Raw genomic sequence first — 71,078 nt, forward strand, 5'->3', positions numbered from 1 at the left:
GTTCTTCTGAAATCTCGACTGGATCTGAGGGCAAAGAAAGAGGGCAGGTTTTTATTTACTTTTCATTCCTAAGAACATCATATGGCCCTAAAGAACTAGGGCCCCGTAATGTCTTAGGTACTACTTGGTGTATTCCTTAATCTTTCTGAATGTGATTTGACTCATCTCTATAAGAAGGGGCAGGCTTTGGGGGTCAGATATGGGTTTGAATACTGGGCCCTTCAATACCCGTGTGGCCTCAGTTTTCCTTTGCGTAAAGTGGAGAGAATAGTACAAAAATAATAATGGTTAACACTACCAAGTGTTTATTGTGTTCCTGGCACTATGTTAACGTCTTTACATGCATTTCTCATTTAATTTTGAGGACCAGCTTATGAGAAAAAACGACACTGTTAGCATCTTCATTTCACAGAGGGGGCTCAGGGAAGTGAAGGTTTCCCAGGTCACCAGTAGCATAGCTGGGACTTTACTCCAGGCGGCTGATTGCCCAAGCCTATTCTAACCTTAAACCCTGGGCTACTTGATGGGGTTGTTGGGAGGACAATGTATCTAAAAGGCTGGCACAGGGTGGATGGTGCTGTTCTATTTATGGTCATTCTATTTGTGGTCTATTTATGGTCATGCCCACACCTTACCTTCTACCAAATTTAGAGTTCATTTAATCAACAATTTCTTCTGGACAGAGTGATGAGAAGCTGTGTGAGAGGTACTTAGTAACCACATGGGTTCCTTTTTTGGGGTAGGTTCTCCTGTGCGGAGGGCCAGGTACCAGTGGGTACGCTGTAATCCTGAGAGTAATTCTGCAAACTGCATTGATGAAAAAGGACCAATGTTCAACCTGCTTCCAGATGAAACCAACAGAATCCTCCCTCCAAGGACTGACCCTCTTTTGTAAGTGAACTTTCTCTGATCTTACTTTCACTGACCCCTGTTGAGACCTTGGCTTGGAGATGGGAGGGTTGTCCAGTGTGTTTTTCTTCAGGCTCTTGCCTTGGTGGCTTGGTTTTCGCCACACAGTACACGGTAAAGCTGTATACTGTATTTACTGGTGGGTGAGATGCGCAAGAATGCACGATTCATCCAAACTTTTGCAAGGTCTTTTTGTGGTGGCAGAGACAAAAACCAACTACTTTTCACCAACAAGTATTGGAAATGATTGAGCATTATTCTGTTTATGTAAATAGAGCTCGTTATATATTAAAATCCAATAGGAGTCTGGCAACTGCGTGCATAAATAAAATGCAGTATTTCGCTAGAGTGGACTATTATTTGGCCAAATAAGGAACGAAGTGTGCGATCACATGGATCTATCCTGAAAACATTATGCAAAGTGAAAAAAAACAGACACAAAAAGCCACACCTTGCATGATTCTATCCATATGAAATGCCCAGAATAGTCAATTCTACGGAGGTGGAAAATAGATGAGTGGTCACCAGGGGCTGGAGGAGAGAGAGGAATACAGAATGATTGCTAATAGGGGTTATTAAAATATCCTGAGAGGGGCGCCTGGGTGGCTTGGTCCGTTAAGCGTCCGACTTCAGCTCAGGTCATGATCTCATGGTCCATGAGTTCAAGCCCCACGTTGGGCTCTGTGCTGACTGCTCAGAGCCTGCAGCCTGTTTCGGATTCTGTGTCTCCCTCTTTCTCTGCCCCTCCCCTGTTCATGCTCTGTCTCTCTCTGTCTCAAAAATAAATAAACGTTAACAAATTTTTTTTTAAAATAAAATAAAATAAAATAAAATAAAATATCCTGAGATTAGATAGTAGTGATGAAAAAAGAAATTAGGGAAGAGAAGAATAAATGGCCATGGCTTATCAGAGACAAAGCCAAACCTCTTCTTGATGAAATAAAACCTGATTTAAACTTGCAAAAAAGATCCAATAGGAATTCATAAGTAACAAAAATGGAATTGTCTTCAAATCAATTGTTTTAGTAAGCAGCAAAGTCGTATAACAGGTAGCAAAAATGCGTTATGAAAAGGATTATCATAAAGGTTTAATCTTCAGACTTGGAAGATTAACCCTAGAAAATTACTCTCCTCAAAGCCAGGGAAGTCATCATGCCCAAACCAGGTGAGGCCATCATCACTCAGCGGGGGAGGGGGGAGGTCCTGGCGGGGGAGGGGGGGGGGTCCTGGCGACCCTCTTCGTTGCTGGCACTCACTGCATAAGAGATTACATCGTCACCATCGTCAAAATGTCGCTCTGCAATCCTGCTCCTATGCCTCTACTTCCTTTTTTTTTCTTTTTTTTTTTATAACCTTTATTCAGTATTGAGAGTCAGAGAGACAGAGCCTGAGCGGGGGGAGGGGGAGGGGGAAGGGGAGGGGGAGGGGGAAGGGGAGGGGGAGGGGGACGGGGATGGGCAGAGAGCATGGGAAACACAGAATCCAAAGTAGGCTCCAGGCTCTGAACTGTCAGCACAGAGCCCGATGTGGGGCTCGAACTCACAAACCGCGAGATCATGACCTGAGCTGAAGTTGGCCACTTAACCGACTGAGCCACCCGGGCACCCCTCCTGTACCTCTACTTTTATTCCACAGCATTAAGCTTGAAATTGATTTTGTAGCATCCTCCATTATTTTAACTTCTGAGTTTCCACAGTAATTCATTTAAAGCTAAAATGTTGGAGGAATAACCCAAGTTCTCCCAAACAACTATTTTTACACCATTTCTTCTCTCCTTAAGTCTCTACAATCTTCTCTTTCCTCAGCCAGGAAATTTTCCATCTCACTCTGACCCCAGACACTTAGGAGTGAACAGTTCTTGCTTCTGTGTTAGTCCCAGGCCCATTTGCCCTCCTATCCATTCTTTTTCCTTTCCTCTTCCTTCTCTGTATTGGGTAAGGGGTGAGGGCTCATCCCATGGTCTGCATCTCTCAAGCTCCCTGATCTGTGGCTGAGTTTGGACAATGGAAGGCACAGAAGGGAGACCAGAGAGCATGAGAGGCAGGGAGAGATCATGATGTTTCTTCTCCTCGGTCCCTGCCTTGAGTGGCACCTCTGGCAGGACTGTGTCTCCTCCATGACTTCGGCTCCCACCAGATACCCCTAGTAGCTGGGCTCAGGGAAATCCACCTCCTTCCATTGTCCCTTTAGCCCAGGGAGAGAAGTATCTTCTCTCATCTCTGGGTTTCCTCGCCATCCCCTATCTGGCTTCACTGCTTTTCCATCACACATTAAGTAGTTTCCTGTGTTAAATATCGAGATGAGTTTCCTGATTGGACTCTGTGGCAGCTTCTAGGGCCACTCCTCCTTGTTCTGGGGATCCTACCTCTACACGCCTTTTCTAGGACTTCAGTTCTGCAGTGACTCCTGTGAGACCAGCATCTTGTTTCCACCGGGGTGCAGAATTCTCTAGCATCTCAGGCAGTTAGCTAGAATCCCTTCTTTGACTCTGCATCCTGTCCAGCTATTGCCCGTTCTCTGCTCCTCTTCACAGTAACACTTACTGAAAAGGATGCTTCCTGTCTCCCCATCCCTCTACCCCTTCTGTTTGGACTTCCGTTCATTTCTACCTTCCCCTCAGAATGTTTGGTAAGGTCACAATTACTCCCGGTTAACACATCCACTCTTTACTTCTCTGTGTTTGGCTTTCTCAACTTCTTAATTGCCTTCAAAACAGTTGATGCCCCCACCCTGGAAATGCTTTCTTCTCTAGGCTTGCATGGCCCCACCTTATCTTGAGTTTTCTTCTACTTCTCTGACTATTCGTTCTCCTCTGTTCAATATTTAATATATTGACATGGCCCTGGCTCTGTGCTGGGCCTCTTTTCTATCTGCATGCTTTCTTTAGGTGACCTCAATGTTCCACGTTTTTGATACTCTGTGTGTGTGTCTGCGTGCGCATGCGTTTCCACTTTTCTGGTGCCGATCCCTTTTCCATGACCCCACAGTCTAAACTAACCACCTGGTCACCCTTTCATACATTAGTCTATTTCACTTCTCTGCATAGCATTTAGCACCATCTCATAGTTTCCTGATTTATTCACTTTTTATGGTCTGTCTTCCCCAATAAGTTCTAAATTTCTCGAGGAGGGACCTCATCTGTTCGCCCCCATTCTATCCTAGGCACTTAGAATAGGGATCCGCTGTTCAATATTTACTGAAGGCACGCATGCATGATGCTCTAATCTGTTTTATGGCCTGTGGTTCGCTATCTTCACGGAAAAAATGACCCATAGACTATGAAACACAGTTTTTGTCTCTGATATTTAGTTGTGTTGTTGTACCACTGAGGGGTAGCGACATGGCTCTGGTCTTTTGGTGCTGAGTGGACTTCTAAACCACCAAACTGAACCCAACTGAATGAATATATTTACTTTTTTTTTTTAAGTTTATTTATTTATTTTGAGACAGACAGGGAGCACAAGTGGGGAAGCAGCAGAGACAGTGGGGGAGAGAGAGAATCCCAAGCAGGCTCTGCACCATCAGCGCTGAGCCCAATGCAGGGCTCGATCTCACGAACCATGAGATCATGACCTGAGCCAACATCAAGAGTCAGACGCTTAACCTTCCGAGCCACTCAGGTGCCCCAATACATTTACTGTTTGAGAGGAACTTGAATGTTAATATGGTGGCAAACATAACGCTTAACTTGTCACAAAGAATTTCTTTAGATTCAGTTGGCTGAAGCACTGTGAATATTAGAAGTTTTGTAGAAATTTTAAATTTGGGAAAAATGTCATCTATCTAGGCTGACTTACTTGTTTGTGCTTTCTTTAATGGAAGAAAATGGGAAAATATATCTTTTTTTTTTTTTAATAAATGTCCTCTTAATTTACCAAATACAGGATTGCTATGCTCCTGATAAGAAAATTAGCATTGCTTATATGAGTCTGCAATGTGTAGATGTTGATAGATAAATGCAATGAGTTAAGTCTAGGCAAACATGTAGAAAGGCCTGATTGATTTGTTTTTTTTGTTTTAAAGCATTGAATAACTGGGAAATGTGTAACTTTTAGTTTGAGCAACTGGGTGGCTGCATTAATTTTCTACCTTAAAAATTTTTTATGATTTTCTTTCGTATGTCTCAAACTTCACTATTTTTCTTTTCCATTTTTTGTTCTTACTTCAGAATGACAGGATCCCAGAACTTGAATGATGTCTTCCCTCTCTCTGAGGACTATTTTGGATCTGGATCTGGATCCGGATCTGGCTCTGGCTCTGGCTCAGGATCTGGAAGTGGCTCTGGAAGTGGCCTCCTCACTGAAATTGACCAGGAATACCAACCAGTAGATGAAAACGATGCTTTTTATTACAACTTTAGGCCTCTCAAGAGAAATCTGCCCTCAGACAACCAGGACTTGGGCCAAGATGGACCAGAAGAGAATTTCATTCTGTGAAAGAGAGGGTTTCCCATTTTGATGCCAGGCAATGCATTCTATACGTTTTATGTACCGGAGTGAAATGATCCATTCTGGAATAAAAAAAGGTTTATAGGATTTCAAAAACATCTGAAAGAAAAGTTTAGGTTTTATCACCTTTTTTTCTTCATGAATTCTTCAAGCTTCCTTCACCTGTCCTGTTGTCTTGGAAAATACCTGCATTCCCTTTGTATCGTATCCAACCAACATCACTATGAAATTACCTAGACTGCCCACGCCTAAAAAATGGCTTTAAAGAATAACTTAACCTGTTTAAAAAAAATTCAGCCTGAGAAGCAAATTGACAAGTGATATTTCACACCCCAGTCTCCAGAAACCTGACACTGATTGTGAATTATATTGATATGCCCCTTTTCTTATGAAAAATCCAGATGAAACACCGGGTAAATTTATAGAGTGGGTGGGTAATTGACAAGTCCCCTGTAAAGTGTACCATTCTATTGTTACCACTGGATGTGCTGGGAGAGCTGGTGGGCCATGTTTGCTGAGAACTACGATTGGTGTTACAATTAGAAACTTAGGACCCAAACTAAAGCACGACTGTGCTCAGAATACTTCATACTGCTTTCTTTTTTTTTTTTTTCCTGGATATCTGTGTATTTTCAAATGTTCCTCTATTAAAGCAGAACTATAATCAATGAGTTAAGCTGTCTGGGATCTCTTGTTATAATAGATAAATTAAGAAATAATCATTTTTGCTCAGATGTTTCTAGAAGTCTTATCGACAAGATATCAGCAAGATTATTTTACAGAACAAATTTTGCAATCAAATCCCATTCACCAGCAGATGAAGAAAACTATTGTGGTAGAGCGAGGTTATTCTTGTCCAGGCGCCTCTTCTTCCTGAAGGCTGTTCCCATCTCTGTTCCCCTGAGTTCTGAAAAGCTTGTCAGCATCGTTGTCATGAATCCTGTTCTTCCTTTATTTATTTATTCTTATTTAGTCTTGCTTCCTTCCATTCCCCTTCCAGGTTATCTATCCTGAGAATGCCCCCTTAGAAACTTACTGCATTGCTACATGGAGAGTCCAACTGGTGACAGTTGGCGACAGGAACGTAGAAAGCAGATGCTAAAATGGGATCTGGGAGCTAGATCACCTGCTGCCTGACTGGCAATGAGGACCCCATCCCCGGCCAGAGATGCAGCACAGGGACAGGACAGCACTGCAATTACTGAAGTTTTCACTGACGATGACCTGGGGGGTACTAGGGCTAGGGTGTTGGGCATTGAGAAATATGAGGAAGTGGTAATTATAAAGACAATAGTATTGGATGGCTATTGCTAGAAGCAAGTAATGCTTTTAAAAGAGACAATGAAAGACCAAGGATGGTTAATTAAAGGCTAAATGTGAAAACAGATGGGCTTCCTTCCCAGCGTTGGGGCACGCCTCAGACACATTGCAGTTTCAGTTCCAGATCACCACAATAAAGTGAGTTTTGCAATAAAGTGAGTCAAACGAATGCTCTGGTTTCCCATTCCATATAAAAGTTATATTTATACTGTAGTTTATTAAGTATGCTATAGCATTGTGTCTAAAAAAAAAGCCAAAAACAATGTACATACCTCAATTTAAAAATACTTTATTGCTAAAAAATGCTAACCATCATCTCTCAGTGAGTCATAATCTTTTTGTTAGTGGAGTAACTTGTCTTGATGTTGATGGTCGCTGACTCATCAGGGTGGGGGTTGCTGATGGCTGGGGTGGCTCCAGCAATGAAGTTTGCCACATTCATTGACTCTTCTTTTCACGGATGATTTCTCTGTAGCAGGTGATGCTGTTTGGTAGCATTTTATCCACAGTAGAACTTATTTCAAAATTGGGCTCAATCGTCTTGAACCCTGTCCCTGCTTTGTCAGCTAAGTTTATAAGATATTCCAAATCGTTTGCTGTCATTTCAACCATCTTCACAGCATCTTCACCAGGAGTAGATTCTGTTCCAGAAACTATTTTCTTTGCTCGTCCATAAGAAGCAACTCCTCATCTGTTCAGTTTTTTTTTTTAACGTTTTTTTATTTATTTTTGAGACAGAGAGAGACAGAGCATGAACGGGGTAGGGGCAGAGAGAGAGGGAGACACAGAATCGGAAGCAGGATCCAGGCTCCGAGCCATCAGCCCAGAGCCCGACGTGGGGCTCGAACTCACGGACTGCGAGATCGTGACCTGAGCTGAAGTCGGACGCTTAACTGACTGAGCCACCCAGGCGCCCCTCATCTGTTCAGTTTTATCATGACACTGCAGCCACATCTTCAGGCTCGACTTATTTTTTTTTTTTCAGTCTCCACTTCTTTAAAACTTTATTTTTAATCTTTATTTTTGAAAGGGAGAGAAAGAGAGACAAAGATACAGTGCTCATGATACATGAACTCACAAACCTCAAGTTCATGACCACCAAATCAGCCGTTACTTCCTCCACTGAAGCCCTGAACCCCATGAAGTCATCCATGAAGGTTGGAATCAACTTCTGCCACACTCCTGTTCATGCCATTTTGAAATTTTTTTTTTAACGTTTATTTATTTTTGAGACAGAGAGAGACAGAGCATGAACAGGGGAGGAGCAGAGAGAGAGGGAGACACAGAATCTGAAACAGGCTCCAGGCTCTGAGCTGTCAGCACAGAGCCCGATGCGGGGCTCGAACTCACGGACCGTGAGATCATGACCTGAGCCAAAGTCGGACGCTTAACCGACCGAGCCACCCAGGCGCCCCTGTTCATGCTATTTTGACTGCTTCCCGTGAATCACGAATGTTCTTAATGGCATCTAGAATGGTGAATCCTTTCCCGAAGGTGTTCCATTTACTTTGTCCAGATTCATCAGAGGAATCACTATGTGTGACAGAAATATAGATATTAAGAAATATGTTTCTTTAAATGATAAGACTTGCAAGTCTCAGTGTCTCCTTGACCCAGGGCTGCGGAATGGATGTTGCGTTCGCAGGCGCGAAAATGACATTAATCTCCTTGTACCTCTCCCTCAGAGCTCTCGGGTGCATCGCCAACGAAGAGTAACATTTTGAAAGAAATCTTTCTTCTAAGCAATGGTTCTCATCAGTGAGCTTAAAATATTCAGTATATCGTGTTGTCAACAGAAATGCTGTCATCCAGGCTTTGTTCCATTTATAGAGCACAGGCAGGGTAGATTTAACATGATTCTTAAGGGTCCTTAGGAGATTTGGAATGGGAAATGAGCCCGGGCTTCAACTTAAAAGTCACCAGCTTTACCGGCCCCTAAAAAGAGAGTCAGTCGGTGCTTTGAAGCCTTGAGGCCAGGCATTGACTTCTCTCTAGCTGTGAAAGTCCTACGTGGCATCTTCTTCCAACAGGCCGTCTTGTCTGTATTGAAAATTTGTTATTGAGTGTAGCCACCTTCACGAATGATCTTAGCTGGACCTTCTGGAAAACTTGCTGCAGGTTCTACACCAGCACTTGCCGCCTTACCTTGCACTTTCACGTTATGGAGAAGGCTTCTTCCCTTCAACCTCACGAATCAACCTCTGGTAGCTCCAAACGTTTCTTCTGCCACTTTCTCACTTCTTTCAGCCTTCAGAGAGCTGAAGAGAGTTAGGGCCTCGCTCTGGATCGGGTTTTGGCTTGAGGGAATGTTGTGGCCGGTTTGATCTTCTATCCCGACCACTCCAACTTTGTCCATATCCGTATAAAGCTATTTTGCTTTCTTATCGTTCATGTGTTGACTCGAGTGCCACTTTTCGCTTCCTTCAAGAACTTGCCCCTTATATTCACTACTCGGCTGTTGGCGCAAGAGGCCTAGCTTTCCGCCGATCCTGGCTTTCGACACGCCTCCAGGCCTTCGTCACTAAACTTAGTCATTTCTAGCTTTTGATTTAAAGTGAGAGATGTGTGACCGACTCTTCCTTTCACTCGAACACTTAGAGGCCCTTGTAGGGTTATCAATTGGCCTAATTTCAATACTGCTGTGTTTCAGGGAATAGGGAGGCCTGAGGAGAGAGAGAGAGACAGAGAGAGAGAGGAGAGACAGGGGAACAGCTGATTGGCGGAGCAGTCAGAATACACATATTTATTAAGTTTTGTCATCTTGTTTGGGTGCAATTTATAACACTCCAGGACAATTACAATACTAACATCCAAGATCACCGCTCACAGATCACCGTAACAAGTATGGCAACAAGAAAGAAATATTGTGAGCATGACCAAAATGTGACGCAGAGACACAAAGTGAGCAAACGCTGTCGAATGTTAAACTGTCAACCTAGCCAAGTCTGTCATGTAAAGTCAGGGCCCTGACTGGAAAAAAAAAAATGGGACCCGGAGAGATGACATCCAGGTTGATACATTCAGATCTCGATGCCCCTGATTCCCTCAAGCCCTCTGAACTTCAGCGGCCCACTCCTTAAGAAGTAGGTCTTCCCTCTGGCTTAAAGGTGGTTAAGAGGCTTGTGCCCTTCAATACCACACGCAGGCTCCCTCGAGGTCTATCTCTAACTTCTCTCCTTACCCATGAGATGAGTAACTACAGCTACAATAAAAATGAACGGGGAAATTTGGGGCCCGCTAAGAAAGAAAGGTAATACACTCTGCGGGTTCTGCAGAACCCAGCTGTCATGTACCTCAGCAGCGAGTGTCTATATGACTTAATTCGAAGAGTGCTAGCTTAAGGGACAGAGGTAAAACATAGACGTAGTATTCTGTTTTAACACCCTGGCAAGAACTCCGGGAGAAGGTGTTGACGCCATGCTAGAATGGCTCTTAGAAGCTAGAAGAAAGCAACAGCCCTTCTTAAGTGGAGTAGGAATGCTTACATCCACCACAGCAGGCCGTGGAAGAAGGGGTGAAAGGGTTTAAGGAAGCGAGCACGTTACACGAACAGACTGTCAGTCTTGAAAACCCCCAAGAAGACTTTGTTCTACGGGAAGCCCCAAGTGATAGAGAATATGCTGGTGAGAATCTCGACATCTCTGAGCTATCAGTAGTAACTTTCCTCTGAAGGGCAAGGTTAATGGTACAGATGTTGCTGCAGAACTGGGCTCACTAATAGCAATGGGAATGAGAGGTTCGAGAAACGATAGAGGCCAGGTGGTAGTGCAACCGTTAGAAGCCAGGCGGTGCAGTTACCATAATAAGCGGCCGGGGCAGGTGGAATCCAGGGGAGCCTGCTGGGCAGAGTCATGGAAATGTCATCATTAGAGGTAAGAGAGCTGGTAAGCGTTCTGCACCCAGTTCCAGTGTGTGCCTGAGGGGTCGTGTGTGGGCCAACACCAGCTAGCAAGTCAAACACACACACACACACACACACACACACACACACGAATATTAGGTATAAAAAAGAATGAAATATTGCCATTTGCCACGACACGGATGGACCTAGAGGGTATTACGCTAAGTGAAATAAGTTAGACAGAAAAAGACAAATACTATATGATTTCACTTCTATGTGGACTCTAAAAACAAAACAGAAGTGAACTCATAAATACAGAGACTGGTGGTTGCCAAAGGGAAGGTGGTAAAGGGATGGGTGAAATAGGTGTTGTCTGTTTAGCTGTTTTCTGACGATCCCTTTTTTATTTATTTTATATTTTATTTTTATTTATTATTATTATTTTTTATTTATTCCTGGACCAATCTGAGTTATTTATGTAAGCCATCTCCTGCCACAAGCAAAGGGATGGAAGGTCAGCATACTGGTCGACATTTGATACACGTAAGGAAAGGTGAGCTTAAGGTCCCACATACTTTTCTGGTCCGTGTGCGGAGTCATGGTCCAAACCAGCGCTGTGGTCCCCGCCCCCCGGGGCCGTGGTCCAGGTTCTCTTCATTCATCTCCCTGGCCGGTGGGAAGTGGATTCACGTGGGAGTCATGGAATAGAGTGGGATTACCATCTCCCCAGGGAAAGGGCTTGGCCCTGATGCGGAGATGGGGGGAGGCGACCAACTAGGGTCTCTCGCGCTCTGCGTGATGCGAATTCAGGAAGACGTTCTGCATGCTCACTTCCACGCCAGGAAGAGCTACGAAGTAGGTGAGGGCCTTTCACGTGCGAGCTGAGCCCTCCTCGCCGTGGGCGCCGCTGGACGTGGACCAGTCCCAGCTGTGCCCCGGACCGACCTGGCAGCCCCGGAAACCGGGACACAGCCACCTCCCCCCATTTTCGACCTGGACAGCCTCAGCGCCTGATGATTCCCTTTTTTTATACTTAAACTGTGAGCGCTGGCACACGACTGGGGTTTCATACTAGTTTTTTCTTCTTGTAAGAGAAAAGATTCATCCTACCTCTGGGGTCGTTCCTGGTTAACTGCCCGCGCTAAGGCCTGGCTGGGCCTGCTCTCCTGGCCCCACGCGGTGCCTGGCCTGTCCCAAGAGGGAGCCTTCCTCTCGTGGGTCCTCATATGACGAGCAGCGAGGGGAGTGCCAGCTGCACCCCCGTGTCTGTGATGCCCGTGGCAAAGAGAAAATCTGCTGGAATAGATTTCTTCGGGGTAGGAGAGCTCACTAAAATGTTGATTACAAAAAAAAAAAAAGCAGTAAGTACAAACCTCCAGTTATGAAACAAATAATTCATAGGGGTATAAAATGCAGTGTAGGGAATATAATCAATTATATTGTAATAACTTTGCGACAGATGACAACTATACTTATGGCAGTGAGCATTTAATAATGTATACAAATGTTGAATTGGGATGTTATTTACGTGAAACTAACATGATACTGTATGCCAACTGGGCTTCAATTAAAAAATACATCTATTGTTGGGGGGGCACCTGCGTGCCTCAGTTGGTGGAGCATGAGACTCTTATTCTTGAGGTTATAAGTTCGAGGCTGACGTTAGGCATAGAGATAACTTAAAATCTTAAAAAATATATACATATATGTATATGTATTGTTGAAAGTAGTTCTGATATAATAAAAGAAAAAAAAAGAAAATAGCTGTGAGAGGAAATTCTTCCTGTGGGCAGAGCTTCAGGTGGTGTAACTGGTCATTTACTCTGTGTGGAAAGAGAAGTAGCCTAAGGTTAGAATATACACACTTGCTGGGCGCCTGGGTGGCTCAGTCGGTTAAGCGTCCGACTTCAGCCAGGTCATGATCTCGCGGTCTGTGTGTTCAAGCCCCGCGTCAGGCTCTGGGCTGATGGCTCAGAGCCTGGAGCCTGTTTCAGATTCTGTGTCTCCCTCTCTCTCTGACCCTCCCCCGTTCATGCTCTGTCTCTCCCTGTCTCAAAAATAAAATAAAAACGTAAAAAAAAAAAAATTAAAAAAAAAAAAAAAGAATATACACACTTTCATGCGTAGTGGTGAATGCTTTGGTCAGGGGCCTAAAATAGATTGTAGATTGGGGACTAAGAAGTCTGAGGTAAAGGTATGTGAATGGCTTAAAGTAAGACGTAGAGTGTGAAAATATGTTTTTAAAATAAAGTTTATTTATTTTAGTAATCTCCACACCCAATGTGGGGCCTGAACTCACAACCCCAAGATCAAGAGTCGCTTTTACAACTGAGCCAGCCAGGTGCCCCCAGAGTGTGAAAATCTTTGTATCAAATGTAATGCCCATCAGAAAGCATCCATCCCAATCTTTGTAGCATTTTACTTTTGGTGACAGTTGTTAAGTTATACCCTCATCTTCCCATTAATAAATCTGTGATTTTTCAGGAGGAAATTTGTGAGTTTTTTTTTAACGTTTTTTTAATTTATTTTTGAGACAGGGAGAGACAGAGCATGAACAGGGGAGGGTCAGAGAGAGGGAGACACAGAATCGGAAACAGGCTCCAGGCTCTGAGCTGTCAGCACAGAGCCCAACGCAAGGCTCGAACTCACGGACCGGGAGATCATGACCTGAGCCGAAGTCGGCTGCTCAACCGACTGAGCCACCCAGGTGCCCCGGAAATTTGTGAGTTTTTATGCTCAATAGGGTGTTACCGTCATGAGACCTATTTTTTTGGCTCCCATAACTATTCCAACAGAGGGGAAAAAAGGCATGTTTTAGAAAATACATATACTGCTTTGTGTTTTCTAGTTAAGTGTTACATCTTACATATTTGAAGAATAGAGGAGTGCCTGGGTGGCTCAGTTAGTTGAGTGTCCTACTCTTGATATTGTCATGGTCCCAGGCTTGTGGGATCGAGCCCTGCATTCTGCTCTGAGCGTGGAGCATGCTTGAGATTCTCTCTCTCTCTCTCTCTCTCTCTGCCCCTTCCCCTGCTCATGCTCTCTTTAATGTAAAAAAAGGAAGAAAGAATAGATAGCCTGGGTTGATTTTTTTTTTGTAGTTTCAAGTTTTTATTTAAATTCCAGTTAGTTAACATACAGTGTAATATTAGTTTCAGGAGGAGAATTTACTGATTCAGCATTTACATACAACACTCAGTGCTCATTATAACAAGCATGCTCCTTAATACCCATCCCCATTTAACCATCCCTAGGTTGGTTTTTATTTATAATACAATACTTTTATGGAGAAAGATTTTAAACTAGCCACAAAGGAACTGTAGAATATTTCTATCTTTGGAGAGGTAATTAGACTGGATGAAAAAGTGTAACTTTTTTTAGAACTGCAAAGTCCTGGCTTAATACCAATTTCTCTCTTTATTAGCTTTGTAACTCAAGGCAAGTCACTTAATTTTGCTAAGCTTGTCCAGGGAAGGAAATAGTGAAGGGGTTAATTGTGTGAACTCTGAGGGCAGGCTACCTGGATTCGAAACTCTGTCACTCACCCACTAGGTAACCCTAGATCAGTTACTTAACCTCTCTGTACCTCAGGTTCCTCCTCTTTAAAATGAAGATAATGTGGGGCGCCTGGGTGGCTCAGTCGGTTGAGCGTCCGACTTTGGCTCAGGTCAGGATCTCGCGGTTCGTGAGTTCGAGCCCCATGTCAGGCTCTGGGCTGATGGCTCAGAGCCTGGAGCCTGCTTCTGATTCTGTGTCTCCTTCTCTCTCTGCCCCTCCCCCGTTCATGCTCTGTCTCTCTCTGTCCCCAAAATAAATAAACAAAAAATTTGTTTAAAATGAAGATAACGATAGTGCCTACCCTACAGGCTTATTGAGAAGATTGAATAAATTAATGTATGTAAAGTGCTCAGGACAATGTCATTGAGTGAGTGATCAAAAACACAGGCTATTATCATTATCAGTATTATAGGTTAACAATATTTGCCAAAGGGTGGTGGTGAAGATCAAATAAGGCAATATATGAGATACAGTTAAGCTCAGTGTTTGGCACATAGTTAGTCCCTAACAAAATTCTAATCATGGGGGGCGCCGGGGGGGCTCAGTCGGTTAAGCGTCCGACTTCAGCCAGGTCACGATCTCGCGGTCTGTGAGTTCGAGCCCCGCGTCAGGCTCTGGGCTGATGGCTCAGAGCCTGGAGCCTGTTTCCGATTCTGTGTCTCCCTCTCTCTCTCTGCCCCTCCCCCGTTCATGCTCTGTCTCTCTCTGTCCCAAAAATAAACGTTGGAAAAAAAAATTAATGAAAAAAAAAAAGAAAAAAAATTCTAATCATGGAAATGTGTGTTATAGCTACTTCATAAGATTATTTTAAAGGTTCCATCTATGTGCCAGGTACTGCGTTAGGTGATGGGGATACAGAGAGAAACAAAGACCTACAACATAGCCTTTGTCCTTGAGCTTAGAGTCTAACAGAGATTGAATGAGAATCAACGTGTCAGTCTCGCCTGGCACAAAAGCAGACAGATGGAAGTGAATATTCTCAGACACATAAAGGAAGTAGAAGCCAAGTAGATTTTTTTAAATTCTGATTCTTTTACTTTTGGGTTCTATTTGTCAATCATTGCCATAATTCTAGGGCTTTTTAGAGGGGGAAGACTTAGGGTTTCTTCTAATTTGTACTTTTGAGTAAGTAATCCATCATCATTTTTCTCATATGATACAATCAACAAAAATCTATAAAAGATCAAGTTACCAGGAATAAACAGTTAAGAATATTCCCAGTGTAACGGGGGAAACACATACATAGCTGTAATACATTTTACGTTATATTTTTTCAAATCTGTAATGATTATACACAAAAATCTAAGGTAGCAAAGAGGAGGCAATGATTGATTTTGCGAAAGGGTTTTGTCTCCACTCCCTCAGCATGCAGTCTGTTTTACCAGCTGAGTCACTGCTTAAAATATTAATACAATTGATCTTTCAGAACTCTATTTGTCTTCTTAGGTTTACACTAACCCAAGGTTTCTCAGCTTTAACATTATTGACATTCTGGACAGGATACTTCTTTGTTGTAAGGGGCTGTCCTGTGCATTGTAAGATGTTTAGCAGGATTTCCGATCTCAGTAGCGCTCCTACAGACTTGACGATCAAAAATGTCTTCAGGCATTGGCAAAAGTCCATTGGAGAGAAATATCCTCTCTTCTTGAGAACCACTGCACTAAACCAATGATTATTTTGGGACTTAAGTCTTATCAGTTATGTTTCTAGCTTATAACGGTATAGTATGATTTATCACTTATAATTGGTTCATAGGAACTTGGAACTTTACTATCACAATCATGCAGCTAGTTGATATGTGATTTGTTACAGAGGAAATTATGCACAAATCTACACTTTAAAATGTTTATATGTTGATTACTGGATATTTTATTTCTTTATCTTCACAAGGACAAAATGCTAATAAAATGAGACTTTCAGAGAATAATAAACAGTTCTTAAGAATTAAAAAAATATAATAGTATCTATTAGTTAATTATTGCTTTTAATAAATTACCTCAAAACTTATTGGCTTCAAATAACAATAAACTTTAATTATTTCATAGTTTCTGTGGGTCAGAAATCTGGGAGTGGATTACCTAGGTATTTCTGGTTAGGAGGTTTTCTCATGAGGTTGCAGTTAGGATGTTAGCTGGGTGGCAGTCATCTGAAGACTTGACTGGGATGGGAGGACCAGCTTTCCAAAATGGTTCATTCACATGGCTGGCAAGTTAGTGTAGCTGTTTGCATTGAGGCCTTGACCCTCACTTTGTGGACCTCTCCATTGTGCTACATGACATGGCTGCTGACTTCTTTCAAAGTGAATGATCTGGGAGAGCAAGTCAGAAGCAGCCTTGGAAGTCACACACTATCACTTCCACCTTTTTTGTGTTGGGCATACAAAACAACCTTGACAGAATTTGACAAGGGACTACATCGAAGTATGGATCGTTGGGAGCAATCTTAGAAGCTGGCTACCATAACATGGCAATAAAAAAAAATTATAAGCGTTGGGACAAAAAGTTGGGGAAAAGAGAGAAATAAAAACAACAACAGCAAACCAGATAGGTGGAAAATAGGAAAGAAAAAATATGAAAATGACACAACCAATCCAGTAAGCCCAATATATGACTAATAGAAGATCCAGGAAGAGAGAGGAGAGAAAAGAGGTGAGAGGAAATCAAAGAAATGTATCAAGGTTGCAAGATACAAAGTCAAAATAGAAAACCATACACACAAGCATTAAAGAATTAGAAAATGAAATTTTAAAATTCCATCAAAAATATAAATGCTTAGAGCTAAATTTAGCAGTAGATGTATAAGACCTCTACACTGGAAACTAATACATGGCTGAGAGAAGATCTAAATAAATGGAGAAATATACCATGTTCATGGATTGGAAAGCTTGATATTGTTAAGATGTCAATTTCCCCCAAACTGAGCTACCAATCTCAATAAAAATCACAGCAGGTTTTTGCTGTTGTTTTTGTTGTTGTTGTTGTTGTTGTTGTGGAAGTAGATTAACAATTCAAAAATTTGTGTGGAAATACAAAAAATTTAACCAAAACATTCTAGAAAAAGAACTAAGTTCCAAGTAATTACATTTCCTTACATCAAAGCTTACTATAAAGCAATAGTAGGGGCGCCTGGGTGGCTCAGTCGGTTAAGCAGCCGACTTCGGCTCAGGTCATGATCTCACGGTTGGTGAGTTCGAGCCCTGCATCGGGCTCTGTGCTGACAGCTCAGAGTCTGGAGCCTGCTTCGGATTCTGTGTCTCCCTCTCTCTGACCCTCCCCGTTCATGCTCTGTCTCAAAAATAAATAAACGTAAAAAAAAAAAAAAAAGCTATAGTAATCCAGACAATGTGGTATTGTATAAAGGTAGACAAACAGATCAATGAAATAGAATAAAAACTTAAGAAATAGATCTATAATTATATAGTCAATAAATTTTTGACAAGGCACCAAAGCAATTTGATGAGGTAAAGAAAATTATGTTCAATAAATGGTGCTGGAACCGTGTGGACATAAGTAAGCCCTCAAATCCCACCTCATGTTATTTGCAAACTTTAATTTGAGATGGATCACATACCTCAATTTAAAAGCCAAAATTCTCAGGTCATCCAAAAACATTTAGAAAGTAAATAGGCAAGCTACAGACTTAGAGAAAATATTTTCAATTAATATATCTGATACAGGAAATGTATCCAAAATATTTAATAAAGTAGAACTCAATAATAAGATAAACATCCTAATAAAATATTGGCAAAGTCTTTTTTTTTTTTTGGAAAGAGGATTTTTTACTTTTTATTTTATTGTTTAATGTTTATTTATTTTTGAGAGAGAAAGAGAGAAAGACAGACAGACCATAAGCGGGGGAGGGGCGACATGGAGGGGAGACACAGAATCGGAAGCAGGCTCCAGTCTCTGAGCTGTCAGCACAAAGCCTGAAGTGGGGCTTGAAATCATGAAGTGTGAGATCATGACCTGAGCCAAAATCCACTGCTTAACCGAGTCACCCAGGTGCCCCAAAGATTGGCAAAGTCTTAACAAACATTTCACAAAAGGAGGTATACATATGGCCCACAAGCACATGAAAATGTGCTTGACATTAATCTTCAGGAAAATGCAAATTAAAACTACAGTGAGGGTCGTTTGGGTGGCTCAGTCGGTTAAGCATCCAACTTCGGTTCAGGCCATGATCTCACAGCTCATGAGTTCAAGTCCTGAGTTGGGCTCTGTGCTGACAGTTCACAGCCTAGAACCTGCTTCTGATTCTGTGTGTGTCTTTCTCTCTCTCTCTCTCTCTCTCTCTCTCTCTCTCTCTCTCTCTCTTTGTGTGTGCCTCCCCCACTCGTGCTCTCTCTCCCTCAAAAATAAATGATTAAAAAAAACTACAGTGAGATAACTACACATCCATAATGGCTAATATTGAAAACACTGACAGCACAAAATGTTGGCAAAGATGTAAAGATGCTAAACTTTAAATACTGCTGATGGGTGGGTAAAATGGCACAACGGTTTTGGGAAAGGGTGCGGTAGTTTCTTAATAAATATATACCTGTGCTACCCAGAAATTCCACTTTAGGTATGTTCACAAAAGGGCTTGTATATGAATGCTAATTGCGCTTTCAAAAAACAGATGTCCATTAACGGGAAGAAAGGAAAAATATTCCGTAATCTATTCATACAATGGAATACTACTAAGCAATAAAAACGGACGAACTGCTAACATAGAATAACATGGATGAATTTCAAAATGATTATGCTCAGCAAATGAAATGAGACACAAAAGAGTACTTATTGTATGGTCCCATTACTGTGACATTACAGAACACTCAAAGCTAACCAATATTGAAAAAAATCAAAATAACATTTGCTTCTTGGAGACAGGGTTGGTTGAGACAATATAAGGTTTTCTGGGGTTGATGGCAGCATTCATATCTTGATAGAGGTGTAGGTTAAACAAATGCTTGCATTTGTCAAAACTGATCAAATTGTATACTTAAGACTTGCATATTTCATTGTATGTAAATTATATCTCAGTTTAAAAAAGGGGGACACTGAGATAAAACATTGAGTACATTTAAGAAAAGAACTATGTATTTTTGAAAGAAACAATTGCTATTTACAATGGTGACTTGAAAAAGGGGAAAAAAAGAGTATTTACCGTGATTACAACTGTACCGGCTAAAGTTAAAGAGAATAAATATATTCTATTTATATATTCTCTCTATATTTTCTACTACATATATATCCTATAAATATATTTATATATTTATCTATATCTATCTATATATATAGATATCTATATATAGATGATATATATTTATATATATATTTTCATATATATCATATATTACATATTTTATATATTATATATTTGTATATTTATATATATATTTATATATATTCTATATCTATTTAGAATACATATCTATATTCTAAGTTGAGAAAAAAAGTGTTTTTATACTCAGCATACTGTAAATTCGATTTTAAGGTTTTCATTCTTTTGGTATATTTATTCTTTTTTTTCCTTTTTCTTTTTACTTATTTGAGAGAGAGAGAGCAAGGGAGAGGGACTGGAGGAGAGAGTGACAAAGAGAGAATCTTGAGCAGGTTCCACGCTCAGCACAGAGCCTGACACGGGGCTTGATCCCATGACCCTGGGATCATAACCTGAGCTGAAATCAAGACTTGGATGCTCAACTGACTGAGCCACTCAAGGTGCCCCCTCATGTATTTGTTCTTGATTCCCTTTATTTAGTTTTGGCTGTCAACTCTGCAAATAGCTGCTCCTTTCCACTGTCACAGGTATTAATACGACTTTTTAGTTTTCATGAATTTCAACAAATGGCTATTTTTCTCTTAAGAGGTTGCTGGTAGGTAGATAAAGACTCAAATTATCTTCTCACCTAGTACTTTTTTCCTAAACCTGGTCCTTCTGTTTGTGAAAGTAAATGCTTATAAGTTAGTCATATTTTCCCCACCTCTTTTATTTGCAAAGGGCAAATTTACAGATGTCACAGTCCTTGCCTGGAAAAACACTGTACTTCTTACAATCCAGCTTTAACATTCTGGCTTGCCAAATAAGTAGATAGGTAGGTAGGTAGACAGATAACTTGCTCAACAGCTCCACTGCCCCTTGTATTTATTACAATAACATAGCTATTGGGTTTTGATCAGCAGAACAAGTCATTAGCACAAATCGGCCTTTGGCATGACCTTCTTTGCCAGCTCTTATTCATACTTGGCTTCAGCGTTTCTTCACTGCTGCTACTTTTCTTTCATTTATTCTCCTTAATGTGTTGATATTTAGGCCCCCAGACAAGAGTGGGTGGGAACCAGAATAGCAGTCAAGATAACAGGCATATCTTCTAAGTATATATATAAAAAAATCATCTTCTTTTTTCATTAGTAATGTCATTTCATGAAGATTTGGCATTGTTTTTATGATTTTCTTCTCACAGTTCAAATGACAGTATCAGCATCAATACAGTTATGAGTAATATACTAATACCTAATACAGCTTTAAAATAACTTTTGGAAATTTAGAAATCATTGGACTCCATCCAGGTTCTATCTGACTTATTAAATGGGCTTTGACTATGCTCTTTATTATTATTATTTAAAATAATTTTTTAATGTTTACTTTTTTGAGAGAGAGAGAGAGAGAGAGACAGTGCACGAATGAGTGAGGGGGAGAGGAAGGGGGAGACACAGAATCCAAAGCAGACTCCAGGCTCTGAGCTTGTCAGCAGAGCCTGACATGTGGCTCGAACCCATGGACTGTGAGATCATGACCTGAGCCAAAGCCGGACGCTTAACCAACTGAGCCACCCAGGCACCCCTAGTATTTATTAATGTCAAGTGGGTAGTCTGGTAGGGTTAAAAAGAACTGTGCTGTAAGTCAGGTCATCAGCTCTTCTACCCTCACCATTTGTATAGTCTTGATCCTAATAAGAGTCAGGACTAGTTGATCTCCACTTAGAGATCTAATTAAAAATTAAGTCAAAATATGTACTGTGGTTTACTGGGTTTTAGGTACTGCAGTCGGTCAGAGGTATGGGATGAAGTTGTAACTTTTGGTTCCTTCCCTAAACTGGTAAGGAAGAGAAACTATGTAAAGGGAGGTGACTCCTTTCATATTTCAGTTTAAATGTCACTTTCCTACCACCCTATCTAAAAATAGCTCTTTTCTGAGGCGCCTGAGTGGCTCAGTCGGTTAAACAGCTGACTTCAGGTCAGGTCATGATCTCGTGGTTAGTGAGTTCGAGCCCCTCGTTGGGCTCTGTGCTGACAGCTTGGAACCTGGAGCCTGCTGTGGAATCTGTGACTCCACCTCTCTCTCTGTCCCCTCCCCAGCTCATGCTGTGTCTCTGTCTCTCAAAAAATAATAAACGTTAATAAAAGAAAAATTTAAAAATAGCTCTTTTCCACTCATGTCACCATGTTTATTTCTTTTAAGTGCTTTCTTCTAATTAAAAATATTATATTTAATTACTTGTTTATTGGGGCGCCTGGGTGGCGCAGTCGGTTAAGCGTCCGACTTCAGCCAGGTCACGATCTCGCGGTCCGTGAGTTCCAGCCCCGCGTCAGGCTCTGGGCTGATGGCTCGGAGCCTGGAGCCTGTTTCCGATTCTGTGTCTCCCTCTCTCTCTGCCCCTCCCCCGTTCATGCTCTGTCTCTCTCTATCCCAAAAATAAAAATAAACGTTGAAAAAAAAATAATTACCTGTTTATTGACCAGTTTCTACACTAGAATATAAGTGCTTGGGGACAAGAACCTTATTATTATCATTCATTATTATTATTATTACTTTCTAATTAGTTCTATCTCCACAGCCTAAAACACCACCTGTCATTTAGTAAGCACTCAATAACTATATGTTTAATGAACAAATGTCTGCATCCCAGAATCCAAATATCTGGCTTCAGGAAATAGTTATTTGATGGAGATTCCTATTTAAAAAACAACAACAACAACAACAACAACAACAAAACTATCTAGAAGGGGAAAACATAGAACACATTCCCTCTTCTTAGATTTAGCTTTACTTTCTTTGCAGCCTTAAAGTTTCATTTGTTTTTGTTTCATTATTATCTATATTTTATTAAAGTTTACTTATTTATTTTGGAAAAGAGTGTGGCAGAGGGGTGAGGCCGAGAGAGAAGGGGAGAATCCCAAGCAGGCTCCTTGCTGTCAGGGCAGAGCCCCACAGGGGCCTTAATCCCACAAACTGTGAGATCTTGACCTGAGCTGAAACCAAGAGTCAGATGCTTAACCGAGTGAGCCACCCAGGCACCCCTTTACCTATATTTTAATGCTGATTTGAGCATCAACAATAACAGAGACGAACTTTAAAACATGTACAAAGATGTTGTCCCACTCCACTAAATAGGAATGTTAGAGGCACACAAAGGAATACATTTAACCACAGTGTAGGGCTAACCCACAGATCATGGTTTTTACAGAAATTTCCACTTTATAAACTTGGTTTAGGATTTTTTGCAGCTAAGGTTATGAAGGATGTTGATGCGCAGTTTTCTTTCCTGTAATGTCCTTGTTGGATTTTGACATCAGGGTTACTCTGGCCTAAGAAAAAGAGTTGGGAGGCATTCTCTCTTCCTGTATTCTCTTAAAAAGTTTGTGTAGGGGGGCGCCTGGGTGGCGCAGTCGGTTAAGCGTCCGACTTCAGCCAGGTCACGATCTCGCGGTCCGTGAGTTCGAGCCCTGCGTCAGGCTCTGGGCTGATGGCTCGGAACCTGGGGCCTGTTTCGATTTTGTGTCTCCCTCTCTCTCTGCCCCTCCCCCGTTCATGCTCTGTCTCTCTCTGTCCCCCCCCCCAAAAAAAAAAGTTTGCGTAGAAAGCTTGGTATTGTTTCTTTGTTGCAGTTTTGTAGAACCCACCAGTGAAGTCTGCAGCCTAGATGAATTTTAGGGTGGGAAGATATTAAATTTTGTGTTCAATTTCAGTGATGTAAGACTGTTCAAATTTTGTATTTCCTCTTATGTTCGTTTCAGAAAATTGTTTTAATGGAACATGTCCATTCCCCTAAGTTGTCAAACTTATTGGCATAAAAGTTGTTCACATATTTCCCTGTTATCCTTTTGATGTCTGTAGGATCTGAAGCGATGCCTTCTTTTCCATTCCAAATATTGTTAATTTGTGGTTTCTCTTATTTTCTTGATCAGGATTGTTTATCAACTTCATTTGTCTTTTCAAAGAACCAACTATTGGATTTCTTGATCTTCTCTACTGCTTGCCTGTATCTATTCCATTGGCTTCCGTTCTTATCTTTGTTTTCCTTCCTTCTACTCTCAGAGTTTAATTTTTTGGTTGTGGTAAAAAAACACACAAAATTTACCAACTTAACCATTTTTAAGTGTACAGTTTGGTAATGTTAAGTATATTCACATTGTGAAACAGATCGCCAGAACATTCTCATCTGGCAAATCTGAAGCTCTATATTCATTAAATAGTAACTCCTCTTTCCCCCTTCCCTCAGCTTCTGGGAACCATCATTCTACTTTTTGTGTCTATGGATTTGACTAGATACTTCATAGAAGTGGAATCCTCCCATATTTATTTTTTTGTGCACGGCCTATTTCACTTAGCATATAGTGTCCTCAAGTTTCCTCTATGTTGTAGGGTGTGCTAGGATTTCCTTCCTTTTCAAGACTGATTAATATTGCATTTATCTGTCTGTGAGCATCTGGGTTGCTTCTACCTCTTGGCTATTATGAATGAATATGAGTGCTCATAGGTGCTATGAACATGTATGTGCAAATACCTCTTTGAGACCCTACTTTCAATTCTTTTGGATACATAGCCAGGAGTGGGATGGCTAGATCATGACAGTTCTATTCTCAATTTTTTAAAGAACCTCCATGCTGTTTTCCATAAGGGGCCTTGACATTTTGTAATTCCACCAGCAGTGCACAAAGTTCCAATTTCTCCACATCCTCACCCATACTTGTTATTATTATTTTTAATGGTAGCCACCCTTGGGGCGCCTGGGTGGCTCAGTTGGTTAAGCGTCTGACTTCAGCTCAGGCCATGATCTTACAGTTCGTGAGTTTGAGCCCCTCGTCGGGCTCTATGCTGACAGCTCAGACCCGGAGCCTGCTTTGGATTCTGTGTCTCCCTCTCTCTCTGCCCCTCCCCTGCTCATGCTCTGTCTCAAAAATAAATAAAAACATTAAAAAAAAATAGTAGCCACCCTGGGGTGCCTTGGTGGTTCAGTCGGTTAAGGGCTGACTCTTGGTTCCAGCTCAGGTCATGATCTCACTGTGAGCTCGAGCCCTGAAGTGGGTTCCATACTGACAGTGTGAAGTCTGCTTGGGATTCTCTCTCTCTCTGCCCCTCCAGTGCACACACAGTCTCCCTCTCTCTCTCTCTTTCTCTCTCAAAATAAATAAACTTTAAAAAAAGCAGCTGCCCTAATGGCTGTGAGATGCTATCTTGTAGTTTTAATTTGCATTTCTCTGATTAGTGATGTTGAGCATCTTTTCATATGCTTATTGGGCATTTGTATATCGTCTTTGGAGAAATATTTGCTCAAGTCTTTTGCCCATTGTTTAATCGTGTTATTTGATTTTTTGTTATTGAGTTATGGTATTCTTCCTATAGTCTAATACTAAGAATATATGTTTAGCTGTAGGAGTAATTTATATAGTCTTAATATCTTATCAGATATATGATTTGCAACTATTTTCTCCCATTCCATAGGTTTCGCTTCCACTCTGTTGTGTCCTTTGATGCATAAAAGCTTTTTTTTTTTCAACGCTTATTTATTTTTGGGACAGAGAGAGACAGAGCATGAACGGGGGAGGGGCAGAGAGAGAGGGAGACACAGAATCGGAAGCAGGCTCCAGGCTCTGAGCCATCAGCCCAGAGCCCGACGCGGGGCTCGAACTCCCGGACCGCGAGATCGTGACCTGGCTGAAGTCGGACGCTTAACCGACTGCGCCACCCAGGCGCCCCTTAAAGCTTTTAAGTTTGATACAGTCCCATTTGTCTATCTTTGCTTTTGTTGCCAGTCCTATGCCTGTCATTTCTGTGGCTTTTGGTGTCATATTCAAGAAATCATCGCCAAGTCCAAAGATCTTCCCCTATGTTTTCTCCTACCAGCTTTCTGGTTTTAAGTCTTAAGCCCATTTTGAGTGAATTTCTCTATACGGTGTAAGATAAGGGTCCAACTTTACTCTTGTAAGTGGAAATCCAGTTTTCCCAACACCATTTGTTGAAGAGACTGTCCTTTCCTCATTGAGTTGTCATGCCATCCTTATTGAAGATAATTTAACCATCCCTGTGAGGACTTACTATATATATATAATTTTAGATAAGCTTTAAGTTCACAGAAAAGTAGAGTGCAAAGTATAGCTCTCATATACCCCCTGCTCCTCTCCACATGTTCATATGCTTTTACTTCCAGATCTGAACTTACATTGCTGATTTTTAAACTCTTCTTTTCAAATATATACATTTAAAGCTACAGACCTCCCTGTAAGTACTTCGTACCATAAATTCTGCTATGTTGTATGTTTTCTTTTAGTTCAAACTATTTTTAAGTTTCCACTAACGTCTTCTTTGACACAGAGGCTTAGAATTATGTTGCTTAGTTTCCATATGTTTGTGGATTTTCTGACTATCTTTTTGATATTTCTCGTTGAATTTTTTTGTGGCTAGAGACCATACTCTAATTTTGTGCTTGCTTTATGGCCCTGTGGCACAAACTGGATTTTGTTTTACGATGGGATAACGATGGCGCGTTCAGATTATCATTTTTTTCCTGCTTTGGTCAGGTACAGAATACACTGTGGTGGTTCAACACTGCTTTTAAAAACTAAAACAGCCTCCCATTCAACTGGAGGGCCTCTAGGCTACACCACAGCGTCAGGATGCGGTTAAAACCAGAGTAGTGGCTAGTAGCATCACCTGTTTTAGGAAGGCTTCCCCCACCTCACGGACTGGCTGGGCTGCAGGGCCTGGGGAGGCGGGGCTAGATCGCAAGCTATCCGCGTACTTTACAAAGCAACGGATGTAGCACCCTCACGTTTTTTCTATTGGTCGGCTCTTCAGAGGCTACAAAGCTAACAAGTTCTCAAAACCCAGAACCTCTCAGAAGGAGCGGGAGCTGCGCAGAGTTCCAGAAAGATGGAAAAATGCATAATCCCTGGATGAAGAGAGCACGTACCCTGCGAGGCCTAGGGAAGCAGGGCCTCGGGTAACAGCGCCCCTTCGCCTCGGAGGGGCCCTAGTAACCCACCCAGGGAGATAACCACCCCCCCCCACTCCTTTTCCAGTTACTCAAACTTCCACAGGGAAGAGGAACTGGGCGTGGCAAAGCCCGTTAGCCGACCGCCCCTCACGTGACGGAAGGGAGGGAGAGGAGGGCCTGTGGTGTCTGCGTCCGCCCAGGCCCCTCCCACTTTACGTCATCTCAGTGGCCCCGCCTCCTCAGCCGTAGGGTGGAGCACGAGGCCCCGCCTCCAAACTGCCAGTCCTCGAGGGCCTGGCTGGCCAGTGGGGCGGGGCAAGAGGCCGGGAGGGGACCTGAGCAGGGGGAGAGGAGGAAAGGAAGGGAGGGGTCACGTGCGGCCAGCGGCTCCAGGTCACGTGACGGGCGCTGGGGCGGAGGGAATCTGGGCTGGGAGTTCTCCTGAGGGAAGCGGAGTGAAGTGGGGGGGACGCGGCGGCGGCGCTGACAATGGTGAGTGCGCGGCGGCCCGCGCGCTCGCCTCCAGTCCTGGCCCTACAGCGCGCGGCGGGCCCGCCAACGGCGGGCCGGGTATCCCGGGTGGGGCGGAGGGGAGCGGCAGGAGGGGGGCGGCGAGCAGGGCGGGGAACCGGGTTAGGCCTGTCTAGCCACCCCGGGATCGGGGAAGGGCGGGCGGGGCCGCCTTTTCCCGGTCTCGCAGAGGCCCGAGCACCTGCGAGCTGCTGCGCGCTCTCCTGGCCATGTCGGAGCCTCTGCCAGCCTTCCTCGACCGGCTGTGGGGGCCCTGGCTGGGTACTCGGACCCCGCCTCTGCGGGGGCTCAGCGCCGCCTCCCCTTCCAAGGTAGCTAGTCCCTCCGCTCCTTCCGGACAGCCTAGCTTCCCTTCAGGTGGAGTGACCCGGGAGTCCCCCAGTTCCGGGCTGGTGGGGGGGGGGTACTGGGTCACTCTCTTTCAGTGTCACGAGCTTGATAAACTCCGGGTTGTTGTTGTTGTTTTAATCTCTTTGTGGTGACATTCTGCCGTATCCTGACCCCAGTTCAGCCTTGATTTTGACACTTGTAGAATGGGAGAAAAAAAGGAAAGGACGTTGAAGTGGGATGATTTTAATTCAGACACTGGTTTTGTTTTGTGCCCGCTAGTTTAAGCTTTGGCTCTCATTTCCTTCCCCAAGCCATTTTCTAGAAACTTAACGCTTCGGGATGTTGAAATGGCCTAGGGAACAGAGAAGGGAGGGAAATCGGAGTACTCCAGCCGGTTCGTGGGAAGCACAAGGCGTTTAACTTTGTGTGTGTTGGCCGTCTCTAGATTGGATCTCATTTGGCTCACTTTGTGGTATTCGTTTGATTTTAACAAGTGTACGTTGAGTGCCTACTGTGTGCTCTCTTGATACTATTGGCTTTACCAAAGCTCGCTGGTTGAGTGAACTGAGAGTTTTGGCTGAAGCAGAAGCTAGGTTTATTTTAAAAAAATTAAAAATAAATTGTTTCGAATGAATACATCTTAAACTCAGAAATCGTGTTGGTTTAATTAAAATCAGAAAAGTAAAAGACCTATTCATTCTTAAACTGGGGGCCCTTTTTTTCATGCAACAAATAATTACTGAGGCTGGCCAGGGGCCACGAGCAAGACTGAAACAGGCCTTGCTCTCTTGCAGCTTACAGTCTAGAGGGAGGTAAACATCTGTTTGTACAAATTATTTATTTAACGTGGAGATTACAGTTGTGATAAATCTAAAAAGGAGACCTTGCCTAGTGAGGGAGTTAGGGAAGTCTTTTTTAATTGAATATAATTTGCCAAGAAGACATAAAAGGCCCTTCTATTTATTGCTTATTTTTTAAATTATTACTTTTAATAAGCTTTTGAATAGTTTAAGAGCAATTTATTTTCAAGGTACTCATCAAACATAAACTGAATTGTAAAGCTTTATAACACAAATGGACATAAATGTAACCTGTGCAAGAAAATTTGCTGTTTCATTGCTTGTGTAAATTTTGAGAGCCTCCCTATCTACTCACCTTGAGTTGCATTTCTTTACATCCACTGGAGGTAGTGAAATTTCTTCAGTGAGGGCTAAAGAGTTTGTTGGCTTTTAACATATTCACATGTAATTTTGCTGGGTGGTAATGCCCAGTATGGGTTTATGAATTATATGGAAAATCTTAAGTCAACCTAAAGGTGAGAGGAGGGTTAGGCCACAATTAGAAAACTGTAAAAACAATGCTGTAATCTTTTAATAGTCATATATATTGCAGGTTAGCTACTTAAAGGCTACCTAAGAGTTTTGACTTGTATATTATTGTCTAATATTGCTCCTGAAAATCTCATATTTTAAATACTCACTTGAAGATATGAGTAATCTTTCAGTTTAATACATGTCTTCTGTAATTTCAGCAAAAGCCTATGTTAATGTATACTAACCTTCTTTACAATTTTCATTCACTTTCTACCTCCTAGTCTTCACCATCTTGTCAATTATGTATTTTGATTTCTTTACATAACAGGAAAATTATTAAAATTTGATGTGAATAATTAAAAAAGATTTTAATTTTATGACTTTTGTTTGAAATGACTTAGATGCATATCTTGTAGTAAAAACTTCAAAAGCAAGACTTTGGGTAGACAAATCTTTTTTCTTTCAACTCCTTTTGGAAGGAAAACAAAGGGGCGCCTGGGTGGCTCTGTCGGTCTGGTCACTTAAGCATCTGACTTTGGCTCGGGTCATGATCTCAAGGTTCATGGGTTTAAGCCCCCCTTGTTGGGCTCTGTATTGACAGCCTAGGGCCCGCATCAGATTGTGTCTCTCCCTCTCTTTCTCTCTGCCCTCCTTTCCACTTGTGTGCTCTCTCTCTCTCAAAAATACATAAGCAACAAAAAACAAAAAGAAGGAAAAGAGAAGACGAACTTTTTCCTCAGATGTCTTTTTCTCTCCGTTGTCTACTTGTTACTTGTAAGACATTGACAGTTTTCTGGAGGCCTTTGATAAGACTAGTTTGTTTTTGATGTGTCCTAATGTGAAAAACTGGATGTTAACCTGGTGCTGAATTCTCATGGTGTTTGTTAACTTAATCTTGTTAAAATGTTACAGTTTATTAATCTATTATGCTTCTGCATGTATTATAACTAGGCTTTTAAAAAAAATCTAATCTGTCCCCATCTTAGTGTTTTGACAATTTATGTTGAAAAGTAAGCCTACTTTTTAAAGTTTTAGTTGTGAAATACTACATGCATACAGAAAGTAATAGATGATAACATAGCTTTCACATATTTTTAATGCATAGGAATTTTTAATTTTTACCTATCATGTCAAAATAAGACTTACTATTTATATAATTATGTTATTAGTTAATTGTGAAGTTTTATAAGACTAGCAAGTGTGAGTGGGGGAGAGGCAAGAGAGAGGGAGAGAGAGAATCCCAAGCAGGCTCTGCGCTGTCAGTGTAGAACCCCCATGTGGGCTCGATCTCCTGAACTGCAAGATCATGACCTGAGCTGAAATGAAGAGTTGGTCGCCTAGCCTGACTGAGCCATCAAGGTGCCCCTCTTTTATACCATTTTAATTAGTGGCAATTTTGATTTTGATCGTTTAGTGTCAGCTTTCAAATCCTAAGTTCTCTGTGTGTTAAGTATCCATATGTGGGAAAAGTTACCATAATATTTGCTTTTATTTGTAAAAGAATTTTTGTAGTTTTCGAATCTCATTTTTCCTGGAAGCAGCTCTGGGAAGTACTAAAGGGGAATGAAAAAATTGAATTTTATTTTCCTGCTTCTATTTTATATCTGAAATGAGGTTGTTGTCTTCTACCCTTTCATAATTGCTCCTCCCATAGCAGTTCCCACCTTCCCACCCTTCCCTGCCACCTTGGCTGGCTCAGTAGTTTGCACATAGTTGATAATTAGTAAATATCAGCAGACTGATTTTGAGCTGCTGTACGTTGTCATATCTGTAGCCCTTAGGAGAACATAAACCATCTTGAGCAAGTTTTGAATTTAAAACTTGGGAGTGTGAAAGCTAACTAGGAAGGGACAGTGCATATGACCTATCACTGATGTTTTTCATTCTAAGTTCAGAATCATTTTCTGATTAAAATTAGTTTTCTGGTTAAAATTGACTTTGTTATTTGTAATGTTGCCAGGAAAGATTAAAACATTGCTGAAAGGAAAACATGCTGCTTGTGTTTTTGTAGTATGTCAAAAATACAAATCTGGCAATTTTTTGAGTTGATTTCTTGAAATTACGATATATTTATTTTTAAACTTGCCCATTTTTTTTTTAAGTTTATTTATTTTGAGAGAGAGAGAGCACAACTCGGATGAAGGCAGAGAGAGAGGGGAGAAGGAGAATTCCAAGCAGGCTCTGCACAATCAGTGTTGAGCTGGATGCGGAGCTCAAACCCACAGACCGTGAGATCAGGACCTGAGTGGAAACCAAGAGTCAGACGTTTAACCGACTGAGCCACCCAGGCATCCCTGAAATCACAATCTTTTTGTTAATATAGGATTAATAAAACCCAGCAGGCTCAGAATTTAGGAAAACACTGTCTTCTTTGATCATGGTATCATCCTGTGACCTACTGAGTTTTAAGAGGATCATTAGCTTGCTTGCTGTTACTCTGCTACCTAAGGACAGAATTGAGATTTGATGCAAGTTCCTTGCTTTAGACTTATCTACTGCACTGATGCTGACTTTTGGGGGGAGGGCTAGTTTCACCAAATATTGCAGATTTAACTCCTTTCTTTTGTATCTATTTTTTATTATGAGGACGGCATGTGTTTTTAACTTTTTTATATTTAATTTTTTTAAGTTTTCTTTAATGTTTATTTTTGACAGAGAGAGAGAGAGAGAGAGAGAGAGAGAGAGAGAGAGAGGGAGGGAGGGAGGGAGGGAGGGAGGGGCAGAGAGAGAAGGAGATAGAGGGTCTGAAGCAGGCTTCACGCTGTCAGCCCAGAGCCCAGTGTGGGGTTTGAACTCAAACTGTGAGACCATGACCTGAGCCGAAGTCGGGCACTCAACTGACTGAGCCACCCAGGGTCCCCAGAACAGTATGTGTTTTATTCAATATTAATTTAACATTCAGTATATATTTTAATGCTTTCTACTAAATTCCACATACTACCCATAGCTACTGTGTCTTCAGTGATGAACAAAGGATAAAGTATCTGTCCTCACGGAATTTACGGTTCAGTTAGGGATTCAGGTATTGAATAAGCACACAGTATAATAGATGATGAAGTAAAAACTACATGGTGTTGTGAGGCCTAAATTTGGAGACTCTAGTTTCAATTAGGAAGGAAAGGAAGGCCTCTTTATGGAAATGAGTCAGACTGAGACTCAGAGGATGAATTAGTTAGGTTAAGGATACTTGGTCTAGGATGAGAAAGAAACTGGCAAATTTGATTAACTTGGATAATTTGAGGCTGGTGTGGTTGGAGGTAATGGGTAGAGCCAGTTACATGCAGGCCACGTTAGGGAATACGTGTGTGTGTGTGTGTAACAGTGAAGTACAGAAGAGTGCACAAATACACAGCTTGATGTATCTTCACAAAGTGAATGAACCTGTGTAGGAAGTGCTCTGATAAAAACAAACAGCATAGGGGGGTGCCTGGGTGGTTCAGTTGGTTGAGTGACCCACTTCAGCTCAGGTCATGATCTCATGGTCTGTGTGTTTGAGCCCCGCATCAGGCTCTGTTGACAGCTCAGAGCCTGGAGCCTGCTTCAGATTCTGTGTCTCCCTCTCTCTCTCTGCCCCTTCCCCACTCATGCGCTGTCTCTCTCAAAGAATAAATAAACATTAAAAAAAAATTGAAAACACAACAGCATAACTAGCCCTCTAGAAGCTCCCTCTGTGCTCTCTTCTAGCCACTTCCTGATTTCTACTGCTAGAGTGTATGTTACATGTTTTTGACTTTTTAATAAATGGAATAATATTGCATGTGTATTCTTTTTGTGTCTGGCCTCTTTCAGTATTAGTGGGTATGTGTGTGTGTGTGAGTCATCTGTGTGTATAGTTGTGTCTCATTCCTTTGCCTATTTATGAATAGACTAAAATTTATGTACCCATTCTCTTGTTGATGGATATTTGAATTGTTTCCTATTTGGAGCTATTGTGAACAATGATGTTATTAACATTCTTACATTTGTTTCCTGGTTCATGTGTAAGAGTTCTCTTTAGGGTAGATAACTAGGGGTGTAATTGCTGGGTCATGGGGTATGTATATCTTTAGCTTTACCAGATAATGCCACCTGTTTTCTAAAGTAGTTTTTCCCATTTGTACTCTCACCAGCCTGTTGAAGGATTTTAAACAGCATATGATCAGGTTTATGTTTTTGAGAGATTACTATGGTTGTGTAGGGCAGACTAAGAAAGGATGTAGGATGACAGGATAGGAGATGGTTCTTCATGTAAATTTTATTATTTATTTATATTTTAGAGTCAGAGGGCCAGAGGGAGAGGGGGAGAGAGTGAATCTTCAGCAGGCCGTGTCCCCAACACAGAGCCTGATGCGGGGCTCATCCCACAACCCTGAGATCAAGACCTGAGCCGAAGTCGGATGCTTAACCGACTGAGCAATTGAGACACCCCAACTTATACATTTTCTTCGGAAAAATTCACAGAAATTTAGTCAGTCTCCTCTACTAGAGCCAGTTTTATTTATTCCAAGGGCTTACACAATGTAACGCATCCTGTTCAGACCCATATCGCAGTGCATTTTATAGTAAGTAGTACATAGTAATAATTCATTTGGATCTATACCCATAATTTGGATTTTATGAGTTCTGCTATATGAAAGAGCCACACAGAAGAATAAAGGTGACTTTTCAAACCATATATTAAGAATTAATTTTTAGGGGTGCCTGGGTGGTACAGTCTGTTGAGTGTCTGTCCCTTGATTTTTGCCCAGGTAATGATCTCACAGTTTGTGGGTTTGAACCCCACATTGGGCTCCACACTAACGACATGGAACCTTCTTGGGATTCTCTCTGCCCCTCCCCTGTGCACTCTCTCTCAAATCAATAAATAAAAAAATTTTTTTTTAGATTTCTGGTATATGTTAGTAATTATTTATAGCATTTACCTATGGCAATGATTGAAATTATAGCATGTTTAAATTTTAGTTTTCTTTTTGTCTTTTAAGAAATTGTGGTAAAAACCATGTAAATTTGTCCTCTTAACATTTTAATGTACAGTACAATATTAGTTGTATGTGCATTGTTATACTAAATTTGTTTAGGTTTTTTGTTTTTTTAAGGATTTTATTTTATTTTTTTTAATTTTTTTTTTCAACGTTTATTTATTTTTGGGACAGAGAGAGACAGAGCATGAACGGGGGGAGGGGCAGAGAGAGAGGGAGACACAGAATGGGAAACAGGCTCCAGGCTCTGAGCCATCAGCCCACAGCCCGACGCGGGGCTGGAACTCACGGACCGCGAGATCGTGACCTGGCTGAAGTCGGACGCTTAACCGACTGCGCCACCCAGGCGCCCCAAGGATTTTATTTTTAAGTAATCTCTATACCCAATGTAGGGCCCAAGCTCACAACCCCGAGGTCAAGAGTTGCATGGTCTGACCCAGCTTGGGTGCTCCTAAATTTGTTTAGTTTTGATGTGGAATTTAAGTTCTTATTTCTTTGTTGTACTCAACAGATTTGCAGTCTGTTTAACTGTAGGTCATAGGTAATTTTACTTGAATTACAAAATGTACTGTCTGACAACACATAATTATGGGCATTTTCCTTTTATTTCAGAGTTTTCTTGGAGGCTTTTTTGGACCCATTTGTGAGATCGATGTTGTCCTTAATGATGGGGAAACCAGGAAGATGGCCGAGATGAAAACTGAAGATGGCAAAGTAGAAAAACACTATCTTTTCTATGATGGAGAATCTGTTTCAGGAAAGGTAAATCTTGTGTTCGGGAGAACTACCTAGTTGTAGGATATTAGAATTAGTCATCAAAGTTGTCTGTGCTGTTTCTAAATTTGAATGATTTTGTTGGAGATGGAAGGTTTTTTTGGAAGGTCAGCTAAAATCCTTGATTCCATTAGAGCATTTATAGGAAAGATTTTTTTTTTTTAAGTTTACTTATTTATTTTGAGAGAGAGAGAGAGAATGGGGCAGGGGAGGGGTACACGAAGAGGGGGAAGAATCCCAAGCAGGTTCCACACTATTAGCGCAGAGCCTGACTTGGGGCTCAAACTCACGAACTGGGAGATCATGACCTGAGCTGAAGTCAAGAGTCACTTGACTGACTGAGCCACCCAGGTTCCCCTACAAGAGAGATTCTTACTGGAAGGATTACAGGGACAGAGTCTAAAATTGTACGCAGAATTTTGTGTTTGTGACTATGCATGTTTCGCTTTAGCTTCTTCATTGGGGCTGTGATCCACTCAAAAGTTTGTTTCTCCTTTTACATTAAGTTGAGTTGTAGAGATTGGGGATAATTCTTTAGTATACCTTTCTAAAAATTTCTTTCTCATTCTTTGTAGCTTATCTCTCTACACTACTACTGTGGTGTCTGTTGATCTCATTTCTTGGTACCCTGTAGAGGATTTAATGTACATTTGGAATGTATCTATGCATAGATACGTTTATGATACCTTACGTAAGGTTTCACTTTTGCCCCTTTTCCTTATCAAGCAATGTAGAAGAATAATCTTTTTTTGTAGAAGAATAATCTTACACCTTAGCAAATATGATTGATACCCATTAATCATAACTTTGTTTTTTAATTTTTTTTTTATTAGTTTTTTTTATTTTTGAGAGGCAGAGAGAGACAGAGTGCTTGTGGGGGAGGGGCAGAGAGAGAGGGAGACACAGAATCGGAAGCAGGCTCCAGGCTCCAGGTTCTGAGCTGTCAGCACAGAGCCCGATGCGGGACCCGAACTCAGGAACCGTGAGATCATGGCCTGAGCCAAAAATAGGACGCTGAACCGACTGACCCACCCAGGTGCCCTGTTTGTTTTTAAGTCTAGAAGGGAACATTTATTGTCTGGTTTAACATAATCTTATGTCATCTGGGCCAATTAGGAGTTCATGGCTGATGTTTATAGGACAAATAAAGGAAGAGGACAAATTTAAGGAAATAAAGCTACTTCAGTCTGGTTTTTAAAAAACAGGCCTTCAGGGGCGCCTGGGTGGCGCAGTCGGTTAAGCGTCCGACTTCAGCCAGGTCACGATCTCGCGGTCCGTGAGTTCGAGCCCCACGTCAGGCTCTGGGCTGATGGCTCAGAGCCTGGAGCCTGTTTCCGATTCTGTGTCTCCCTCTCTCTCTGCCCCTCCCCCGTTCATGCTCTGTCTCTCTCTGTCCCAAAAATAAATAAACATTGAAAAAAAAAATTAAAAAAAAATAAAAAAAATAAAAAAATAAAAAACAGGCCTTCAGATTATATTTTTGGAATTGCTAGAGATCATATGTAGACCTAATCAATAACTATAGACTACATTTTTTAAAATGATAAAACCTTTTGTAGATAAATGTTTTCTGTTGCTCAAAAGATACCGTATCTGGAATCTCATTATTTATTGACCTGAGATTTTTTTTTTCATTTTTAACCTTTTTATTGTAAAATAAAACACGTAGAGAAAAACCACAAAATAAATATAAGACATGTTTTCTTGTAATTACCGTTGATGTCAAGAAGGAGAACTTTGCCAGTTGTCCCTGTGTCTCATCTCAGTCAGTTATAGTCTCTTCTCAAAAGAAGCCAGCCACTATGCTTTCTATAATAATAAAATCCCTTGTGTTTCTTAATCGTTTCTTGTTCCTTTAAAAAGATTGATATCGCTTTTAAATCTCTTTCAATCTCTGGTTCCCTCTTTATGACTATCTTTTCTTTAAACTTTGAAGAACTTGGGACACTTGAACTGCAGAGTTCTTTGTGATTGGGTACTCATGACAGTTTTTGCCTTGTAAATCGGTAGCTGAATTTAGAGACTTGATGAGACACAAGTTAAATTCTATTGGCAAGAGTATATGTGGGTAGTGTTTTTGTTGTTGTTGTTTTTATCAGAGGGGTACATGATATTTGCTTTTTGTATCTATTTTGCAAATGTTGTAACTGCTGTTAATATTGATTCCTGACATACCTTTAGAACACGTTATTAAATAGATGATTTATGAGTATTTTGAAAAGATAGCTTAAAAGAGAAGAAAACAAACATTGATTATCTGTGACCCAGCATGTTCACTAAGAACAAGTCTAGGTTTTCTGAAATATCTGAATATAATAAAAAAGATTGTTGGATTAGAGTTGGGAGATCTAGCCATGACTTTACCAATCTTGGTAGATAATTCGGGGCAGTCATTTAACCTTATGGATTTCACCTTAAAATTAGGGAGGTTGGACTGAATAATTGGTTTCCAGACTTGGCTTTGCATTGTAGGGACTCTGCATAAAAATCCTGCACATATTAGATCTAGTTTTGAAGTTCTAAGAGGTCTGATATCCCATCCAAAGCAAGAATAAATTCTTTTTATGGTATTCCTGACATGTGAATTTCTGTCTGCATACTTTTTTTTCCCAGAACTTTTTTTAAGAATTATTTTTTTAAGCAGTTTTAGGTTTACAGAAAAATTGAGAGGGAAGTACAGTTATTTCCTGTATACCTCCTGCCCTTATACATGTATAGCCTCTCATTATCAACATCACTCACCAGAGTGGCATAGTCTTTACCAAGGACAAGCCTACATTGACACATCATAATCACCCAAAGTCCATAGTTTACCTGAGGGTTCAGTCTTTCAGTGTTGCTATTGTGTGAGTTTGGACAAATGTATAATGACATATATCCATCATTATAATATCATACAGCATAGTTTCATTGCCTGAAAAATACTTTTCTTTGTACTACCTGTTCATCTCCCCTGTCCTCCCCCGCCGATTGTTCTGCCAGTTCGTCTTCCCTGTCCTGCCCCCTAAACCACTGACCTTTTTATTGTTTCCATAGTTTTGCTTTTTGCAGAACGTCATGTAGTTGGAATCATACAGTATCTAGCCTTTTCAGATTGGCTTCTCTAACTTTGTAATACGCAGGGTTCCTTTATGTCTTTTCACAGGCTCATTTCTCTTCAGTGCCAAATAATATTTCATTGTCTGGATGTATCACAGTCTTTTCTTTTTAAAGTTTGTGGGGTTTTTTGGGGGGTGGGGGCACCTGGGTGGCTCAATTGGTTAGGCTCAGGTCATGATCTCGAAGTCTGTGAATTTGAGCCCTGTGTTGGGCTCTGTGCTGACGGCTCAGTCGAGCCTGCTTCAGATTCTGTGTCTCCGTCTCTCTCTGACCCTCCCCTGCTTGCTCGCTGTCTTTCTCTCATTAAAAAAAAAAGAATTTCTAAAGCTTTTTTTTTTAACTTATTTATTTTGAGAGAAGGAGAGAGACAGAAAGAGTGGGTGGGCAAGCAGGAGGGGGGCAGAGAAAGAGGTGGAGAGAGAATCCCAAGCAGGCTCTGTGCTGTGTGGGGCCCAAATTCACAAACTGTGAGATCGTGACCTCAGCTGAAATCAAGAGTCAGATGCCTGATTGTGCCACCCAGACGCCCCAGATGTGCCACAGTTTATTTATCCACTCACCTACTGAAGCACATCTTGGTCGCTTCCAAGTTTTGGCAATTTATGAGTGAGGCTGCTACAAACATCTTTGTGCAAGTTTTGTATAGGTATAAGTTTTAAGCCCATTTGGATGAATACCTAGAAGTGTGCTTGTTGGATTGTGTGGTAAGCCTATCTTTAGCTCTGTAAAAAGCTGCTAAACTGTCTTTCATTGTAGTGCTACCATTTTGCATTCCTTCAGCAACGTGTGAGAGCACCTGTTGCTCCACATCTTTGTCAGCATTTGGTGTTGTCAGCTTTCTGGATTTGGTCCATTTTATTTATTTTATTATTATTTTTTTTTTAATTTTTTAAAAAAAAAATTTTTTTTTTTCAACGTTTATTTATTTTTGGGACAGAGAGAGACAGAGCATGAACGGGGGAGGGGCAGAGAGAGAGGGAGACACAGAATCGGAAACAGGCTCCAGGCTCCGAGCCATCAGCCCAGAGCCTGATGCAGGGCTCGAACTCACGGACCGCGAGATCGTGACCTGGCTGAAGTCGGACGCTTAACCGACTGCGCCACCCAGGCGCCCCTTAAATTTTTTTTTACATTGATTTATTTTTGAGAAACAGAGTGAGACAAAGCGTGAGTGGGGGAGGGGCAGAGAGAGAAGGAGACACAGAATCTGAAGCAGGTTCCAGGCTCTGAGCAAGCGGTCAGCACAGAGCCTGATGCGGGGCTCAAACTCACAAACTGTGAGATCATGACCTGAGCCGAAGTCGGATGCTCAACCAACTGAGCCACCCAGGCGCCCCTGGATTTGGTCCATTTTAATAGGTGTGTAGTAGTAATGGGATGTTGAATATCTTTTTTATGTTTATTTGCCAAATGTTTATCTTCTTGGTTGAGGCTCCTGTTCACATGATCTGCCTAATTTTTAATTGGCAGATTTTTAAATTGTTTTCTTCTTGTTGAGTTTTAAGAGATCTTTTTATGTTCTGGATAACAGTCCTTTACCAGATGTGTCTCCTGCAGATATTTTTTCTCATTCTATGGCTTGTCTTCTCATAGTCTCATTCCCTTGATTGTTACATGGTATTAATTTTGATTTCCCTGATGTTCAGTGAAGTTGAACTACTTTTCATAGATGTATTGGCCATTTGATATCTTTTATGAAGTGCCTATTCAAGTTTTTTGGGGAGTGGGGAGAGCTCATTTTTCTACTCAGTTGACTTTTTTCTTATTGATGAATAATATTGAAGAGACAGTGCGTGAGAGTGGGGGAGGAGCCGGGGGGGGGGGGGAGGTGGACAGAGGATCTGAAGCGGGCTTCGCTGCTGACAGCAGCGAACCAAAACTATTGAGATCATGACGTGGCCAAAGTTGGCAGCTCAATTGACTGAGCTACCCAGGCGCTCCCTTGTGGCTGTCTTTTGATGAATAGCTCTTAATTTTAATACATTACAAATGTTACGTTTCCTTATTATTATTTTTTTAAGTTTATTTATTTTGAGAGAGCACGAGCCGGGGAGAGGCAGAGAGAGAGAGAGAGAGAGAGAAAGAGAGAATCCCAAGCAGGCTCTGCACCATCAGTGCAGAGCCCGACATGGGGCTTGATCTCGCAAACTGTGAGATAATGACCTGTGTCAAAATCAAGAGTCTTAATGACTGAGCCAATCCAGGTGCCCCAATTTCCTTTTTGTTAGTATGTTTTGTATCCTATTTAAGGAATCTTTGCCTACGTTATGGGCATGAAGATATTCTCCTGTTACCTTTCTCCTGTAAATTTGTTTATTTTACACACTTCACATTAAAATTTTTTTTAATATTTACTTATATTTGAGAGAGAGAGAGAGTGCATGAGTAGGGGAGAGGCAGAGAGAGATGGAGACAGAATCTGAAGCAGACTCCAGGCTCTGAGCTGTCAGCACAGAGCCTGACTTGGGGCTCGAACTCATGAACCATGAGATCATGACCTAAGCCGAAGTCGGATGCTTAATGGACTGAGCCACCCAGGTGCCCCTACACTTCACATTTAGAGCCTCAGTTTGCTTGGAGTTGATTTTGTCTGTGTGACATAGGAGTCAAGGCTAGTTTCCCCCTACCCCCCACATGGATATCTGGTGAACCCAGAACATTTATCGTTTCCTTCATTGCACTGCAATATCACCTTTGTCATAGTTTAGAGGTTGTATGATTTTATTCCAACTTCTCTGTTGTGTTCCGTTGGTCTGTTTGTGACATTTGCTTTCTTTTCTTTTTTAAAAAATAACCTATTGAGTATAATTCACATACCATGAAATTCACCCTTTTGAAGTGTACAAGTCAGTGTTTTTACTATATTTGCAGAATCGTACTGCCATCGCCACTAATTCCCTAACATTTTCATCACCCCAAAAGAAACACCATACCATTAGCAATCACTTTCTTAGTGCTATACACTGAATATTTGTGCCTTCTTAAAATTCATGTGTTGAAACCTAATTGTCAACGTGATGGTATTTGGAGATGGGGCCTTTGGGACATGATTAGGTTATGAGGGCAGAACCCTTATGAATGGGATTAGTGCTCTTATAAAAGAAACCCCAGAGAAATCCCTTATACCTTCTGCCATGTGAGAACACAGTAAAAAAGATAGCCATCTGTGAACCAGAAAGAGTGCTCTCAACCAAGTCTGGTGGCACTTGATCTGATCTTGGAACTTCCTAGCCTCCAGAACTGTGAGCAATGAATTCCTGTTGTTTACAAGCCATCCTGTTGACAGTATTTTGTAATAGCAGCCCGAATGGACTGAGACACCTAGCAGTCGCTAATCTACAAATCTTTCTTTCTCTATGGATTGGCCTTTTCTGGATATTTTATATATATGGACTCATACTGTATATAGCCTCTGGTGTCTAGCTCCTTAATGTGATGTTTTCAGGGTTCATTCCTTTTTAAAAAGTTAGTAAAAAAAAATATACTAAATTTGCCATTTTATTCATTTTTTAAGTACAATTCAGTGGCATTAACTACATTCCCAGAGTTATACAACCATTACAGAATTTGTTCATCACCCCAAAGAGAAACTTTGTACCCATCAAACAATAACTAGCCATTTCCTTTTTCTCCCAGTCCCTGGATACCTCTGGTCCACTTTGTTTTCTGTAAATTTACCTGTTCTAGTTATTTTTTTTAAATGTTTTATTTATTTTTGAGAGAGAGAGTGTGAGCAGGGAAGGGATGGCGTGGTGGGGGACAGAAGATTCAAAGTGGCCTATGTGCTGAGGGCAGCAAGGCCAATGCAGGACTCAAACTCACGAACTGCAAGATCATGACCTGAGCTGAGGTCAGACGCTCAACTGACTGAGCCACCCAGGCGCCCCTGTAGTTATTTCTTAAAGGTGGTCATACAAAATTTGCCCTTTCGCGTCTGCCTTATTTCCTTTAGCATAATGTTTTAAAGGTTTGTTCATGTAGCATGTATCAAAACATCATTTTTTATGGTTAATATTCCAATATATATCCATGTGGAATATGGAGGGATATACCACATTTCCTTTATCCGGTTCATCAGTTGGGGACATTTGGGTTTCTACTTTTTGGCTGTTATGAATAATAATGCTGCACATTTGTGTACAAGTTTTTGTGTGAATATATGTTTTCATTTCTCTTAGATGTATATACGTTAGAGTAGAATTGCTCAGTCATGTTAATTCTGTGTTAACTTTTGGAAAAACTGCCAGTCTTTTCCAAGCAGCTGCACTATTTTACATTCTTTCCAGCAATGTATGAGGGTTCCAGTTTCTTCACTTTTTTGGCACTACTTAATATTGTATTTTTTATTATGGCCATCTTAGTGGGTATGAAGTGCTATCTCATCTCATGGTTTTGGTCTGCATTTCCCTAATGACTAGTACTGAGCATCTTTTCATGTGCTGATTGCCATTTGTATATCTTTGGAGAAAAGTCTATTCTTACCCATTTTTTTTTTCTTTTTATTTTGTTGTCTTTTTATTGAGTTACAAGAGTTCTTTTTATATGCTGGATATAAGTCCATTATCAATTATGTTTCACAAATATTTTCTCCTGTTCTCTGAATTGTATTCTTTTTTTTTTTTAAGTTTATTAATTTACTGTGAGAGAGAGAGGAAGACTGCTTAGTTGGTTAAGTGTCCAGCTTTGGCTCAGGTCATGATCTCACAGTTCGTGAGTTTGAGCCCTGCATCAGGTTATCTGCTGTCAGCCCAGAGCCCACTTTGGATCCTCTGCCCCCTCTCTTTGCCCCTTCCCTGCTTGCACGCACGTGTGCTCTTAAAAATAAACATTGAAAAAATTAAATGAAAAATAAAGAAAATTAATTTCAACTTTATCACTAGGCCTTCTGAGTAATTCTGAGAGTCTTACTGATTGTTTAATTGTTGTTTATTATTAATTTAAATTACTAGGTACAGTAATTGTAGAAAATTGTGAATTGTGAAAGATTTGATAATGATTTTTCTGGGAATATTTTTGGTGGGTTCATAAGGTATGATTCCTTAACATTCTTTTAGATTGATCAGTGATAAGTAAATTGTCTTGAAGCAATTCAAGCTTGTCTACCAAGGCACCCATAGTGAATTCTGAATTCCTTGTTACAAAAGTGAACAGAGGTTTATTCTGAGGTTAAGGGCTTTATAGTTTAATTTTTTAAACAAAGAATATTACTGAAGTATCTTTCAAGAATATGGACTTTATTCTTCTAGCAGCAGTTGAAACTAATTTTGGGAAACCACAATATCCAGCAACAACAGAGTACAGATATCTTGGTAATTAACTGCAAATTATACTATAATGGTGTGGAAATTGATACATGTTTGTCTTAAACACAGTGTAGATGAATTTCACTTACATAGCTCCTGAAGACAGCATTATTTGAGACATCTACGGGATATTATATGCTGAAGAATGAGCTTTGAGATTGGCCTGTTAGAGCGATGAATAGGTCTTTTTTTTATGTTTATTTATTTTGAGAGAGAAAGAGGAGAGAGAGAGAATGCATGAGCGGAGAGAGGGGCAGAGAGAGAGAGAGGAGAGAGAATCCCAAGTAGGCCCTGCACTGTCAGTGCAGAGCTCAACACGGGGCTTGAACTCACTAACTGTGAGATCATGACCTGAGCCGAAATCAAGAGAAGCTTAACTGACTCAGCCACCCAGTTGCCCCTGTGTATGTTTTATATATGGATTGTTTCCTTATGTTTTGTTTTCATGGCCTTTTACACGTATACACATAGTCTCACATATCTCAAATTACTTATTAATAGCAAAGGGAAAAAATAGTAACTTCAAATTGGAGAAACCTGGTAGATCACCTTGACCAGATGATCAAAGTTAACATCACCAATTGGCATCATGTACTTCCTCATAAGATACACTGAGAAGGATACAACTTCATTTTCTGCGATATTCTTGGCAAAAATGCATAAACTGAGTCTAACTGTGGTAAAACATCAAACAAAACCCAAATTGAGGGATATTCTACAACGTAAGTGACCTATATTCTTAAAAACATCAAGGTCAAGAAAGGCATTGACTGAGGAATGTTTGAGATTAAAGGAGACTAAAAAGACATAACTGTATGTAACATACGATTCTAGATTAGAGCCTGGACAGAAGGGAAAAGGGTATAAAGTACATTATTGGGACAGTTGTTGGAATTCGAATATAAACTGTGGAGTTTTAACTTTCCTGATTTTGATAATTGCACTGTGATTATGTAAGAGATTATAGAGGAGCATGATGCTTCCAGATTATTCTCAACTGTGAAAAAAAAGTTATGTATCTATGCATGCACATATATAGAGAGATAAAAGGTGGTAAAGCATATGGGACAGAATATAAACATGATGAATTTGAATAGAGATTATATGGAATTTCCTTGTGCTGTTATTAAAACTATTTTGTAAATTTGAAATTGTAATAAAAGTTACAAAATTGTAACAGTTAGTATTAAAATTTTTTAACCCAGTTCACTATCCTAGTTTAATTTATGTTTCTATACTCCCTTTTAGAACAGCTTTTAAATATGCTTAATTATGTTTTCTAACTCTGGGATCCTTTAGATTCCAGAATATTTTGCATTAGGCTTAAAAAGCAACTGTTTTTGACATCAGTAGGAGATCAAGGACAGTTTCAGAGTTTAGATAATTTGATAGGAAAATGAAATAACTTTGCATTTCTACCTTAATAATAGGGTTTCAGAATGTTTTTTGAAGGTCTGTACATTTAAAAAATACCAGACACAGCCATGTTCAAATGAAGACATTCCCAAAACCTGTTGCCAAATAGACATTTTAAAAAGTATGTTCTTCTTACGTGTTTTATTAGTATAAATTAGAGAATAGCTCTAATTCCTGCTTGGCTTGTGAAACAGCTGGGAGTATGCTTGTTTTATGCTAGTTTTATGCTTGTTTTATTTGTGGTTCAAACCTAAAATTCAACTTGTTAGTGTATGTGGAGCCTCTAAGTACTAATTTTTTTTCCTTCAAGAAGTATTTTTCTGACTTCGAAGGTGTTATTTGCCTATTGTAAAAGAGCAACAAAAGAAATCTTGAAAACTACAAAGAAGAAAACAAAATTACTCATACATTCCAGAAGTAACTGTTGTTAAGAGTATTTCTTTTGTGTAGTTTAAAAAATACAATTGGCATTATGCTTGTATACAATTTGACCATGCTTCCTTCATGTAACATACCATGCACATCTTCCCACATCATTAAAAATTCTTTGATCTTATTATTTTTTAAACTTTAATAATATTCCATCATATGATGTACCACAATTTGTTTATTCTTTCTCTGAGATATTAATTTGGAAGGCAAGTAACTAACTCATTCTGGTTACAGATATGGAAGATATAGAAAAATGAATATTTTAGTTAATATAGTTTTCAAACAGAAGTAATTGGACCTCTGCTTTTATTGACCCTTGATTACTGTTATCTTTTGAGAAGCATTATTAAAAATGCTTTTTTGAGTCATGTTAATATTTTTTATAGTAAAGAATACATCTGGAAGTATGCTTTTTTATATGTTAGCTAATCCTTTAATGTTTGGAAAAAATTTTCTTAATATGTATGTACTTTACGGATATTTTGTCAATTCAAATTAAAAATTTATAAAATTAAGTTTTCCATTTGGCAGATGTGAATTTAGGAATTTAAAGATTATATATTTTACTTAAAAAATATGTGAGATAAATCATACTCAAAATTTAAATCTTTAGAAATTCTGTTTTTAGGGTGAGTAGCAGATTCAGGGGCAATAAACATGGCTTTTAAGGTTAGGAATTATAACAATATATTTTTGGTTACTAAGAGCTGAAAATGATCTTTTTAAGTAAATTCTTGGAATTAGTGATTACCTTACATTAAAATTCTATTGTGTAGAATTGTTTAACTATTTGACTGGAAAATGCATTTGAATAGTTGAAACTTTTCCCTTTTTTTGATTTGAGTATAGTTCTCCAGCTTATAAAGGATTCCTTCCTAACAAAGCAGGTGCTTTTAAATTTATGTATAAGTGATTGTATAAGTTATACCTTCTCTACTGCTATAAAGTCATCATGATCTAGGTATGTGGTGGTGTCTCAAACTTCAGAAATGAATACCTGAAAGGCTTATATATTGCATTCATCTGGAAGGAATCTATTAGTAGGCCCACTCAAAGGATTGTTAACATCTTTTATAATTTCATGTTTTGGCAGGTAAACCTAGCCTTTAAGCAACCTGGAAAGAGGCTAGAGCACCAAGGAATTAGAATTGAATTTGTAGGTCAAATTGGTGAGTTTTAAAATAGTATTACTTTTTTTTTTTTTTTTTAATGGTAACTGAGTTTGAAAAGGGTTGGATTTGGCACTTACATACGTGAATTAGAGCTTAGCTTTGTGGAAGGAAGGAATTGATTTTGCATAATAAAAGAGGATTTGTTTTGTAAACATTAAAGCAGGTTTCTTTGTATTGTATTAAATGATACTTGACTCAACCTGCCTTTATTTGTTATTAAACTTAGTTACTAAAAATGAAAGGAGTTAGGTGAGCTACCAGCCTTGAGAAATAATTCAAGTAAAATTAGTTGACTCACTGAAATTTCCATCTGCCTACATCTTTCACCAGCTTTACAATTTCCAGTGTCACTTTCATCCTTCACTTTCTAATTACCCATGCCATTTGTCTTCCTAACCTAATGTGTGCCTGTAGCCAGACTCACCTGTCAGAAGATTCCATGTGAAAAGGAGGGATGTAATTTCTTCTTGACTTAGATCAGCTTCCATAAATATTTCCATATATGTATTTCAGAGGCATTCTTGATTTAGTAGGAGTTAAACTCTATAAATCTTTTGCTACTACAGATTCAGAAAAGAGAAAAGAAAATGGGTCTTTCTAATACAGTATACATAGCTGGGTTTTAAATCTAGCTTTCTAAGTTTTTCTGTACACATTTTTAAAGTGTCAAAATTGGAATGGGTAGATGCTTGTTTCTGTATCTATTCCAGATGAGATTATATTTGAGGGGGCAAATTTTAGTAATTCACTGATAGTTGAAAAGTTTTTTGTATTTGTATATTACAGTTTTATCAAGGTAATATATTTGCCTAACTAAAGCAAAACAATAAATGCTTTCTGCCTTGAGGGGAGGAGGTTCAAATAATTGCTGGAAATGTGTCTATTAAAACAGCTTCATATTGGGCAAACTCTACATTAAAGGGATGAATACGTTATTAATAATAGAAATTTTCATTGTGCTGTGATGCTTGAATTTTTTTATGCCTAGGTGGAGCATAATGAAGGGAATAATGGAATTTATATCATAGCTCTAGTGTATTAGAGACAAATCCAACTAATTATTTTGGTAAAAATTATTTGCTTTGGAGGTGGAAGTTTGAATTTTAATGAAACAGATATTAAATGTAATTGGTCGTTTTTGCTTTTTCAAATTTCTTAGAACTTTTCAATGACAAGAGTAATACTCACGAATTTGTAAACCTAGTGAAAGAACTAGCCTTGCCTGGAGAATTGACTCAGAGCAGAAGTTATGATTTTGAATTTATGCAAGTTGAAAAGCCATATGAATCTTACATCGGTGCCAATGTCCGCTTGAGGTATGAATGCGTATTAACAACGGTAGATAGTGTCAAAAACAGAAAGTAATGGCTACTGTTGAATGACTCATTAGAACTTCTAATTACAATTCTGGACTGGAAGGCTTTAGATTTTTAGGAATTCTGCCAAAGATTTTGTTTTGTCTAGCTAATGCTCATCTGAGGTAACAATAGTCTTCTATCTTAGATTTAGAGAACCCCATCACGAGAAGTTTGGTTTAGTCATATACTTCTTTTGTATGAATCATCCCCTAGGTACTTTCTTTGTCTGGTAAACAGAATTACCTCAGAATCCATTAGTTTCCCAACAAATCCCATTTAGTGTATGGTTAAGAAGTGCTGAAGAGAGATTTCCCCAAGTAGGTGTGACCATAGCACTTCAAATGCGTGTAAAAAAGTATGTACACTATTCTTAAAATTGTTGTTTGTATTTTTTTGATGGGGGCATTTAAAAATTTGAATTCGTAAATGAAGTAAGTTGATCCCAAAGGATCAGCAAGGAGGAAAGCTGAGTTGCAGTTAATGTTTGCTTATTGAAGACACTGAAATTTATGGTAGGAGATTTAACTTACCCTCTCCTTTAACTTCATAGGTATTTTCTTAAAGTGACAATAGTAAGAAGACTCACAGACTTGGTAAAAGAATATGATCTTATTGTTCACCAGCTTGCCACATATCCTGATGTTAACAACTCTATTAAGATGGAAGTGGGCATTGAAGATTGTCTACACATAGAATTTGAATATAATAAATCAAAGTAAGTACCTTTAACAACAGATAACTTAAATGTTCAGGGAAAATTAACAAGCCTTTCAGGTCTTTGTAAATTGGTCAGGGTAAGGATAGAATTGACATTAATCGGATGTTAACAGCCCAGTAGAATCTCTGAACAGAAAGAAACTTTTGGCGTCTTCTAACTCAGTGCAGGTGTCTTTTGTATTCTATTCCTAATAGGTCTCTGCTTGTTTTTTGTTTTTTGTTTTTTGTTTTTTGAGAAAGAGAGAGAGCACAAGTTGGGGAGGCGGGCAGAGGGAGAGAGAGAGAGAATCTCAAGCAGATTCCACACTCAGTGCGGAGCCTGATGCAGGGCTCAGTCCCATGACCCTGGGATCTTGATGTGAGCTGAAATCAACAGTCGGATCCTCAACTGACTGAGCCACCCAGGTGCCCCGGTCAATTTTTGTAGAGGATCTTTCCATCTCAGAGGGCAACTAATATCTTATGTCTGTAAAAATTTACCTTACTGGGCTGATATAACTTTAGCCTAGTTATCTTTTTAAAACTAAAAGAGAACACATGCGAGAGTGAGCACAAGTTGGGGAGGGGCAGAAGAGAAGGAGAGACAGAATCCCAAGCAAGCTCTGCACCATCAGCTCAGAGCTTGATGCGGGACTTGAACTCACGAACTGTGAGATCATGACCTGAGCTGACATCAAGAGTTGGACGCTTAATCAACTGTGCCACCCAGGAGCTCCTATTATTTTTCCCACTTAATCACATTTAATACTCTCTTGTGTACCTTTCCATGGGGGAGGGGAAGGTATATATCACGTTTATATAATGTTGCATTTTTACAGAAATGGGCTTCTGTTTTGTTTATTGTTTAATGCCTTTTTAAACTAATATGGAATAATTTAAGTATAGACCAGAGTATATGGACACTGTAGTGAATCCTCAGGTACCCATTGCCCAGCTCCAGTAGTTATGAACACATGGTCAGGTCTGTTTTATCTGTATCCAGCCCTCACACTCCTCATAGATTATATTGAAGCCAGTTCCAGACATGGAATTTCATCCATAAAAATTGTGTATCATTTTTAATAGAACGGTAATACTGTTATATCTAAAAATATTAATAGTTTCCTAATACCCATACTATATCCAGTCAGTGTTCACATTTCCCTGATTGTCTCATAAAATATCTTTTTCCCCCACATGGTTTGTTCAAATCAGTATCCACACAAGATTTGTTCAAATCCAGTGTATCCAAACACATTTCATTTGGTAGTTTGACTCTTAAATTTCTTTTAATTTGTTTTTTTTTTCCACTAAAATTTATTTGTTGAAGAAATGGATGTATACTTTTATCCCCTTCCTGTGTACTCTTCTGTTAAATGACTTTTATTACTTGTCACTCGCCAGTATATATCACTAAAAATGTGATATAGACATGCCTTCAGGGTCTCAAATCATATTATTAATAAAATTATCAAATTGTTTAGGACCTAAAAGCTTGTCACTGGAAGCCTCCCTTCAGCCTGACATAATTACGTTGATCAATTCCTGGGAAATTATTTTGAGATCCAAACCTGGGAGAAGGTTAAAAAGCCCTCTGGGTATTGTAGTAATTTCTAGGTTTATTACCACATTATTTCAGAATACTTGGGAAAGGTCTTTGATGACTAGATATCACAGCAGCAGACTCAACCTGTGGAGTCTCTTTATGGCCAAGTGCTTTGTTAACTGTGCTATTCTAGCACTTAGAGTAAGGACACTAAACTCTTGTGCAGAGTTTTGATGTTCAGAAACATCATTATACACCAAATAAATACTGCAAGCATGAAAATTTTAATTTTTTCGCTTAAGTTCTTTGGAAACTAAGCTCTAAGTAAAGGACCTGCAGTTAATCAGGCTAATTCTTCCTTTGAGGTATATTGATAGTCAAGTAAAAGCTTGATTCCTGTTTTTTTGTTTTGTTTTTTGTTTTTAACGTTTATTTTTTGAGACACAGAGTGTCAGTCAGGGAAGGGCAGAGAGAGAAGGAATCACAGAATCTGAAGCAGGCTCCAGGCTCTGAGCTGTCAGCACAGAGCCTGACGCAGGGCTTGAACTCATGAACTGTGAGATTGTGACCTGAGCCGAAATCAGACACTTAACCGACTGAGCCACCCAGGCACCCCGATTCCTAATTTTATAGTAAAATAATAAATAATTTTTTGTAAAAAAGGAACATTAAATAATATGAAGAGTCAAAATGGTATTCTTTTTTTTTTTAATTTTTAAAAAATTTATTTATTTATTTATTTTTACTTTTGAGAGAGAGAGAGAGACAGAGCATGAACAGGGGAGGGGCAGAGAAAGGGGGAGACACAGAATCTGAAGCAGGCTCCAGGCTCTGAGCTGTCAGCACAGAGCCCGACGTGGGGCTTGAACTCATGGAGCTGAAATTGGACACTCAACCGACTGAGCCACCCAGGCGCCCCCAAAATGGTATTCTTAAATAGTTACTATCCTAAAGATGTCTGCTAAAGCCTTTCAGGACATATTTCATTCTTTTTGTTTGTTTTTTAAACTGATATTTAGTAAATGAGGTATATTCTTTCCCCAAAGGTATCATTTAAAGGATGTGATTGTTGGGAAAATTTACTTTTTATTAGTAAGAATAAAAATCCAACATATGGAGTTACAACTGATCAAAAAAGAGATCACAGGAATTGGTAAGTCAAAAAAAATATTTGAATTAAAATTCCTGTTTTAGTTGAAATTTAAAAATCTTAAAATATTGTTTAAACACAGTAAATATACACATTGGGTACAAATTTTGATACTTAGTATTGTTTAATAATCATGCCTTTTAGAAATTAATTTTTATAAATATTTAAAAAGCATCAAAATTAGTAGGTTATAAATTCACACGTTTCAAAAATAAAGTGTAAAAAGTTTTACTATACAGTAAAAAGTGTCTGTGTACTTCAGCTCATAGGTCATATAAGTTTTAAAATGCTTCTAGATATTTATACATATACAATAAGTGCCTCTATATTATACCCTCCCCCTGCTTTTAGTTAAACGTTTATGTACAATACATGCTTTGCTTTTTCGCCTAGCAGTATATTTTCGAGATCTCTCCATATCACTGGATAGAATATTTCCTCATCTTTTTTTATAGTATTCTTTCTATGGATATATAGAACTTAACTGGTCTGCTACAGGTTGTTTCCAGTCATTTCCTTCACTTAATAATGTCATTTTACATGTGTGCAAGTGTGTGTGCAAGATAAAAATCTTAAAAGTTGAATTGTTATTTCAGAGGGTATATTCATTTGTGATTTTGATACATATTATCAGTTTGTCTTCTTTAGGGGTTCTACATTCCAGCAAGGAATGTAGAAAAGTGCCTCTTTCCTCCTGTTCTTACCAACACGACATTGTAAAATTTTTAGCTGACATAATGGGTAGGGGAAGAAGGTTCCCCATTGTAGTTTTAGTTTTCTCATTCTGAATGAAGGTGAGCATCTTTTCCTGTGTGTAAAAGCGATTTCTTTTCTGTATACACTGCCTATCCATATCCTTTGCACCATCTGTATTATTATTAGTCTCTTACTGATTTGTAGAAACTCCATATATATTAGGGAAATCAGCTTTTTTTTTTTTCTGTATTAAAAGCAGCAAAACTTTTCCCAGTTTGTCTTGCTTATGGTGTTTTTTGCCATGTAGAAATTTTTGATGTTTGTGTAGTCAGATTTACCAGTTTTTCCTTTTGTAGACTCTAGGTTTTATGCCACAGAAAGGCCTTTTTCACACTGAGGTTCTGAAAATAATTTTCTGTGTTTGGTTCTCCTAAAATAATATAGTCTGGGGATTTTGTTTAAATTTTTAATTTCTTTGGAATTTGTCTTAAGATATGAGGTATGGATCCAACTTTAGTTTTTTCCAGATGGCTGACCAGTTGCCCCAGAATTATTTATAACTGCTTTTTAATTTTAATTAGTGTATAGATTTGTCTCCTTTGTTGGATTTTTGCTGAAAATAATTTGAGGCAGCACTTTGTTTTGTAAGTTTATTTATTCATTTTGAGAGAGAGAGCATGCGGGAAGGGGAGGGGCAGAGAGAGGGAGAGAGAGAGAGAACCCCAAGCAGGCTCTGTGCTGTCAGCGCAGAGCCTGACATGGGGCTCGATTCCCAGAACTGTGAGATCATGACCTGAGCTAAAATCCAGAGTCGGATGCTTAATCACCTGAGCCACCCAGGTGCCCCTAGGTGACACTTTTTAAGAATTTATAATTGTAGTCATAATTAGAAACATCTGTGATATCTTAATCTCCATTTTCACCTACTAATAAAAGTTTAAGTGATTTAAAGATATTAAAATAAAGTGTTGGGTTCCTTTTTGTTTAAAAAGAAATTATTTAAATACTTTTTCTGGTTATAAAAATTGTCTGATTCTATAAAAGTTTAAATAAAAAATAATCTGTACTCATTATTCAGAAGATGTAGCCTGCATATTGTGGGTATTTTAGAACAATGGGATCATTAATATATGCTTTCGTATACTTTTTTCACTTGCCGTATCTTGACTTTTTAAAAATCTCTGGGATCAAATAATCTCTTAGAAGATAAATACCCAGATTTAAAAGAACTATGTCAATCAGGTACTCAGTTTGATGTTTTCTCTGTGTTTGAAAGAAAACAATTTGGATGTTGCAGAGAAAACTAACATGTCAGTGGTTATTTCTGATGTGCATTGTTAGTTTCTATTTTGGTAGATACTAGAAATGATTGAAGGAACTCTGAAGAATATTCTTTCTGAACTATGTGTTTGGGAAGAAGGGAGTGAATCATTCAGTTGAGTGATAAGTAGATTAAATAAATGTACATGGAGAAATAGAAAAGAATGAATAACATTTTCACAAAATGGGAAGATAAATTAATACTCAATGTAGCTGGAAAATACGAAGTTATAAGGCTGGAAATTATATTCTGGAAATAGTTAACGTAATGTCATTTACATTATTGTGCTAGGACCCAGTACCACCACAGAAACAGAAACAATTGCTAAATACGAAATAATGGATGGTGCACCAGTAAAAGGTAAGATAACATACTTTCCATGTACTACTTTTTGTGATAGGTAGTGCAGATAGTGTTCATGGAAGTTTAGTTTGAAAGTATTTAGTTTGAAAATTTTTAGTATAGAAGTATTTGTGAATTTTTAAAACGATTCTTAAAATACTGTTTTTAAGGTCATCTTTGTATAGATACTGAATGACTGTAATGATATTTCCTGGTCCGAAATAAGGTTTGATTTTTTTTTACTAAGTTTAAATTTAGGATTTGGAAGAGACATTTATATATTCTCTAGTTCTGAATTTGTAATATTTTGGTTGTCTTCTGTTAGAGTAGTTTGTCTTTTTTTTACTCATTAAATACAAGTTACAGTATAGCTGAGCATTAATTTCTGTGGGGTTTTCTGTGGGATTTTGTAGTCCTTATAGTATCCAAGAAAACTAGCAGTTCCATTATTATCTTCAGTATCCAAGATAATGAAGCCAGTATTTATCATTTTATTTTTTTAAGATTTTTTATTTTTTAAAGTAATCTCTACACCCAACATGGGGCTTGAACTTACTTACCAGCCCCAAGATCAAGAGTAGCATGCTCCACCAACCGAGCCAGGCAGGCGCCCCAGGATTTATCATTTTAAATTTATGTCTTTGTTTTTTTCTCACTCTGTTAGTAATTACTTAAAAAAAGTAGCTTTCATTTACTGAGTGCCAACTGTAGATGAGGCATTATACTCTGAGGTGCTCTAATGTTTCCTTTAAGTTAGGTGATGGTATAATGTTTCCTTTAAGTTAGGTGATGGTATTCCTTATTCCACAGATGAAGCTGAGATGCAAAGAGCTTTAAAAAACTTGTTAAAGGTGATATAGTGTAGGGGAAGCAGAACTTTACCTCTACCCATCTTAGATTTTTTTTTTTTTAATTTCTTCATATTTGTGTTTGTTTTTTACTTTTTTATTATTTTTTTTATTTATTTTTATTTATTTATTTTTTTCAACGTTTATTTATTTTTGGGACAGAGAGAGACAGAGCATGAACGGGGGAGGGGCAGAGAGAGAGGGAGACACAGAATCGGAAACAGGCTCCAGGCTCTGAGCCATCAGCCCAGAGCCTGACGCGGGGCTCGAGCTCACGGACTGTGAGATCGTGACCTGGCTGAAGTCAGACGCTTAACTGACTGCGCCACCCAGGCGCCCCATACCCATCTTAGATTTTCACCTGGGACCCTTTAGCAGAGAGACAGATAAATAACGGAAAAAAAAAAAAAAGTTTACTAATGGATGCAGTGGACATCATAAAGGAGAAACCTCAACACAAATAGCTCAAAACACTGGCAGGGCGCCTGGGTGGCTCAGTCGGTTAAGCGTCCAACTTTGGCTCAGGTCATGATCTCATGGTTCGTGAGTTCGTGATCCCTGCATGGGGCTCTGTGCTGACAGCTCAGAGCCTGGAGCCTGCTTCGGATTCTGTGTGTGTCTCTCTCTCTGCCCCTCCCCTGCTTGCATTCTTTCTCTCTCTCTTTCAAAAATAAAATAAACACTGAAAAAAACTAAAAAAAAAAAAAAACCAGTAGCTTAAAATTTCAGCTTTCTTCAAAAGAACAATAAATTTGGAGAGATGACCAGACAAAGGAAAGCAGAGCAGTTTTAGGCTTCCAAAGTTAGGGTAGACTGTGGGAAGGTAAATATATGGGAGGAAACTAATGGAGTAAGGTTTGTTTGTGGATTCTTTATCAGCCATCCTTGGGCTGGTAAGACTCTGTCTTCATTAAAAGGACAATTTATATCCTGCCTTTAGGCAGAAAATGGGGAGCCTTTTCTGCTTTTTGCTGCTTCCTAATTGCCTGCAGTTCAAAATAATTTTATGTCCAAGAGGTAGATTTTGTGGTGCAATAATTTGGTTTCCTTCAATAGCTAATTATTGCAGAGTTGGAGTTAGAGCCCAGGCCTTTCTAGCTTCAAGACCTGTGTGTGTGCACTTCTGTGATGCAACATTATTTTGTAAAATTTCAGCAGCCACAAATTTTTATGTAAAGTAATAGGTCATATATCTTTCAGGAAATAGATGTGCACAAGAAAAGTATTACATAAAAAGGACTTAACAGAATATGCAAATAGTTACCCTTAGGAAAGGAGAAACTTTGAGAATCCGAATAGTAGTCTTTTTGGTAATGAATGACCAATCCTCATTCTGAACGCATTTGTTGTTTTGGATGAATTAGTTAATTCGTATTAAAGAAATTATACACGTGGTTAGAAATTATGGTAAACTTCATGAAAGAATAACAAGACTACTAAAATAGGACATATCTGTTGGCACCATTCTAAGCTTTTTACATATATTAACTCATATGGTCCTTACAAAGTCTCTACAAGATGGGTATTACTGGTATTCTACATTTCACAGATGAGGAACTTGAAACAGAATGGTTAAGTGACTTGGCCAACGTCCCACAGCCAGTAGGTTGTAGAACTGGGATCTGAATCCAGTATTCCAACTGCAGAGCAGTGGTTCTCATCTTGCATAGTTTTGCTTCCCCCCCCCTCCCCCCCCCCCCCCCCCCCCCCACTCCTAGGACATTTGCTGTTGTCCGGAGGTTTTTTTGGTTGCCACACTTGGGGAGTGCTGCTGACATCTAGTGAGTGGAGGCCAGGGATGATGGTTAAACTCCTACGGTGCACAGGACCTCACCCACAACAGGGAATAATCGGGCCCAAAATGTCAGTAGTGCTAAGTCTGAGAAACCCTGGTTTAAAGTTTTCTGTTATGCTGCCGTCTCATGAAGAGCTAAAGTGTTAGTGTCTTCTTTATAATGCTTCTTTAGAATTAAATGGAAATTGCTTTTCTTTCAGGTGAATCAATTCCAATAAGATTATTTTTAGCGGGATATGACCCAACTCCAACAATGAGAGATGTGAACAAAAAATTTTCAGTAAGGTACTTCTTGAATCTAGTCCTTGTTGATGAGGAAGACAGAAGGTATTTCAAGCAGCAGGTATGGCACAACCCAGGCTGATGTTTTGTTCTATGGCAGTTCTAGAAACACCTGGAAAGTACTCACTTTTCTACACTTTATAGTACTGAGCAAGTGGGGGTTTCTATGAATATGCTAGGAAAGCAAGTGTGAGTGGAATAGTGTTGGGATAGATTTGTTCCCTGTCATTCTGCAGAACACCAGAATGGGCTATCATTTGGCAGTGTTTTTATTTTTCTCTTGGAAGTTTTGTATTTTTTTTGTTTTAACTTGTTTTATTTTTTATTTTTTAAAATTTATATCCAAATTAGTTAGCATATAGTGCAACACTGATTTCAGGAGTAGATTCCTTAGTGCCTCTTGCCCATTTAGCCCTTCCCCCCTCCCAGAATCCCTCCTGTAACCCTCAGTTTGTTCTCCATATTTATGGGTCTCTTCTGTTTTGTCTCCCTCCCTGTTTTTATATTTTTGTTTCCCTTCCCTTATGTTCATCTGTTTTGTCTCTTAAAGTCCTCATATGAGTGAAGTCATAGGATTTTTGTCTTTCTCTGACTAATTTCACTTAGCATAATACCCTCCAGTTCCATCCACATAGTTGCAAATGGCAAGATTTCATTCTTTTTGATTGCCAAGTAATACTCCAGTGTGTGTGTGTGTGTGTGTGTGTGTGTGTGTGTGTATACACACACACCACATCTTCTTTATCCATTCATCCATCGATGGACATTTGGGCTCTTTCCATACTTTGGCTATTGTTGATAGCGCTGCTATAAACATGGGGTGCCTGTGTCCCTTCGAAACAACACACCTGTATCCCGTGGATAAATGCCTAGTAGTGCAATTGCTGGGTCGTAGGGTAGTTCTATTTTTAGTTTTTTGAGGAACCTCCATACTGTTTTCCAGAGTGGCTGCACAAGCTTGCATTCCCAAGGTTTTGTATTTTTTTATAAAAATAATACCTATTGTTTGTTAAAAAAAGTCAGGCAGTAAAGAACAGAATGAAGTAAAGGTCAACAAAGTTTTCCAGACAAATTTGTATATGTGTATTTAGACCATATTATGTGTGTTGTTCTTTAATTTGCTTTTTCACTGAATAGTGTCTTGAATATCTTTCCTTTATCAAAAAATGTAGATTTCCATTATCACTTTGAATGATTGCATTAACTTGACGGATTCTGGGTTTCCATTTTGTTGTAAATGTACTTGAGATGACCCAAATCTAATAATTTTTTTTATATATAATGTTTATCATAAAACTTGTTCTCATTTGAAGATCAATTGCAAGCCTTTGGTGAATTTTCAGTGAAGACTGTGATTGGAATGGTCTTTTGTATTCTGAATGAGATTAATAAATACTTGAGTGTCAGTTGAGCATTCAAAACTAAATTAGAAATTATTCTGTGCTGGGGCGCCTGGGTGGGTCAGTCGGTTAAGTCTCTGACTCTTGATTTCAGCTGAGGTCGTAGTCTCACAGTTTTTGGGATCAAGCTCTGAGTTGGGCTCTGCACTGACAGCATGGAGCCAGCTTGGGATTCTGTCTCCCTCTCTCTCTGCCCTTCCCTACCTTGAACATGTGTGCGCATGCACGTTCTCTCTCAAAAGAAATAAACTTAAAAAGGAAATCATTCTGTGCTGAGTATCGTGAAGAATACAAAAACTACTTTTTATAAACATACTTTGTCTTCAAGGTCCTCACATTGCATATGTGCAGAAAAAGAAAAATTATATAAGTTAATTAAAAAATTTTTTATAGTTTATTTACTTATTTATTTTGAGAGGCAGAGACAGCATGAGCAGGGGAGGGACAGAGAGAGAATCCCAAGCAGGCTCCACACTGTCAGTGCAGAGCCCGATGTGGGGCTTGAACTCAAGAAACTGTGAGATTATGACCTGAAACGAAACCAAGAGTCAGCTTTTAACCGACTGAGCCACCTAGATATACCCCTAAATTAACTAACAAAAAACTTAAATAATAGTTTGACAATAATTGAGAAGAGAGAAAAACTTTTGCATTGATACTGCTGTAATGCTGGATAATTAAACATAGGTAATTTGTAACTCAAGATGGATTATATAAACTTCACAGTTTCCAAAATGTTGCATGTGTAGCCCTATGGAATAAGTACCTTGCTTCCCTTGGGCATTCACTTGGATGTTTGGTAACCAACATAAACAGCCTGTAGTGACTTTATGAAGCAAATGATTATAGGATTTTTTTGAATTTTAGGAATTTAAAAGAGACTCAGGATGTATTGGTTAGGGTAAGATTACATAGGCAGAGGAGTGAGTATTTGAAAAACATATAGAAGTTGTAGGGCAGGTTTATTTGGAGTGCGTTGGGAGCAGAGAGTTAACTCATTTTGGCTGGTGGGGGGAGTGATGTTGGCAAAGGTTGGATAAAGGTTAAGAAGGACCTTGAATGCTGGTTGGAGATTTATCCTAGAGGTGCTGAGAACTCCTGAAGTGCAATCCAAGCAGTGTTTTAGACGAGTCTAGTCGTGATTGGAAGGATGGGCTAGAAAGGGGCCTCAGGCACTGGAGGCAGAGCCATCTACCCAGAAGCTCTTTTAAGTGTCTAAGGTTGAAGTGACAGGGTTTGAACTTGGATAAAGGCAAGTGATAGCAAACCAAAGGGTAGATTTTTAGGAATTATTTAAAGCAGTAATAGCTAGAACTTTGTGCTGTGGTGCTCTGGATTGGGGGTGGTGGTGTGCATAGGTGCTGATGGTGGGGGGGGGAGGATTGGCAGAAGGGGTGGTCCGAGATTAGAATTGGAAGAAAGTAGGTCACTCAGCAAAGAGAACAGCTTTTGTTGGGAGAAAAATTAATTTTGTTATAGTAAATATTGAAATGGCATTATTTCCATCGTGAAAACCTAAGGCATAATATGAGAATATTAATTTGTCGATGTCTTGCATTTGTTTTACTAGGAGATCATTTTATGGAGAAAAGCTCCTGAAAAATTGAGGAAACAGAGAACAAACTTTCACCAGCGATTTGAATCACCAGACTCCCAGGCATCTGCTGAACAGCCTGAAATGTGAACTGAATAGGAGAAAAAAAGAAAAACAAAAAACTCCTATATCCATTGAGGTTACGTTCAGCAGGTTAAAGATGGTTGCAGCTTGTAGGGGGGAAAAGGCCAAAACTCCATTTATAATAGTCTTCCTTTATCTTACAGTGCTGCATTTATTTTATGATACAACTAAATTTTCTTCATGTATATACATTAAAAAAAAACGCTTTCTTTGAAACACTGGAACTTTCTTAAGCTGCCATTTTTTTTCTTTTCTTTTTCTTTTTTTTTTTTACTGCACACTTTGATTTGATGATAAGCACTCAGATATGCATCAACATAAACATTAAAGATTTTCACATGAGTAGGCTGGTATTTGTAATTTGCTTTCTTCGTAATGTTGATTATAAATACTTTCTCCTTTTTCATGCTAATAATTACCTCTTATTCTCTACATGCAAAAAATTAAATATTTTGTGTTCAAATAAAAATAGAAAAATTGAGTGGACCTTACATCCTGCAAAGATTTAAAACATGGTGTCTCAGTATTTTTGAGAACTACATTTATGTTTCTACATGTGTGTTTGGGAAAGACATATGGAGTGTTTCACCATAGGTGCTTCTTAGTCTACTATTCCATGGCTTCCTGAATTGTATCCTCTTTGAAGCCTTCTGTGGTGTGAATGTTGAACTTATTTCCCAAGAGATTATGTGGCATCTCCCCGAAGCCTGCTTGCCTGCCTCCTTCCTTCCTTCCCCCTTCCTTCTTTCCCCTTCCTTCCTTCCTTCCTTCCTTCCTTCCTTCCTTCCTTCCTTCCTTCCCTTCTTCCCTTTCTTTACCGTCCGCCCTTTCTTCCTATTTCTCTCCCCCCCTTATCCCCCTCCCCCGCCTTCCTCCCTTCCTTCTTCCTTTCGCTTTCTTTTCTTTCCTCTTTTTCTTTTCTTTTCTTTCTCTTTCTTTTTTGCCATATTAAGTAACTATTTTTGCCTCTGTCATCCAGCAGCTACCACTGTATGTTTTCTGCAATGTTGAGTTGACTCTATGTTGGCATTTTAAAGTTTGTTAGAACTATATAATTTTTCCGTAAATACTTTGAATTTTTTTTTAATTTAAGGCATCTTTTTACCACATATATACAAATAGAATATTCTTGCCTTCACAAATATTCTCTTCCCTTGCTAGGGGAAAACTTGAGGATAGGGAACTCAGGAGGACCTGTGAAGCATGTAGTTATCTAGATCTGGACAATTTCATATTCGGTAAGCTGGAACTTTGGCTAGTTTAAGCTCAGATTTAAACTTCACCCACTCTGTTTAAATTTTGTTAACACTAAATTCGAGTCATTAGTTCGAAGTCTCCAAAAAGAAGGTTTCAGTCATCTGTTCATATGCATGGGGTCTGAGCTCAGATACACTAAATGTGGGGTGTAGGAACTAAAATGAAGCCTGCCGTGTGAAACTACTTTCACATAGGGTTCACTGGTTTTTGTACCTATATTTTTTTATACACTTCAGCGCAAGTCTTGTCAGTTAACCTTACCTTATGAGTAAGCTAAGTAACCTAAATTACATTTCTTTAAACCTGTTTACTACTGTGGCACTTTGTTGATAAAATGGTCAGTAACCAACTTCTTTACTGGCAAAAGGTTCCATGTACCATGTGCTGGAGCATCTATTTTAAATGTGGCTCTCTGTGAATGGTAATGTTCTCCTTCATGTAAGTGCCTGTTCAGAGTTTCAAAATTTAAAAATGCCAAATATTTTCATGGTCACTTGCATGTAGTAATTAGGGAATATTCAAAGAAATTTTGAAAACCAATTGTATTTAACCAGCCTCAAATTGTGCAACCATGATGTATAATAAAGAATTTGAAATGATACAGAACTTGCTATTTGAATCATTGAAAGAGTTCTATTCTCAAATCTCATTGTCAGGTTTATCGTTGAAGCCACAATTTCTCATGGTTTAGGAAGCTATAATTGTGACAAGTTTTTATAAATATTGTCAGTTTCAATTTCAAATAGTTATATAATACTTTTAATTAGGTGGCTTAAAACACTGTCATAAATAAGATGCTTATTCACTTTGCTTGAGACTTTGTTGCACAACCAATTTGAAGAATAAACATTTGAAATCAATATTTAGTGAACTGAGTAAAAACTTGGCCAATTAGAAATAAACTGAAAAGGAAATTTGTGTCTTTAGTAAAAAGTACAGGGGCACCTGGCAGGCTCAGTGAGTAGAGCATGTGACTCTTGTCAGAGCTGTGAGTTGGAGCCCTGTGTTGGGTGTAGGGATTACTTAAGTAATTTTTAAAAAGTACAGGGGTGACTGGGTGGCTCAGTCAGTTAAGTGACCGACTCCTGATTTCAGCTCAGGTCATGATCTCAGGGTGGTGAGATCGAGTCCTGTGTCAGGCTCCATGTTGAAATTACAATATCTACTATAGTGGTTCTCGACCTTGGCTGCATGTTCAAATCACTTTATGTTTTTAATTTTTTTTTTTTTTCAACGTTTATTTTTGGGACAGAGAGAGACAGAGCATGAACGGGGGAGGGGCAGAGAGAGAGGGAGACACAGAATCGGAAACAGGCTCCAGGCTCTGAGCCATCAGCCCAGAGCCCGACGCGGGGCTCGAACTCACGGACCACGAGATCGTGACCTGGCTGAAGTCGGACGCTTAACCGACTGCGCCACCCAGGCGCCCCTCACTTTATGTTTTTAAAATAACCATGCCAGGTCCTACCCAAACTAATAAAATCAGAATTTCAGGGGCCAGGATATCAGCATTGAAAAACCTATCCAGGGTTGAGAACCACTGTCTAAACCATGTTAATAGTTGTTTCCATCACTAGTGAAGAATTTTTTTTTGTAGTTTTGAACTTTTTTTTTTTTCAGCAGAACTAAAAAAAAATTCAAGAGGGTCAAAGCTTAATCATTTTGAATTTCTGATAGCAAGAACATCATGAATTAAAAGTCACATCAGTTTTTAGAAAAACTAGAATTTTGGGGCACCTGGGTGGCTCAGTCGGTTGAGAATCCAACTTCGGCTCAGGTCATAATCTCACGGTCTGTGAGTTCGAGCCCCGCGTCGGGCTCTGTGCTGACAGCTCAGAGCCTGGAACCTGCTTCGGATTCTGTCTCCCTCTCTCTCTCTCTCCTCCTCCTCCCCCGCTCACACTCTCTCTCAAAAATAAGCATTAAAAAAAATTATTTTTTTAATTAGCACACTTAACCAATTCTAACTTAGGCTCTATTGAATTTGAGAAGTAGCTCCCAAAGGAGTTTTATTATTTTGAAATCATAAAAGGGGGAAAGTACATAATTAGAAAAAGAACAAGTGGCTGGCAGTGTTTTGAATTGTTGGGGAGGAAAAACTTCATCTACCCTCTTGGATTCTGTTTGGGAGCCTGCTGATTGACAAAAGACAGGCAAAAAAAAAAGATGGACTTAGTATGAGGGAGTTCACAAAAACGCGACTTAAAGCGATAGAATTTGGGGCCTTATAGATCATCTTGAGAGGGGAAAGGGGTAAAAGACACAAATGACTTCTTGATAGCAGAAGTTGGGGGTAGAAAGGGCAGTTATGCGGAAGCACGTGACTTAAAGAAAAAGGATGGTAACTATAATCATTTTGTGAAAAAAGTCTTGAGGTGTCATGCCAACCATGTCATCACTAGTGATGAGATAATCTTCCCTGGTTGCTCCCTGAGAGGGGATTTATGACAATTGAGTTCTTTTGGGAGGCTTTGCTTTTTAGGCAGAGGATTTCAGGAACTCCAATGTCTTCTACTCAAAACGTTTATGCCACAGTGGCATATGCCAGACCCCTTCATCAATATGGATCAAGTAGTTGGAATACTCAAGTCTTAAGTACCAGGTGAGTCAGTCAAGTCTTTAATTTCATTCCTTTTATATTTAACTGAATCTGTCAAACTTGCATAAAGGCATTCTCCAGGGGCTTATACTAGCCTGGATTGGAATGTAACATATTTTAAGTTTCAAATAAAGGCATAATGAGGAAAATGTGCCCCCTTATGTACATCCTTTTTTAGGCTTGGGGCCTTTGATGAGCGTAATTCTTACGTCACTCCCCTGTCAGAAATCTTTTAGTGACTCAGTTGCAGGAGAAAGCTTAAATACTGTAAAACAGTTCCAGTTACGCCTGCTCCCCTGCCAGCAGTCCCCTAGCTTTATAGTAAGGCTCTCCTGTCCAGTCTTGCCAAACACTATTTCCGTCTCCAAGTCAAAGAGCTAGATGTTTCCTTGCTATGTTGCCAAGACATGCTGTGCACACCTCCAGGACTGTGCTTGCCACACTTTTATAAAAGACTTTTTAATTTTACGGATTTTAAGCCTCTTGGCTCAGTCCTGTTTTGGTGTACTTTGTGCGTATTATATAATACACTCAATATCTGACTAAATGAGTGAAACTTATTTTCTTAGTGATTATAAAATTAGGTGTCCTCCTTTAGGAAAAAGTGAGTCTGATGAGGGACGGGAATGGAAAAATGTTCACCATTACCCCAGATGACTGACCTCTCGCCTGCATAGTTTTGATAAGGATCAAATACATGCTAGTTGCTACATTCTGGTCTCATGACTGCCTGTACATCTCACCCAGTTAATATCGAGCTGAATGATAAGCACCAGAGACATCTTGTGAAAGTATTTTAGGAGTAGAAACTTGAAGAAAACATTTATAACCTATGTACATTCCCTCCTCGTTGAACACTAAGCGTATAACCACCAGCTTCATACAACAAAAGTGCAGCTCCTGCCCAGGGGCCTGTCCCTGTGCTGCTTAAACTTGCTAAGTTGCTTTGTAAGACATCTCAAGAATTCCTTCCTGACTGAGCTCAGTGATCCCACGGTTTTGGGAGCCCATATGGGGATTATGGAATGAATCCAAGTGCCTTGATGTGGCTTGATAAGTCATCTTTATCCCCAATCTTTGTTTCTTACTTGTTCCTTTTTGGAGATGTACTGAATAGTATAACCTTTCGGAACGTGTCTTTCCCGAATGCTCAGGACAGAACCTTTTGCCCATGGCGATACTACGGGGAGGGACAAACTCCTGCCACCTGGCTGGATCCCAGTACCTTGGCCGTAATGGTGTTGGGCTCAGAAACATCAGGCTCTCCCTATTTTACCTGTTAAAACTTGTATTCTCAGGCACAGGAAGGCCATACACGTCATTAGGAAGGCTGCTTACCTTAAGACTCCTGTATCAGGTTTCTTCCTAAATAACGCAGTGTGATCCCTCCATGAGCATAAAATCCAAGATATGTCGGTCTGACTGTGTGCTTCCTGAAAGGGACTGGTCAGAACTATTACTTGGGGTACTAACCTGACAGGGGATTACTCCCTTGGGACTGGATCATGGCTAAAACTCACAAGAAAATTGCCTGGATTAGATAGGAATTCTATACTTTCATTTTCTCATGTCTCTCATTTGCCCTTACCCAGGGGTTGTTTGGCATTCCCAGTCCTGCTCTCAGATTGAAAAGTAGTTCTAGCTTAGTTTTGTTATGCTTGAGAGAGAATAGCTGCCCCTTCTTAAAGGCCAGGACCTCTACTCCACCCATTAATACTAGATCTAGAGACTTACAAAGGGTATTATTATTGGTCACTGAATACAGCAGTTCCTTCAAAATGGAAAGAGGCAGCCCCAATCTTTGTGGCATTTCAGTCCATTCACCGGCACCAGCACCCGCTGTAGTCCAGAATGCAACGGGGAAGCAGAGGGAGGTTGACATCCCTTCTCAGGGAGTACAAAGGAATCAGAGCAGTTGAGAAAGAGGGATGCCTACCTCCACTCTGATTCCCAGGAACCTTAGAGCCAGTATTCCTGATGGGATGGCATTCAGAAGCAAAAGGGGATTTTGGTAATGGACTCCTAGGTAATGTACTCTCCTTGTTCTGTGGGAATTGACTATGGGATCAGCTTCCTCAATCCCAAAGGATTCCCTCTTAGGCTATCTCCCACTACACTGGAGTCAAATAAAAAGCACCCCAAGCTGTTGGACTATAAGAGATAGAAATCCAGTCTCCAAGGTGCACAGCTCTCTTGTAAACAGGTGGCTGTCCAGGGGCGCCTGCGTGGCTCAGTCGGTTGGACGTCTGACTTCGGCTCAGGTCATGACCTCACGGTTGGTGGGTTCGAGCCCCACGTGGGGCTCTAATGCTGACAGCTCAGAGCCTGGATCCTGCTTCAGATTCTGTCTCCCTCGCTCTCTGCCCCTCCCCCGCTCATGCTTTGTTTCGGTCTCAAAAATAAAACAGGTGTTTGTCCAGATGCTATACATACCTCCCTCTTTTTCTGAAGTCACTATCTCTTTGCTTTTTGTGTGTCAGGTCTGGAATGTATCTTTTTTGTTTGTTTATTCATATTTGAGAGTGAGTGAGAGAGACAGAGAGAATATGAGCAGGGGAGGGTCAGAGAGAGAGAGAGAGAGAGAGAGAGGAAGATATAGAATCCAAAGCAGCTTCCAGGCATAGACCCCCATGTGGGGCTCGAACTCATGCCAAGATCATGACTTGAGCTGAAGTTAGACGTTTAACTGACTGAGCCACCCAGGTGCCCCAGATCTGGGATGTATCTTAAAAACACTGGATGAACGTTGCCTGACTCTTACTTTATGTGGGGTGTTCTCCATCATTCATTTCCTGGGTTAATTTGAGCCAATTGTCTGGTTAGTTTACCTCAGGACAGAGACTTTAAGGAATATTCCCAAAGCAGCTGCCAAAACTCCTTTTGTTTGGGGGAAGTTCCCTGTCTTCTCCGGCCCAACACGGAGTGCCTGTTTTCACTTTTTGTTGGTGGAAAAAAGAAAGCGTGCATCTGCTCATTTGTCAGAGCGGAGGAGTTTTAGGACCAGGAGTCCTCTCTGCTGCCCTCTGGGCTTTTACCAGCCTCCAGTCTTGCTGGCCGAATGCCACCTACTCCGCCTCCACCCTTCTCCTCCTCCCCTCCTCCTGTTTTCACACCATCACTGGTGGGCTGGGCCAGGCCGACTTACATAACCGGCTCCTATACCATCCTCCATGCCTCCAGCACCATTGGCTCCTGCTCCTCCTACCCTCACTATCGAAGGAGCAAAGATCACCCCTCCCTGGACTTAAAACACCCACCTCAGATTTCCCCACAGGCGCCCCAGGTAAAAATCGGCACTGGAGAACAAACGGATTGACTTCTAGTGGACCCAGCTGCAACTTACTCAGTATTTAAGCGAATTTAAATGTTTTTTTAAATAAGCATTAAAAAAAAAGTTTGAGAGAGAGAGGTGCGTGCAGGGGAAAGGCAGGGACAGAGAGAGAGAGAGAGAAAGAGAGAGAGAGAGAGGAGAATCCCAAGCAGGCTTCAGGCTCAGTGGGTAGCCCGATGTGGGGCTTGATCCCACGACCATGAGATCATGACCTGAACTGATCTCAAGAGTCAGATGCACAGTGACACCTGAGTGGCTCAGGTGGTTTGGCGTCCAACTTTGGCTCAGGTCATGATCTCACAGTTCATGAGTTCAAGCCCTGCATTGGGCTCTGTGCTCTCATTACAGAGCCTGCTTCAGATCTTCTGTCTCCCTCTCTCTCTCTCAAAAATAAACAAACATTAAAAAGACAAAAACAAGTAGACTGAATAAAAAAGGTTTATAGGTAAAACTTTTAAGTAGCTTTCAAAATCTTTGGTAACCTGCAACTTTGAAGTTTTGCTAAGTTAATGATAAATTGAGTTCATTGGATATCTGAGTCTTTTCCAAATAAAATAATGCAACATTGATTATTGAATGTAGGTTTCTCTGCTTTTGACTTCTTATTGCAGAGAAACTGTGGGTACCTTCTGTTGGCAAATGTGCTTTGTGCTTTACTGAAAGATTGTACTATGGAAAAATCTATGTTTTTAGAAATTATGAAATGTATTCATGAATTTCAGCTCTAAAAGAATTCTGGTGTAACAGTTCACAATTGGTTACTACTTAATTTTCATTGGAGAGGAAGGTTTCTAAAAGTTAAAATTCTGCTAAATGTAAATAAGACTGATGGAAATAAGGAAATAATTCTGTAGGTAGGGAAGTAGGATATGCATGAGAAAAATATAAGGAACGGGAATACCTTTTGTTGAGAGAAAAAAAGGTAATTTTGAGATGGGTTGTTTAGAGAAAAAAGGCTTAGGACACAATCAGAATGAAAAAAAAATGTACGCTTGTGAAGGTAAATCTTTGGAAAAGAATTAAAAAAAATTTTTTTTTTAATGTTTATTTTTGAGAGAGACAGAGCGCAAGTGAGGAGCGGCAGAGAGAGAGGGAGACACAGAGTCCGAAGCAGGCTGCAGGCTCTGAGCTGTCAGCACAGAGCCCCACATGGGGCTTGAACTCATGAGATCATGAGAGATCATGACCTGAGCCAAAGTCAAACGCTCAACCACCCAGGCGCCCTGAGGAAAAGAATTTTATGTGTGATCGGGACTAAGGTTGAAATGGATGGATTTTAAAAGTACATGGGTACGAGACTGATGGGACACCTGGGTGGCTCAGTCAGTTGAGCATCTGACTTGATTTTGGCTCAGGTCATGATTTCAAAGTACAGGAGTTTGCGCCCTGCGTTGGGCTTTGCACTGACAGTGAGGAGCCTGCTTGGGGTTCTCTCTCTCCCTCTTTCTCTCTGCCCCTCCCTGCTTGTGCTCTCTCTCAAAATAAACTTAAAAAAAAAGTATGCTGGTGTAAGACTGAAATTCTGCTTTTCTCTATGCTAAGAAGACAAAGTTTTCTTGGATTGCTGGTCTGCTTTTGATAAAACGTGAAAGTTTTTTTCTTTATCTGCTCAGAAAACCAAAGCTTCTATGTTTTGTCTGTATCAGGTCTTTGATTACTTCAAGTTAAAACTTTTTTTATATTAAAAAAATTTTTTTAGTATTTTATTTATTTTTGAGACAGAGTGTGAGTGGGGTAGGGGCAGAAAGAGAGAGGGAGACACAAAATCCGAAGCAGGCTCCAGGCTCCGAGCGGTCAGCACAGAGCCCGATGCGGGGCTCGAACTCATGAACAGCAATATTATGACCTGAACCGAAGTCGGACGCCCAACCGAGTCACCCAGGCACCCCTGTGCGTCACTTCTGACTTCCTCAAAACTTAACTGATGACTAAAAGCCTAATAACATAAACACATATTTTGAATGTTATATGTATTACCCTATTCATAAAGTAAGCTACAGAAAATGTTAAAAACAATCGTAAGAAAAAATATTTGTATAATACTGTACTTCTCGGAAGCGCCTGGGTGGCTCAGTTGGTTAAGCGTCTGACTTTGCTCAGGTCATGATCTCACAGTTCACGGGTTTGAGCTCCACGTCGGCCTCTGTGCTGACAGCTCAGAGCCTGGAGCCTGCTTCGGATTCTGATTCTCCCTCTCTCTCTGCTCCTCCCCCACTCACGTTCTCGCTCTCTTAAAAATAAAATATGAAAAAAAACTAAAAAAAAAATACTGTACTTATCACAAGAGGATCCACATATTGGTAGACCCACAAAGTTCAAACCTGTCTTGTTCAACTGTACTACTCTAGAGACACAGTTATGATACAATTTTAGTGCTGGACGGTAGTTGTACTGGGTCCTACGGCATACAAGAGAGGCACCCAATGTTTTCAGAGGTAAGAGGTGAGGAATGATGACATCATAGCTGGTATGTAGTTCTGGCATGAATAGAATGATAGATACAGGAAGTAGAGAGACGGTATAAGGAGAGTTAATTTAGGATGGTCCTTGGATGCCATACAAATTAATGGAGTATGGGCTTTATCTGAACACTTATTCAGAATACACTGAAGGATTTTAAGCAGGAATAACTTAATCAGATTTGTGTTTTCAAAGCATCATTACAGTGACTGTGCAAAGTCACAAAGATGGAGTATCCTTGGAGGCAAGGATACTAGTTACGATTATTGCATTCTATGGAGTCTCTAATAAGTACCAGGTGCTGATAACAGTACTGTAAACATCTCCCAAAGGGAATGACAGCTCTCTATCCTGTAAAAGCAAAAATCTTATGTTGACTATTCCCGTTTCAATGTTTATTGAACTCTGCTAATGGCTGAAGAGGAAAACCTATATACACTATCATAAAATTCAGACCACGATTTATACCTGCAAGGAGGTACAAACAAAGTTACCACTAAAATTGTTTTTTTTTTTTCTGCAAAGCTGTATTGGACTATGTTACCACCTCCATAAGATTAGTAACGACTGCTGATTCTGGCCCCCAAATTATAAACGGTTGTCAGGCATACTAACAAAAGGAATAATAATAACAAAAGGCATATTAAATTTTTGGCTTGCTCATTCTCCTAGTTTCCAAATCTGATGAGACATCCTTGTTTAATGGCCTTTTATATCATATTTAAATTGTCCTAAGGATTTCTTTGTTAAGTCTCTCTATTCCGTATACATGGTCTCTACCATAATTCAGACACCCTAATCTATGATCTTTAGCTAGAAATTTTGGAGAGTTGTAATTGGTTTTCCTCCCTGTTTTTTTGGAGGGAAGGGGTGGGGGAGACAGCTGTTCCAGTCTATCCTAGACACTTTCTAAACTGACTGCTCAAAAATTTAACAATTTGCCAAACACAGAAGGAAGCCTGTCTTAATCCTGGCATTTAAATTTTTTCAGTATGCCTTTTCCATAGTTAAGCGTCTGCTTACACCTTTTCTCTGAAGAGAATTTCCTTACAACTTCCCTATTTGTCTTGTTTCATTTGCTTTTAAGTCTGGCAGAAACTTCCTTAAGGATCTGAAATCGCTCCTTTCTTTGACCTCTCACTGGCCTGAGTAACAAGCATTTGCATTACTTAACATGTACAGTTCCTATCACTAAAACCAGATCTGAAATTATTTGAGAACAAAGGGTTATCTACTTGTATTCTGAGGTTTGAAATATATTCTGTGGGGCGTCTGGCTAAGTCTTGAGCATTTGACTCTTGATCTGGGGTCCTGTGTTCCCGCCTCATCTTGGGGCTAGAATTTACTTAAAAACAAGTATAGGCTTAGTATATAGGCTTAGTCCATTGGGCTCAGGTCATGATCTTCTGACTAGGAGTCCGAGCTCCCATCTAGAGTCTGACAGCTCAGAGCCTGGGGAGCCTGCTTCAGATTCTGTGTCTCCCTCCCTCTCTCTGCCCTCCCCTGCTCACATTCTGTCTCTCTCAAAAATAAGCAAACATTAAAAAAAAATTAAAAACCAAACCAAATATATATATATATATATATGTGTGTATACACACACACACACACACACACACACACACACACACACACACATATATACACACACGTATACGTGTATGTGATCAGCATATACATCAATATGTATAGATCCTGGGAATGAAAGGCACATTAACAAATTGTTACTGGTATCCTATTTGACGCAGGAGTACTACATATCACATGACACGTCCCTTCAAGTTGCAAGATCTTAATGTTTCAGGTATGAGAGAGATGTGGAAAATATAGCAGCATATTTTGAATTAACATGTTGCAAACTCCTATGACACAGTATTCAACCTATGCAAATGAAACGAAACTCTGGGGTACTAAGGACATATTTTAGTGCTATGCGGTTGTGACATCTCAGCTGCCTGGACGACGTACACAGACTGCTCATACTAAAAAACGAGTACTTACACAAGTGTCACACAAGGGGTTTACCTAAGAACTTGCAGAAAAAAATTCCTTAGCAACACTCCTGAAGGCCAGATCAGGTTATGCCCTCTCACGCTATTCTAACAGAAAACCAAAGTTAATAATCCAAGAAACTTGAGAAATGCTCTTTAGTGCTCCAGTCAGCAAGTCACGCTGGTGCCCACAGCAGAAGTACCCCCCAACCAGCCTGGTCAACACTGCGCCCCGCGGTGTCCACGCGATTCTGAACTCGCGCGCTCTTACAAGGCCAGCCTGAGTCACGTGACATAGCTCTCAGGCCCCCTCCCCTCATCTGTGACATCATCAATGGTGCCTGATTACTTTCTTTTCTTTAGAGAAAGCCGGCCCAATCAATAATGAAAAAGAGAAAGAATATAAGAACTTCATCTTTTCGGTTTTTATTTCTAAGCGTTTCCTCTTCTTTATGAGCAATCGCACGACACTACCTTCTCCTTATTGATCGGGCGTTATCCTGGGCAGTTCCCCTGCGCGGTCTGGGTCTTTCTGGACTGTAGGCACTGGCGGGTCGCGTCATTGTCCACCGCCAAGTCCCGGGCTGCTCCCGCCGGCCTCCTTTAGGGCGTGCGGCCTCGATGTCCTTCTCCCGGTGTGCCCTGTTGTGGGCTCGGCTCCCGGCGGGGCGCCGGGCTGGCCACCGGGCAGCCGTCTGCTCTGCCCTTCGCGCCCACGTCGA

General features: G+C 39.9%; 3 protein-coding genes across 4 annotated transcripts in view; all 3 read left to right on the forward strand.

Annotated features, from left to right (window-relative positions):
- Positions 1–6,028, forward strand: part of SRGN (serglycin) — a 15,228-nt gene extending 9,200 nt beyond the window's left edge. The window contains exons 2-3 of the mRNA XM_003993998.6: positions 744–891; positions 5,078–6,028. Of these exons, the coding sequence (XP_003994047.1) occupies positions 744–891; positions 5,078–5,345 (416 nt within the window). The 3' untranslated portion in view covers positions 5,346–6,028. The remainder of the gene's footprint in view (positions 1–743; positions 892–5,077) is intronic.
- A 20,588-nt stretch (positions 6,029–26,616) lies between these two features.
- On the forward strand, positions 26,617–60,576 carry VPS26A (VPS26, retromer complex component A). 2 transcript variants are annotated; one of them, XM_003993999.6, is made up of 9 exons: positions 26,617–26,770; positions 34,023–34,172; positions 45,528–45,603; positions 46,766–46,922; positions 47,515–47,679; positions 50,253–50,359; positions 52,665–52,733; positions 55,559–55,701; positions 58,611–60,576. In XM_003993999.6, the coding sequence occupies exons 1-9, from the start codon at positions 26,768–26,770 to the stop codon at positions 58,722–58,724; spliced, it is 984 nt and encodes a 327-aa protein (XP_003994048.1). In that variant the 5' UTR covers positions 26,617–26,767; the 3' UTR covers positions 58,725–60,576. The 2 variants fall into 2 exon arrangements, with proteins under 2 accessions (XP_003994048.1, XP_003994049.1); XM_003994000.6 differs by lacking the exon at positions 26,617–26,770 and adding an exon at positions 26,915–27,120.
- Positions 60,577–70,887: 10,311 nt separating this feature from the next.
- Positions 70,888–71,078, forward strand: part of SUPV3L1 (Suv3 like RNA helicase) — a 26,755-nt gene continuing 26,564 nt past the window's right edge. The window contains exon 1 of the mRNA XM_003994001.6: positions 70,888–71,078. This exon is cut by the window's right edge and continues 179 nt beyond it. Coding sequence (XP_003994050.3) covers positions 70,978–71,078 — 101 coding nt within the window. The 5' untranslated portion in view covers positions 70,888–70,977.

Source organism: Felis catus, chromosome D2, assembly GCF_018350175.1.
Source record: "Felis catus isolate Fca126 chromosome D2, F.catus_Fca126_mat1.0, whole genome shotgun sequence".
NCBI classification, from domain to species: Eukaryota; Metazoa; Chordata; class Mammalia; order Carnivora; family Felidae; genus Felis; species Felis catus.

Coding starts and splice junctions, on each gene's coding strand:
- VPS26A (XM_003994000.6), top strand. CDS start 27,019: ATGTCGGAGCCTCTGCCAGCCTTCCTCGACCGGCTGTGGGGGCCCTGG. Junction 47,680..50,252: donor TTTGAATATAATAAATCAAA/GTAAGTACCTTT, acceptor CTTTCCCCAAAG/GTATCATTTAAAGGATGTGA. Junction 50,360..52,664: donor AAAAGAGATCACAGGAATTG/GTAAGTCAAAAA, acceptor TTATTGTGCTAG/GACCCAGTACCACCACAGAA.